Here is a 72,089-nt window from a genome sequence, read left to right on the forward strand (position 1 = left end):
GTAATGAATGTGGGAAATCCTCTTACTAAAAGTCAGCCCTCATTGATTATCAGAGAACATAAAAATACAGAGGAGAGAAGCTCTAAGAATGTAATAAAAGTGGTGAAAATCTTCCGTTTGAAATCCCATCACACTAAAAATTAGCAAACACACACTAGGGAGAAACCCTATGAATGTAATATTTGTAAGAAAACCTGTCAGCAGTCAGTCCTCATTACAAACATACAGAGAAACTATATCAATGTAATAATTCTGATAAAACCTTTCACATATGTCACTTTACATAAGAGAACACACACAGGGAAGAAATGTGATATAAGTACTACATGTGGGAATGACTTCAGCGAAAAGTTCTATGTCATTAGTTGTCAGAAAGCTCATACCGATAACATATTTAGACCTATGACTGGCACTCCTTTCTCAGGTGCCACAATTTGAAAGGCCCATTTTGGCCCTCTTCAAGCCATTTCTCTTCATCGGCACTGAAAGACCCTCCCAAAGCCTATGATGTCCCTTCTAAAATATGCTTCTTGTACCCCAGACCTGTAATTCCTGTCCAAATAGACCTGGGGCCAACTCTAGGGCCCGCATGAGGCTGTTCCTCAAGGTTGTGTTTTAAGGATCAGAAAGCACCAACAGTGTGTAGACCCTCAGGCCTGTATGGTGCACAAGAGGTGACAGGAGAAAAAAGCTTGGTTGTACACAATGGAGTGCCACATAACCTCACATAAAGCCCCTTACAGGACAGGGTGAAGCTGGATATGGGCTGCAGGCCCAGAGAAAGTCAGTCATATCAGTGATAATGCTGTGAATGCCAGAACCAAAAAGGCAAGCACTTGGGAGCAAAAGAGAATTAAAATGAGAGTGAACCATTATGAACACTTGAAAGTGTGAATGTGTTCAACAATAAATCAGAACTTATTATACATCAAAGAATCCATACTCAGGGAAAATCTTATCAAATATGATCTTACGGGGAAATAAAGCTTTTCTCTTAAATATAATCTTACGTTATAAATCATGTTTCAGATGTGATACCAAGTACTTTATAGAAAAGACTACAGAATATTTTTTGTTAATAAATTCAGTCACTGTGGAATATAAAGCTATTCAAAAAGCAATTGAAGAATTTTAGTAATCAGACAATATGCATTAAGCATATATACAAACTTTCTCTGGGACAGAAAAGGCTTATAAAAATGAAAATGTACAGATATTGGACTTTCTTGTTAATCCAACATAACTATGAGTACTAAATTAATATAGTAAATAATATCATAAAGAGTACATTTATCAAGATTTTCTACATTAATACTATGAATATGGTATAATATACAGTGGTAATAAAATAACACTTTAGAAGTTTAAACTATCATTCCACAAACTTTTCTCCTATTATTTCTTGGCAAATATAAATAGCTTTGACATTTGTAATTGAATTTTACTTTCAATAAAAAGCTATTATTTTGAGAAAGTTGCAAAAAAGGACGTTGAGTGAAAAATACTCGGTAAAACATATCAGCAGATTGAATAGTTTCAGGGCTAAAATTAGGTTAAAGACATTGCCAGAAAGTGAACATTTTCATGTTAAGGTTTTTGAAACACATTTTGCTAAAAACTGGGTTTAGGAAAGGACTTGGAATTTGAAAGACAACTGAATAAACAATATAATTTAGGGCGGGATTAGAGATTACCTCCGTAACGTAGGTATGTGTTATCTATCAAAACAGAATGAGACCTGGGGCCATGGAGATATTCCAGGGCTTGTAAACTGGAAAAGACTGCCCTAATCCCACTTTCTCACCCCCAGATGTTTACTTACACATCAGAGGGTAAGAACCAAGGATATTTTGCCTTCTCTTTCTAAGGAGAATTAGTTTACATGAGGGATAAAGGTTACTCTTCCTCTCTCAGGAGGAAAAGGAGAACAGTTCTCCTTCCATATAAGCTCTCAGCTTCATATTTTTGGTGTTCCTCACTTAAAGATCCAGGTACAGTCATGTGCTGTATGACGACATTTCAGCCAACGATGGACCACATATACGATGGTAGTCTCATAATATTATAATAGAGCCAAAAAATTCTTATCATCTAGTGTCGTCATAGCCATCACAGTGTCATAGCACAATACATTACTCACCTATTTGTGGTGATTTACAATCATTTACAGTACATAATAGTTGATAATGATAAACAATTATGTTACTGGTTTATGTATTTACTATAATTTCTACTGTTATTCGAAAGTGTATTCTTTCTACTTTAAAGAAAAGTTTACTGTAAAACAATATGCTGTTATGCCAGAAGCAGCCTCATATATCTTGTGTTTACCATGTTTCTTGATTGCATCACTTTCTCTTGTGCTTGATTTAATTTCATGTTGTTTTGCTCATCATGGACTGTAAGCCTACAAAATCCCCTGCTAATGTTGCCAGTAAGAGGCCATGTTGAGTGCTTGACCCGAAAGCAAAATTAAAAGTGATTAAAGGCTTTTCTACAAAGGTAGAAAATCAGTGATAGGTACTGCTTGCCGGTCAGGCATGTCCCATTCCACCACAGCTATGATCTTGAAGAACAAGAATAAAGTGATAGAAGCTGTTAAAGGATCTGCTTCACTGAAGGCAACGAGACTATCAAAAATTTGAGAAGGGCCTATATCAGCTGTGGAGAAACTTCTAATGACCTGGATTGAAAACCAGACATAGAAAGAAGAGTATCCCTTTCAGCACCATGACGATCATGGCCACAGCAAAAACTTTGTCTATACTGTTGAAAGAAAAAGCCAGACCTGGGCCAGCCCTGTGACCAAGTGGTCAAGTTCGATTGCTCCACTTCAGTGGTCCAGTGTTTCACTGGTTCAGGTCCTGGGCACAGACCTAGCACCTCTCATCAGGCCATGCTGAGGCTCCGTCCCACATAGCACAGCCAAGGGGACCTACAACTAGAATATACAACTATGTACTGGGGGGCTTTGAGGAGAAGAAGAAAAAAAAATGGATTGGCAACAGATGTTGTCTCAGGTGCCAATCTTTTAAAAAATAAAAAGAAAAAGCTGGACCGAAATATGGATGATGAATTTACTGGTAGCTCTGGGTGGTTTAAATGATTCAAGACTCCTTATTCATTACATAATGTGAAAGTGAGTGGTGAGTCTGAGAGTGCTAATGTAAAGGCAGCTGAAACACTTTTGGAAACTCTAGAGAAGCTGATTGTGGAGGAAAATTACTTGCCAGAGCAAATATTCAATATGAATGAATCCTCCCTATTCTGGAAACTGATGGCTGAAAGGACTTTCAACCATAAGGAGGCCAAGTCAATGCCAGGTTTCAAGCTTTAAAGGATAGGATAACAATCTTGCCTAGGGGCAATGTTGCGGGCTACAAATTGAAACCTTTTGTGATCTGACACAGTGAGAACCCCAGGGCCTTTGAGCATATCAATAAGCACTCATTGCCAGTGTACTACAGGAGCAATAAGAAGTCATGGATGACCCAGCTCCTCTTCCAAGAGGCCTGCCTGAATTTCTGTGCCACCAAAATGGAGAAGTACCATTTGGAGAATAACATACCTTTCAAGATTTTGCTTATTGTTGATAATGCTCCCAGACATCCTCCTTTTATTGGTGATCTTCATCCCAAGATCAAAGCAGTGTTTCTCCCTGCAAACACCACCTCTTTGATCCAACCAATGGATCAAGGATTTATAGCAGCTTTTAAGGCCTGCAACCTAAGGAGGACCTTTGCCCAGGCTATTGTTGCAACTGAAGAATACGCTGAGTAGACATTGATGCAATTCAGGAAGGATTACAACCTCTATGACTGCATCAAAAACCTTGTTTGGACTTGGGGTGATGTCACCAAGGAGCGTATGGATGGCATCTGGAGGAAAACACTCAAGAGGTTCACCCATGACTTCAGAGGACTTGCCAAGGATGAGGAGGTTGCAAAAATCAACACAGCTGTGGTTGAGATGGCACACAACTTTAACATGAGTGTAGTTGAGGATGACATGAGGAGCTCCTCGAGATGTTTCCTGAGGAATTGACTAATGAGCAATTGTTAGAACTGAAACAGGAATGCATAGCTAATGAAGAGGCAAGAGAAAAGGAAACTGCAGAAGAAAAAGAAGAACCCCCAAGAAAATTCACTGTGAATGGTTTAGCAGAAGTTTTTGAAGACCTCCTTAAAAAGTTTGTAAACGTGGACCCCAAGCCTGAAAGGTTTTCATTAACGGGGAGGAATGTTCATGTACATTATGTGCTTACAAGCAAATCTATGATGGAAGAAAGAAACAAACCAAGCAAACCACCATGGACATATTCCTGAAAAGAGTGACACCTCCTCAGGCACTTAGTGTCACCTAAGTGCACAGGGTTTATGAGTCTACAGTAGTGACAGTGACATCCTACATCTTCACGTTCACTCGCCACTCACTCACTGACTCACCCACACCTTCCAGTCCTGCAAGCTCCATTCCTGGTAAACGCTCTTTACAGGTGCACTATTTTCTATCTTTTATACTGTATTTTTACTGCACTTTTTATGTTTAGATACACAACTACTTATCATTTTGTTACAATTGCCTGCTGTATTCAGTACAGTAACATGCTGTACAGGTTTGTAGCCTAGGAGAAATAGGCTATACGATATAGCCTAGGTGTGTAGTAGGCTATACCATCTAGGTTTGTATATGTTTGCACAACGATGAAATCGTCTAACAACGCGTTTCTCAGAACATATCCCTGTCGTTAAGTGATGTATGGTTGTACATATAGTGTGACTTCTATCTGGCTTTCATCACATCACCCAAGAAGGAGTGAAAATTGAGGCAAAGGGAAGCAATTCAGCTATTGCTATAAGTAATAGTTACCACGTCCTTGAAGAAAGCTTGCACTTGTTTTGGAATAATACAAATAAATACAGATATTAAAAACTTAATAGGTATGACCTTCCTACTCCTTGTTCCAGATGGTCTCACATTACATACCATAAAATTAACAAAGAAAGACCTTTGAAGGCAAGAAAGGAAAGAAATAATACAGATGGAAGGACTATGCCTAGAAAATAATTATAGATGAGGCTACTGGCACATGGAAATGAGAGTAATACGAAAGATAGAGTGAGAGAGATATGTTGCCAAAAAACCATACATTTTGCCTTAAAAAGCTGTGATTGTTCAACGCTTAAAGCAATCTTGGTGAGATTCTTTACAATCTCACAACAATTCTCCATGGTGAGAAATTAGACTGACAGAGCTATGCAGCCACAAAAGACAGTATAATGCTAAAACCTTCACATGTGCCCAAAGATGGAAAGAAAGAAAAACCAACCTCATGATGAGTAGAGTCTGGGAAACTCAGACTCAAGAGCAGCTCCAGAAGCCTAATCCCAGACTCCTTGCACTCCTGCCCAGCAGAATTCTAGAAGTGCTTTAGACTAGGGATACTTGGTGCCCAGAAGTAAAGCAGAGACATTTCTTGGTCGTCAGACACCCACATATTCCCCTCTTTGTAGTTAAAAGAAGTTGTGTTATGAGTTTTGGCCAACAGAATATGAGCAAAAGTGAAGTAAGTCACTTTGGGCAGAAGTATTAAATCTACTTCTCTTCCCCGCCTTGGTCACTTGAAAGCCAGGTGGTATTTCTACATGATACAAACTGCCTGGATCCCACAACTTAGAGGGGAGCCACCCTTGAAAAACGTTGGGGTCACTGCAGATTCTGCACGAGTGAGAAATAAGCGCCTGTGTTAAACTACTGAAATTTGGAGGGTTTTCTTACTACAGCATTGCCTATTCCAGCTTTCAGTCAGGGATGACTTTGCCCTACTCGAGATATTTGGCCACGTCTGCAGGCATTTTCAGTTGACACAACGGGGAAGGAAGTGCTACTGACATCTAGTGGCTAAAGGTGCTAAACACCCTACAATGCACAGGGCAGCCCCTCACAACAGAGAATTATCTAGCCCAAAATTTCAATAGTGCCACTGTTGAGGAACCCTGGCCAAACCTACACGACATGTAAACGGGTCTGTGAATATTAAATGAAAAGTCACAGATTTATTCTGATAACATTTACACAACACTGTGAGAATGTGCGAGTCTTCCTGTGTCCACTCATACCTATTGTCTATTCTTCTCACAGTAGCTGGAGTGATCTTTTTCAAAAATGTGAAGCACGTCACTCTCCACTCAAAACCTTCAAGGGCTTCAATCACACTTATAATAAAAACTCTGCTCTTGTGCCTTAGCCTATGAGGCACCTGCCCTCTTACCTATCCAACATCATCACTCTAGCATATAAGCACAGGCCCTTCTAATGTCCTTCTTACCCGCCAAGCACATTCCTTTCTTTGAACTGGAGGACACTGCCCTCTTCTCGATCTGTTTATTCTCTAGACATTTGATGGCCCTTCCCTCAGTTGAGGGCTCTGCTCCAATGTCTACTCCTCAGAGAAGCTTTTCCTGATTACCCTACTGGAATAGGTCCCACTTCCAGTCATTCTTTATCTCTTTACTCTGCTTTATGTTCCCTCACAGAACTTATGTTGACCTGACATTTTGCTGTGTATTTCTTTGTTTATAATTACTCTCATCAAAATTAGCTCCACAAAGTAGAGGTTTAATATTCCGCACACACGCCTTTCTAAGTCTAGAATCATGACTACATCATACTAAGTACACAATAAGTACTTGTTGAATAAATGATCAAATAAATGGACACAAGTGCATTGAGAGAAACCTGAAACTATTTCAAAATGTTAATCTCAGTCATCCTTGGGTTGTACAATTTCAAAGGATTTCCACTTTCTTACTTAAAATTTTATACATCACTTCATTTTCTACCTATGTTACCTTTAGAAATCAATTTTTATTTTACTTTTCAAAGAGAAAATACAAACTTAAAGGTCACATGCCTTTAAGAGGGTTGAATTTTGGAGGCGATTTCTCTATTATGGCCGTGAATAGATAAATTCTGTAATAAACCTACATTTTGGCCTGTTACACTTTCTTGGAATCTAGTGGAACAGCCCAGATTCCTCTAATTTTATATTTCAACAAGGATTTTTTTTGGGGGGTGTTGATATTAGGTCCATCTGAATAAACATAGGAGTAGCAGGAATTCCCCCTAATACCTCAAAGGATTTCCACTCAAAGTGGCAGGATCAAGTGAAAAGAAAATCCCACAAATAACATGGGGTTATAAAAGATAATAAGATTCCTACCCAACCTCAGCCTTCAGAATAGATCTTAGAAACTAAAAGCCATATTTATCACTAGTGGGTTCTGAACGAACTGCAAAACAATGGTAAAGAAAATATGAATTTGTCCCAATGAGAAACTCTGGGCACAAGCCACATTTGAGATAATTAAAAAATAATGGGCATGGAGTATTGAGAAAGGATGTTAATCTTCACTAATGAATGAGACTGTATTATGATGTTATAATTAAAATGCCTGTAGTTTCTTTTCGAAATGATAAGCATACACAAAATGAGGAAGCTTTAAAATAGGCTTATGGAAGTCTGATCTGAGTGCATCTCTGAAGAAAATTCTGTAGTGAATATGGGTAATGAATAAAAAAGAACATGCTTTCTTCACATACCCCCTTTTACAGGGGGTAAAAAATATTGAAGTGAAAGCATTTTATGTTATCAGGTTATAAACAGTTTTAATAAAAACAATATCCTAAATAAAGAATATAAAAATGAAAAACTTTCATCTGGTCTTCTTCATCTCAGTCAGTGTTTTAGTTTTTTAACTCTGCCCAGTGGGAAAGGAAAATATAGATGGATCGCTGGAAAGTGCTTCAAGCTTAAAAAACTCGATACTAATGATAAAACTGATACAGAACTTTGAATAACATCCGTTTTAGCACAACTGTATGATTTTTATCTTAAAGAACATGGCTGACCAAAATACTGAGTCATTTATAAAAACCACATCTCTCTTGAAGAGACATAATGCCTATTGATGTCAATGGTCATTCAATCAAAATAAAACAAAAAATATTGAGGTGATATATCCAAGTATCTGGAGAGTGGGTAATGAAATCAAGAGCAATAAGCCAGTAATGTGTCAAAGCTATACTTAATAGGTCTTCTTTTACTTAACAGCATTACCCAATTGAAGGATGTGATATGAATAAAATACAATAGGTGTTCTATATTAAGTTTTCGTTAACAATTTTGACATGATGTCCCCTGATATTTGACTTCCAAAATTAATACAAATTGGTTTGGATATGAACACAATCCTGTAGATTGAAAATTGATTTTTAGATTAAGCAAACATTAACCATAAATTAATATTAATAGATTCAGTTGGACAAGGTCCCCGTCACCCCACGATCAATGATCTCATACACTGGAAGGCACTGGGTTTAATGGTGGGCAAAGTATTTAACTGAGTATTTACCAATTGATAAAAAATGAGCTTTAATTACATTTTCTGATTATATCAAAATGAGAGTACTGAAAAATGACAGAAAGTGTTGTGCTGAGTGTTAGCAGGAATGAAGTTCCAAGCATGGGAGACAAGTGATTTAGACAAGTGCTGCTTGGGATTCCATCTCAGTAAATTGATATTTGGGTGTTTTTTTTTAATTTACCTTTTTTTTTCTCCTAAAGCTGTCACTTTCTTTGCCCGAGAAAAGCAGCAACCACAAAAAAATTGGCAGATTTGGAGATCCATGGCTGTTTTTAATTCTATATCTTATAAATTCACAAAAATTATTTTAACCTGGAAGCTGCTTGACAGATTGGGGTACTTGACAATGGTCGAAATGGATAACCATGAAAAATGTAAAGATATAATTTGAAAATTTATTCATTCTACACAATTTATTGTGCTTCTAATCTGTGCCAAGCATTGTTCTAAGAGTTTAGACTAGTTGTGAACTAAAGAGATGAATCTTTGCCCCTGTGAAATTTACATTGTACCAAAATTACTTCCTCCTGGATTACTTTTCCCCCCATCAGTGACACGAAACAAGGTTTGACAGGAAAGCGTAATAGACATCCTCCATACTATCAGATGGTAGAGTAGGAGGAACAAATTAGCATTTATGCAGCACCTACTGTTTTTCTGTGTTGCATGTTGGGAGATACAGAGATGAAAAACACCTACAGCTATGGGGGAAGAAGTTAGAGGCATTTAACTCCCTTAAGGGAGATGACTTGAGACTTGATGAAATTTGTTAGACAGATAGATGAAGGAAGAGAGATCTCAAAGGAGGGAGCAGCAGATGAAAAGCACTGAGGCATGAAAAAGTGTAACATATTCTATGAATGTAAAGAATGGTAGGCGATGAAGGCATGCAAAGGCCAGATCACTCTATGTGATCTTGGCTAGAATTTAGAGTATAAACTGAATTTGTCAAATACTTACTATTTTTTCCTTTTTATTTACTTACCAGTATTTAACATAGACTATTTACGTTTAACAAGAAAACTATTTGATGCTATATGATATTGAACTTACTTTATTATGTTTTTTTTACAGAAAAAAATAAATACTCAAAAACATAAAATTACACTGACCATGAATTATACATGGAGATTTGAACAGAAGACACAGGAAAGTCTCTCCCTAGTCACCATCTAGTGAGCAAGCAGAAAGGCAGCTTGAGGGGCTGTCCTGGTGGTGCAGCAGTTAAGTTTGCACATTCCACTTTGGCTGCCCGGGGTTCGCCAGTTCAGATCCTGGGTGCAGACCTATGCAATGCTTGTCAAGCCATGCTGTCGTAGGCGTCCCACATGTAAAATAGAGGAAGATGGGCACAGATGTTAGCTCAGGGCCAGTCTTCCTCAGCAAAAAGAGGAGGATTGGTGGCAGATGTTAGCTCAGGGCTAATCTTCCTCAAAAAAAGAAAAGAAAAGAAAAGAAAAGAAAGGCAGCTTGGGGGTGGAACAGTCCTCAGCTGGATGCAGATGTGTACCCATGAAGCAGACTGCCAGTGACTTCATCCTTCCAGGGCAACTGTGCCAGCCTCAGTGTGTATTTAGGGGAAGCGCAGAGAGCTCAACGAGAGTAGGGACCACAATCTTCTTGCTCTCTAGCTGCCAGACTCTCAAGCTGCTAAGTCAAAGAACGCTTCACAACATGCCGCCAAGGAAGTTTCAGCACTTGAATCTTGTCTGACTCGCCTGGTGTGGTGAATACGATGTGGCTTCTTTTGCCAAAATAATGCAAGTCAAAGTTTAGGATGAAAATAAAATTGATGCACACACTGGAAAAATCAGCAGTATTTGGAGCTAAATCACAAGATGATGCCAGATGGTTTCCAAATTCCCACACTTCCATTCAAATTGCAGAAATTATATTTTTAAAAGAATTAATTTTTTAAATCCCTGAAATGAAAAGATGAGACACCCATAAAAGTAAATCCATAATAAATGAGTGGCTTATTTATTTAAACTGAAATCATTTATTTATCCATAAATTGAAAAGCCTAAAAATTCCCTAACTCCTGTTAGCAGCGGCATCACTTGTGTTTAGATTGCTTCTATGGGAAGAGTTCTACTTTTTGTTTTTGCTACAGAAATAAGACAGGCTAGGAAGGCAACACAGAGGTTATATTACATAGTTATCCTAGCTGAAATATTCTGTGACATGTTTGTTATAGTTATTTCAGAAGTGTTGAAAATTTAACTTATCGTAGACTCTGGAGAAAGTAAGCTACCAGCTCAATTATTCCAACCCTCTTAAGTCCTTCCTTGGTAAGGACTCATATTTTCTCTAAGTTGAACAACTTGTTCAGCTCTGTCATTTTGTTAAAATGCTACAATCTTTTTTGGAAGTAATAGAAAAAATTTTATTAGGACAAAACTGTTTTTAAATACTGACAATTTTTTTTGGGGGGTGAGGAAGATTGGCCTTATATTCACCACATACCTACATACTATATTATGTATATAAATTATATATAATTATACATAATAGAAATTATGTATTATATATTGTTATATATCATATATATTAGAGAACATGAATAATATTTTATATATAATATTATATATGTGTTACATTATGTCAACCACATACCTGTTTGTGCCTAAAAAACTGGCAGTGGTATCTAAATATGTTAGAATTATATGTCATCCCAGCACATCATAGCCTTTATTTCTTTTTCACTAGTTCCATGAAAGCAAAGTAAATGTTACCATTGAACTTTTTTTTAATTATAGAAAAGAGAAGAGGAAATATTACTCGACTCAAAAGTGAATATCCCTCATGTGATGTAAGGAATAGAACCCAGGTCAGATGATCTTTCGTTTGAGATTAAACTTTTACAGAAAATAACCCCTTAAAAGTAAAACTGAAGATTGGTGATATTCTTTTTGCTCTAACGCTATAATTAGTACAGTATTTTCCCCAGTTGTCTCTGAGCAAGTCCTCTGTTGGCTTTTCCAGTGTGCCAGCCCATTTTCATTCTCTTAAGGTCAACTGGCCTTTCTGCACCTCCACAGCCTGTCTTTCATTTCCCAAACCCACTGCCATCAAAGACACACACCCCAGGCCAAGCTGTATAATAGTGGTTTCCAAGGTGACAGCAGGCTTTTTGGCTGATCCATCTAGATGGCTGGGGCGGTGGCTCAAACTTACCCTGCAGATCTGTCACACAGTCCTGAAGTTGGAGGAGTTCTGGAAGCCTGCCTCTTACATTGATTACAATTTGCTGTGAATTAAAGGAATTTCTCATAAAAGAGAGAATATTATTTTTTACACTGATATGAAAAAATATATGTGTGGAGATACATATAAGGCGCACACATATATATTTAGTTCAATTCCACAAATATATATTGAACACCCTCTGTGTGCAAGTACTAAGTTCATAAACATTTATAAGCTGTGATCTGTGATTTCTAGGAGCTCACAGTCTAGCTAGCAGATCCGCTATCTTGGGTTAAAAGATTGCCTGGTGTTATTTATTTTGTTTCTAAAATGTGATGTGACTTAGACCTAACTGAAAAAAAGCTCGATGCAACGGGTCAAAATCATGGACAGATTGTCCTATAGAAAGCTTCCTATCATTTGTTGAAAACATCTGAACTATAAAATCCTGATCTCCCCCAAATCCATTCACAAGCATGAATAACTTTTATTTTTATATGTACAAATCAAAGCTTTGAAATGTTGTGCTGCTCATTAATTTTACGTTTATCTAGATGCCTCACTTGTTGAGACATTTGTCACAGTAGTAACGGAGACATTCTTTTAAAACATTCATTATTAGCTACTCTTAGTCTCACCAAGCCAAGAATGTCTCCTCAACTGAAGCGAGTACTTTTTGTATGTGTAGTTTCCAGATTACTTATCAAAAAAGAAAAAAAATGAAATAAAACTGGAAATAATAAATATGCCATAAAATAAGTTAATAAAAATCAGTGATGAAAACTAAAATAAAACTTAAGATTTAAAATTATATAACACTGTGCCATTTCTTTGGTGATAAAAAATATAATTACTAAGCAATATTGTGTACTACTTGACCTACCCAGTCTTTTCTAACTCTCTATAAACCAACTTTCCTTGGCTAGCTCAGACTCAAAAACAATGCATTATCTCTTGCTCACCTTCTCCATACCATGCCGAAGAGTTGGTACAAAAGAAACTGTCAGTTGATCTTCTACAGTGTGACACATTTTCTCTCTACTCATAAACCACAGCATCATACAGACTAACTCCTGACCCTATCTCCAGCTCGCCTCATCCCCATTCATCTTCTAAACTTGAGTAGCAAAATCTTTCCCCTCAAGCACTTCCTGAATCACATCCACTTCCCAAAACACCCTGGTCAATTGGTTTCCGTTTCCCTTCGTCATCACTTTAAGTCTTGATCACATGCTCTGTGGTCCCACTCAGTCATGTAGTTCTGGCCACACATCAGAACAAGCCTTTCAAATCTGCCACCTCTTGTATTTCCCAACTCCATGTCTGTACGAAATTTCACAATTCTAATATGCCATAACAATGTCTCCATTTAACGTCATGAAATACAGACACAAATCTTTTACGTTTCACCTACTTGATAAACCCATGTTCCTAATTCTGTGAGTATAAATATGCATGCCTTACAATTACTTATGCTAATACCCAGAGAATCAAACCATTTCAGAGCTAAAAAGAACCTTAGAGATTCCTGGGCAATCCAGTCGTTCTTTTTTTCACATGAGGCTCATTAACCAATTATCTCAAGTAATTCACCTAAGATCACACAGGTAGTGACAGAACTGATTACAAAATCCACGATCTTCCTTCCCAAAGAGATGCCCAAACTGCATCTTTTTTCACCCTTCCTCCTCCCAATTACTCCACCCTCCTTCAGGCCCTCACTTCTGTGCATTTTTCTTTCTATTCATGTCCTCCATTAACCATTCCAAATTTGGAGTCACCCAATTCTTGGTGGTATTTATTTCCTTTAAATACTTACAGTCTTTCATTTATATTTCTCTTGTTGAATTGATCATAATCTACATATAATATTCTTGTCGTATCTTGCTATTTGAAAGTAGGTTACTTGAGAGAGAACTCACCATGTCTTACAGACCTTTGTAGCCCTTGTCGTTCTTAATAAATCAGTGTTCAACTGAATACAATTCTACCTATCATAGGATACAGCTGAATGAGAGGCAAATTGATTATCACTCAACATTTAATCTACCTGATTTGCCATGGTTTAAGATGGCTTTTTGAGTTCAGTTTTTGTTGTTGTTATTTGCAGAACCACAATAATAAACTATAGCAAATTGAAACTGAACTTCTTCAGTCGCATCCAATTCAATCAAGTTTAGATTATACACTCCCAGAAATAAAGCATCTCTTATTTTCCTTAATTCACAACACCTATAACAGAGCCACATTCAGAAAAGGCTCTGTATATACGTTTATGTTAATGCTAGAGCTAATAACACTGAAACAGGGAATGACTAGGAAACATCTGGGCTCAAAAGTATCAGAATCAGTATCAGTACTCAGAATTCTGAATTATGATATAAAAGTTTTACTTTGTGCTTATCCTGACTGGCAGAAAAGTTTTTAAATTGCCCCAATTTTGAGATTTTCATTGTGTTGTTTTAATTTTATGTGGTCACCTAAGACACTTTAAAAGTGACCACAATTTTGGTAGATGCATAGCAGAGTTTAGTACAGAGTTGATTCTCAATGAAAACTAAATGAATGAATCACTGACTAATTTACACTAACCTATCTCTGAACTTATGCTTTTGGTAGATCATCTCTGATATTTATTTTCTCTATGAGAATAGAAATTTTGAAATTCATATTCCATTTATTTTGTAGCAGGTGAAAGTAATGTAAACAATTTTCCTCAAGCACAATTGCTTTTCTTTTAAAACATTGTACATCCGAAATACTTTCTATCTTTCCTAACAACATTCCTGGACAATCATCTTAACTGTTGGGTTTCCCATGGTGCTTAACAGTCTGTGAGCCCAGTGGCTGCTTCAAGGATATACGCTACCAATTCCTCACTCATGTGTCAAAGTCACATCATCTCAACCAAGTGTGGGTAACCCTTGTAAGAAAGAAAATATTCTTTAATCCTCATAAACCAAAGCACTACTTATATTGAGCCAGATATTCCAAAAAGACAATTACCTAAGGGGTATTGTGTTGCCAATAGCTTACATATCTCAGATAATGAGGAGAAAATATGAAATATGGTCAAACTGGTCTTGGATGATCTATTGCTGTATGACATGCTTATTAGCATAGACAAATGTATTCACTATCCAATCGCTGTCTGACCGTGTTCTCATTCCTATCCATGGGTCCACTTATTTCTACAATTGTTTTTATGGCTGACTCTGCACTTGGTGTACATTATCTTACTTTGTGCAAAGTAAAATTAAGTGGGTGTTACTTGGAGTGGAAAAGCCCCATAAGCACTCATTAATGAAGCACAACTTAAATACTTAAAAGTAGGAGACATACTAGCAACCTTGTTTGCAAATAACATTCCGTTAAACAACAAAAGAAACTGAGGGCACTAGCCTGTGGCCAACCTGAAAACAAGCCATTTTATGTCTTGCCACCACCATTCCGTTCTACTCTACTTTACATATATTTAAATATTAATTTCAAAAATTATTTATTGAGATACATATTAAATGCAAGGCACCATGCCCTATATTTAAAATATTTAATGTAAAAGTACCTCAACACTGTATATTTAGGTCACTCAGTAAAACAAAGCGCTTCTTTAAGGTAAACTTGTCTTATAATAGAAATCCATTCAAACGCTTCTCAGGAGAAGTTTCTGAACCAGGAGTATCAGTCTTTTACACTCATGAATCTGGCGTATATAGAAGGAGTTACAAGGATAGGAAATGCCCAATATCAAATGGTGCATGAAAAATATTTATTCTTCTTTGAGTGTTGTAATGTCTTTCTCCAAAAGTCATTTTCAGCACCCCACCACTCCCCACATACACACAGTCATAGAACGGACAAGTAATTTCACCAAGTAGTCAATGGATTTCAATAATTCAAGGCTTAGAAAAGGCTAAAGGATAATTCATCCTAAACATCTTCCCTAGGGGTTAATTATGGGGCAATAACACCTGCATCCAAAAAGTCTGTAGAGATGCAAGGATGGGTTTGATTATGTCTAGAATAACTCTTTGAATTGCTTAGTGAATAAAGCTATAATAATTTGCAGCAATATTGTTATTATCTATTGCTATGAGATTGTTAACTCGTGTTTGTATAATGTGTTTCTTAGATTAATTGGAAATGCTCCATTTGAAATGAGAGCCGTCTCTAGAGAATGCTTCTACAATGTTTTTTCCATTAAAAATAATTCAAAGCCAGTTAACTGGCCAACGAGAAAATTTAATGCTTTAGGAAGTCTCTTCTAAACACTTACTTTGGGCCACCATGCATGTCTGTATTTGGCTTTTGAATCAAACTTCTGTGTAGTATATTACACGTTAAGCAACACCAGCAGAAGGGAATAGACTCTGTGTGATGCAAGGAATTGTTACAATGATCGAAGCAACACCAGCAGAAGGGAATAGACTCTGTGTGATGCAAGGAATTGTTACAATGATTGAAATCCTTTAGCTCTTTTCACTGTGAGTGCATAGAAACAACTTGCTGGAGATTGGCCTCAAAAGGAAACAAACATTTTACATTTTAATTGTATATTTTATGGCATTTAATGATTATTAAACAATGTGTATTTAATCTCTTGGGCTCCTCAGAAAAATTCTATAATTCTCATACTAAATAATAATAATAGCTACTGTTTATTTACTAACTGCAATGTGCAAAACACATGCTGGGCATACACGCAGGTCCATTTTATTTTTGAGCCAACCGTGGTGCACATTGTAGTGTGCCACCTAGAGCCTCTTCTCAGGAGAAAGGTATTCGTTCACCAGCAGCCAGGAGGGTTAGCTTGTAAACTACTTCCTAGGAATTTCCTTTGCACAAAGAGCTGTCTCTCTCAAAATTGCGCATCCTTTTCTCAGGGCAGCCTACACCAAATAACTTGTTGATGAGAGGTCAGAGAGGCCTGAAAAACTTATCTCATTTCAAAACACCTTAATCCAAGGGACGTCCTATTTCAGAGCCCCAGAAGGGATTGGTTGAGGCCTTTGTTGAAATATAAAGAAGTTCAATTTCTCTTGCTTGCCTCACTTCACTGCAGATGCTATTCCTAAGAGCACTCCCCCCTCCCCAATAAACCTCCTCCATCTCAGGGTCTGTTTCCTATCTAACCTGACCTTAAGTATGAATCTCAACATAAAAGATGAGGAAACTGAGGATCAGAATGAATGCAAGAAATAACTTCAAACCCACAGCTTTTTATAGCTCACTGTTGTCTGGCTAGGAGGAAGCAGATACAGACTCTACAAGCTCCTATTTCCTAATGAAGGATTATTTCAACTATGGGAGTAGGCAGATCTATGTTCAGATCCGATAAAATAAATTCTTTAAGAATCTTGGAATAAGGAGAAGTTACTAAAGAGTTATCCACATCACCTTTTTAAAGTAATATGGTCTAGAATTTTTAACTCTGTATTCAGTTTGTTTCCAAAGGTAGAAAATTCTAATTCATTCATGCACTATCCATTAATTTTAAATTTTAAGAGGTCTGACAAATAGAAATGGCAAGCAATAGGATATATTGGAGTATGTGAGGAAGCCATTTGGTATAAACCTAATTAGGCCTGACTTTGTTTTTTCCAAAAGGGCCTGACATGGCCGTTGAGCATGCATTGCATATCTGCTTTAAACATTTCCTATGGCAAGAACAAATGCCCTTAAGATAAAGGTGCAACTTCCCCCAACATTGGCATTTCCTTAAGGATAAGCATCTTTCCTTAGGCTAGGAACTGATTGCTGAACTCACCTTTGACCACCCAGCTCACCTGTGACCACCCAGCTCAAGACAACAGACCTGCCACCCTGCTGTGTCCACCAACACATCAGACCTACCTGCTATGTCCATCAATCTCTGTGCCGACAGAGCAGTCTCGCAACTATTGTAAAAGGGACATTTCAATCATATGTGAAACATCCTCTTTGGGGATATATAACCACTCTGTACACCCCACTTCTTTGGTGCCCTTTCTTGCTTCAGGAAGAAAGGCCCCGGGGCCATGATCCTCACGTTTTAGCTCAGAATAAACTCACTCAAATTTTCGTTTATAGATTGGTTATGGATTATTTTCATTGACAGGTCTAATACAAAGAAGTAGAAAGTAAGGAAATGATGAAGATTTGCACTATTAGGGAATACATGAAGCAAAAAAATTCTATGAATGAGCAAATTCCATCTCAAAGATCCCTAGCTATTGATTGACCTATTAGTCTTACGACATTTAGTGCAAATGACAGAACTTTGGTTAATACAATTAACTTTTGCTTTCTGTCTTCATGTTTATCCAGAGAGAACATTTGTTATTCTGTGGATATATTATTAACGGAACGAACTAAAAATGTCCTTTTCCTACAAAGTTTACATTCAAGAAGTAAGGAACTAAAATACACCCTAAGTCATGGCCCTACATAAAGTAGTGCCGAAAGTTCTGCATAGTAGCATTTCTGGCAAGGGTTTTGTTTTTTCTTTTAACTCTAAAATTATAGCAGTAAAGGTCTTCCATAGCAATGAGATTGCAATATATAGGTCATAGTCATTTGTATAATATACGTAGAAACTAATATCCCCATACATTTTCAAGAAAAGATAATCATTTTCCCACATGTCCTCATAAAAACACTCTGATGCTGTACAACACCGCTGAGTTTCTACTCTTTGTAAAGGGTCTATCACCTACAAGGCCCAGGTTCCTGTGTGAAATAAAAGCGCTACTATTCTAGACCATATTATCTTTTTCATTCTCCTTCTAAAGCCTTAGTCATTAGATTCCTACCCAACTTTATAAGAATTAAAAATTAGGAAAAATTATAACAGCAATGTAATTAGATAATTTTGCTGGAAGCTGTTTGATTTATTTCCTACGTTTTTCTGCATAAAATACAAAATTGCAATACATGGCAGAAAATAGAGTTAGACAAGGAAAAGTCAAAACATACTATAAATTCTGGGGGAAGAAAACACAAAATTTGAAAGATGCACTTTGCTAAACCATCTAATCACTTATCAATCGCAATCACACATGAAAAATCAGGGATTGAAAATATTCCAAATGGACCAATTTGTCATTTCAACTAAATTATTGCCCAAACCAGTTATTGTAAATTATTGCCCAAACCAGTTATTGTAACCCAAATCAAGAACTATGATGATAATGTAGGAGTAGTACATTAGCTCTAGACACAGGAGCTGTTCATTAGTTGAATCTGGGCTAATGAGACACTCGATATACACATTATTTTTTTCACTAGTGGTTGGTCAAACCAAGGATCTGCTTAGGAGAAATATGCTCATTTCTGCTTTATGGCACAAGTACCTGAGACAGACTCAAACTCAGTGGTAAAACTATTCCAGCTGATGAATATAGCTGCTAATAAGTAGTCATTGGGCATCATAAGCCATAACTTGTAGACAAAGCCAACGTTTTCCATGTAATAACTTTTGCTGGAAACTACTGAGAAGTTTCTACTCTAGGAAGCTTGGTGAATATAAGCAGAAGAATACCAGCACTTGTAATGGAAATACATGTAAAACCCATGCAACCACAATGATTAGACTGCTTGTCCTTTCTATAGAGTCACGAAAATCACCACAATCTTAACAGCCACAAAAGAAGCCTCTTAGCATTTTGAACGTTCTCATGTGCCTGAACTCTGTGCTGCCAGGTATACTCAAAAGGTAATATCTGGTTATAGGAAAATAAGGGGCACAGTTATTTGAACAAGAAAAGAACATTTATAGCTAAATATGAAAACACCACTATCTTTGGTCTCCTATTAGCACCACCAAGAAGACAAATTTTCTAATTAGGGCTGTAAGAACTGTTGCTGGTAGGAGGTAACTTATAGGTCACATAAGTGGAATATAAATCTAAAGAACCTCTGAAATCTTATAAGCAAAGGTAGAGAATTGCTAAGAGCAGGAAGACGAGAAATACCACCACCTTTCCAGGTACTGAAGACCATTTTAGGTTTGCATGCACAGAACTGGCAGCACACTTAACCCAGCTTCACTCGAGTTAAAATAACAAGGGGCCTGTACAAGTCTCCCTTCTGTGTGTTTTGAGTCTCTGTCTTTAACGATGACCTAAGTATTTAGAAAAGCACGGAGAAGTGAACACAGTACCGGTCTTGTCCCTTCCTGGATGTATTTCCTCCTCCCTTATGTCTCTCCCCGCACCCAGAGATCTTACAGCCTTTCCTTCTGAGACACAAAATAACTAGAGGATGAAGGCAGAAGCAACACTGCCCTGTAGTTTTTGCTTGTTTTTATCAGGCTACTTAAGGGAATATTTTTCCCAGTGGGCACATTTTCTGGGCGATAAAATTACCTACATTCATTTCAGAAAGAAAAAGAGAGAAAGAAACAAAATTACAAAGCCAAGTAACCACGGTCCTGTGGGAATTGTTGTTGTTTGTCACCCTCCCAGCTGTTCGTCTGTACAGGTGAAAACTCTGAGGGACTTGTTCCACTTTCAATTGTGGGAAAAGCTTATCTTTGGCAGCTTATAAATTATCAATGCTCTATACATACTTGATGTTATTTTTTTGTCTTTCCCTTCAAAAATCTATCAGATCTGTCATGCTTGATGGCCACAAATTTAAGAGAAAGGCAGGAGGAGGAAAGAGAAATGAACGGATAATAGACCTGCAGGAACTTTATAGTATGTTCTCGTCTTCTATTCCCCTGCTGCCGGCCATGTAGGACTTATGTCATATGAGTTCTAGAAAAATCAATAGTACTTGGTCCTACCTCTGTGCAAGATGCTTAGTACTTGAAAGAAGACAAAAACATCCTCAGAGAGTTTTCAAACAGGCAGTAGATGAATTAAATATGATATAAAAAATTATCCTACTTAGTATAAATACATATATATTTAAATATATATATAATTTAATATATATGTGTGTGTGTGTGTGTGTGTGTGTGTGTGTGTGACCTGGTAGCACACATATATGCTACCAGCTCAGGTAAGTTTAATGCTGAAAGTTTCAGAAAATGTTTGGGAAGGGTTGCGGTGTAAGAGAAGCCATGTATAGGATAGGGCTTTGACAGGATGTATAAAGGAGTGAAGTGGGAAGTTTAGACTCATTGGGAAAATGTGATTTAAAAAATAGGGGAGAGAAAATGGAGAATGGCTTTGAGGAAATAGTCATGATGGAAAGACCATCTGAGCAATACATGCGGTAAAATATTAAGCCAAAAGGAAATTATAACCAGGGCCAGAGTGACAACAGGAGAAGCTTTTGCATAAGAGAGAAATTGAGAAGTCATTGGAGGAATTTTATCAGAGGAACGAGACAACTGAAGCTGTAATTTAAGACATGAACTGATCATAATGTATAGAACGGATTATAGCGCAGAGAGAGAAAGAAAAAGAAGACTCCAGGAGAGGCAAGACGAGTCAACTAGGATAACGACACAATTAGAAAAAGGGAATAGGACATGCGTAGGTCAAATGTATATGACTTTTGGAACTGGTTTGAATGCAGAAAGCAAAGGAGAGTGTGGAAACAAAACTGATCACCAGGTTTTGAGCCTGGTTACTGAAAGAATGCTAGTGGCAAGAGGAAGAGGAAAAGGACATATGTGAAATGAAAACAACAAGTTCAGTTTTTGATATGTTGATATTAAGGAACTTTCGAAACAAACAGTTGGAAAGGTCAAGCATGCAGCTTTGAAATTTAGAAATGAGGTCTGGACCAGTCTTATAGCTACGGTGATTATATGCAAGGAAGCAATTTCCAGGAGACAAAACTGCAGAGCCATACAGACAGAAGGACCAATAGCCAAACCTGGGTCAGGCTTGCATTCAGGAGCTGGGAAGAGAATAAACCTGCAGAGAAGAAAAAGAAAGAATGTCCAAAGTGTAGAAGGAAAAAGAAAAAGGTGAAGAGACTCATATTCTTATGAACATGGGACTTGATATTGAAGACTTATTGGTAGCATTCTAATCTTAAGGAAATAAAAATAAATAATTAGTAAACCAATGCAAAATGTCAAAAGAACTAATCGAGACAAGAGTTACTAAACAACACGTCCACACATACAGAAGCAGCATGTTCCTATTTTCCTAAGTCTGGCATATATTTGGGTTTTGACCACTAACATTTTCAAAGACTATTAGGACAAGATTTTTATTAAATATTTGCTCCTTGTTTTCAGCCGTCACTAGCAATCCTCAGGACATATGGCTGAAGGTGAGAAAAGGTATGGTGAAGAGGGTGCCTTGGAATAACACAATGTGCTCATTTTCTTTCCCCTTCTTCAGGAGAACGTAGCGAATAAACAGCAACAAGGTTTAAAACATTAGATAACAGCAATAAAGAAAAAGAAAGTTAGCATTAGACTGGGTAAACAATAGGTGAACAATCAATTGATATGAATTTAAATATTCCCCTTAAAACTCCGAAGCTACAGCTCTAGGAAGGAGTCCTGATAGATAAGACTGCAAGCTTTGTCCTTCTCCACAAACTCAGAGGTGTCCTAGGAGCCCAGTGAGTGCTCAATGAGACATATGATTCTCTCAACCACCAGAGACTCATATTCAAAAGTACAGGACAAAAGGAAAATTTTCATAAGATGCTAACTTGATTTCAACACTCGGTGGACCAATTACCTATACCTGCCTACAGTTTTAGCCAATATTTGAGATAAGTTTTCTGACAAAGGTGCAAATATCAGCAGAGTCTTCTGACTTTGATAAGAGGGAAAGACTTGCAATTAGCATTAAGAATCTTTTTGAAACACTTTCCTGTGATATTTTACCCTACCCTGGAGAATATCATATGGTGGCATTGTCTCTAAAGTATGATTTAAATACACCTAAGAAGATTTACACAGTGCTTGAAGAACTTCTAATTATTTACAACAGGCAAAAAGCAAGCATGTGCAGCTACCCGTGAAAACACATTAACACAAAACTAGGCAATGCAATAGGATCAAAAAAGGGTAATAAATAGTCCACTTTGCTGAAATGGACAGAAACACTTATAAAAGTGTCAAAACTGTGCAAAATAATTCTATCCATAAGAAACCAGCGGGAATAAAGAAAATATAATTTAATTCTAAATTGAATTTTATAATTCTTCAAAGCTTGGAAACTAATTACTTTGGGGTATGTGATCACCAGTTTTAACAAATACTTACTAATACTATTTAGCTTCTGGTAGCTATAAAAGCAACTACTGATAAGTGTTAAAAACAGGACAACAGGCTCAAAATGGAGTCGCTTATGCTAAGCCCCATGTTACCAGACAGAGACTTAATTACGGTTTCGTCTCTCCCAGAAATGGAATCTTAAACCAGTCATTCAGGAATTGCCTGATCAGCACTAGTCAGTAATCTGCCTGATAGATCCCTGCCATCCCCTGAAGGAAAGTAACTTTGCAATAAGGAATGCACTTTTTTTTTGCCTAGTATAACATCCTTGTTCTCACTCCCTTCTGGCTATAAAAGTCTTTGATTTTGTACAGCTCGTTGGAGCTCCTTTCTATCTGCTAGATTGAATGTTGCCCAGTTTGAATTGATTTTTGCTCAAATAAACTCAAAAATTTTAATATGCCTTGGTTTATCTTTTAACAGTTCTGATGTCAGAGGAGGGAACCTAAGGAGACTCCCAATGGCCCCCAGGAGCAACCAGCAATCAGGCGCCAGTACCTGTTGGGCCAATTGAGCTCGCTGCTTTCTCGCCGCCTCTGGAAGGTGGTAGGTAAGTCCCTTTTGGATCCCAGCTCGGCGGTTTTTGCAGTATGAGGTCTCAGGCTTTATTGGAGCATTTCTTTTGCTAAACTGAGTATGAAAATCAGCTGGACTCAGACTGGGTCTGGCTTAAAAACTGAACTGGTTCTCACTTAAACTGGACTGGGTCCAGTGTGAGGCATCAGAGGAATAAAATTGGGTTTGAAGGCTAAAGAAGTAGGTCAACCTTACCAAAGATAATCTTGAACTACAGTGGCCACAGTGGACAACTTTTAACCATCTTAGATAAGCTAATCTATTTATGAGGTGCCCTAGAGGAAAAGAGGTGTAGGTCAAGCACTCACTATAAGGGGTGGAGGGAAAATTATCTTTCCTCCTCCACAGTTTCTGGTAACCAGAATGAGACCTGCTGGGACACCCCACTCACTCCAGGCCTGCAGACAGGATCCTGGAAAAACTGGCAGAAGTGGGAAAGAATGAGAATTCTTGCCAAAGTCAGCTCTCCCAGATGTCTCTGTGGGACCTGGTCGAGAGAGGAAGGTAAAATTTCATGTTGTCCCTTCTTTTCAAATTCAGATTGGCAGGAGAAAACATTTGTAAGAATTAGATCTTTGAATTGTGACTCCTGAATTTGCCTTTGGGTATGTTGGTTAGCCATCCTTTCTATCCCAGGGACCACTATTGCCTTCTTGTTTATCTCATTTTGTGTCCTGAGAAGTTGGCTTGGCAACCATCAATTTGGGGGCTCCCAAAATACGGCTGGACAGAAATGTATGTTGTTCTCTATTTGTGGCTAGGGCCAGGTCGTATCCTGGAGTTGGATGTTAATGGCAATGCTCAGACTTGTCCACTGCCACTGCTGCTGCTTTCTTCCAGCTAAAGAAATCTGGCTAATGTGAGCCACTCCTGCTACAGCTGTGCAGAGATATCCATCTAAGGCATAAGGTTGAATGGATGGCCACCAGTTGTGTGCAGGAGTGGAGGAAAGCTCTACTCTGACAGGAATATGCTGGTAAATATTTAACAGCAAGCTCTCCAGAAAAAATAAAAAAATCCCTGATTTGTAGCATTTTTTTCTATGGCATAAATACTCCCACCTTGGCAGACCGCATGCTACCAAATGACATTCAGTTCTGAATGCAGAACTGGGAAGATATGCACACAATCAGTTTTTGTGAGCCACGCAAGACAGCCCTGGTTCACTACTGACTTCTGTGACCCAGCCATTTCACTCGTCTCCACAAATTGAAGCCTTTTGGGCCCTGAACAGTATGAAATTGAAGGAAAAATTGAACCTAGATTTGTGCACAGATCCTTCCAGACTAACATAAGGGCTTCAAAGAATTAAAACAAAAGAATTAAAAATTATTAAAAATACGATTACAAACTCTCCAGATGTTTCCCCAGGTTTGGTATAGAGGATCAAATCAGAAAAAAATAACTCCACCTTCTTAAAGACAAAGTAGAAATTTATAGGCATCTTCATCATTGTGGATGCGTGAGGCTGAAGTACGCTTCTGGGAATAAGCTAAATGGAACACCCAGCACCATGTCTCTATCATCTTCTCAGTAACCTAACCCTAACCTTAATCCTAACCCTAACTCTAACCCTAAGTTTCCAGGAAAAGAGGGAAATCACTAAAGAGTCCTACTCCAGCTTAATTCTGTTGCCAGTGTCTCTTCTGAGAACTTCAGTCTATCATCTGCTCATGATTTCTCATCCCTGGACCTAACTAAATGCATCTTAATTTTCTTTCTACTTAACAGCATACATATTTTTTTCTGGCATCCTTGACTTAATCTTGGAGAAGGAAAGCTTTAATCTTTACCAAACGGATGAAGGAAAATAAAGGAAGGAGAGGAGGACATATTCTCTTTCTAGCTTGTATACATCCGCACAATACTCCTGGGTCTTTGAAAAGACTCAGATTTATTTTCTCTGCTCCCAAAAAAACCAAGTAGAAGCCGACGACTGTGTATGATTTCTACTGTATTGGGGTAGAAAGTGAAGAAAAATCTGGCTCTGTAGGTATGTAAAATTTACAATTGGCACAGAAATAATTCATCCAATGAACAGGAAGCTCTTTAATGAATGGGTATTAGTTATATGAGCTTAATAGACAAAGAATTTGGGAGACGAAAACAGACACTTTGACTCAGAAGTGTAAAAACAGAAAAATCTACAAATTATAAAATATATTATGGATCAATCTTGACTTCCACCTTGTATTACAGCTATATCCAACCGGTTCTGAACTGCTGAGTTGCAGCGGTGCCTACAGTTAACTTCCTGGGCATGGCCACAGAACTCTGCACTCTAGCATTGTTGTCTTGGATAGGTAACTTTTGCTCCTATCTCACCTTGAGCAGTCTCTATTCATCAACATTATCTAATTGAACAGACATAATACTGCTAATAGAATCATTGCATAGAATATGTATAAAGTAAGCTTGTATCAGCCTGTACATTTTTTTACTTAAGTTACAAATAACAATAAAGCCACAAGCCACCATTAACATATGTCACAAGCTCCTTGAGGCCAAGGACTGTGTTGTAGCTTTTTCACAGATACATCTCCAATGACTAAGGACCTTAAAATAGTTCATAACTATGGAATAACTTGGAGAATACTGAATCTTTCATACAATCTCTACGGCTTGGCACTTTTGGATGCTAAAGTATTATTTAAAATACTTATTCCTTGAAATAAAAATATTTTATCTGGGATGAGATAAGCCTATTCATTCATCATAGTTTTTCCCACATTGGGCTGAGCATGGGAGTTAATTAAGGGAGGTTTTCTTTTTTAGTACAGAGTTTCTGTACTATTGATCCAGTATTTATAGGAATTGCCCCTGGGAATCGGCATTTAACAAATGCCCCAGTGATTATTATGATCTAGTGACTTTAGAAAATGAAGCTTTATCAAACTGGTTCACAGTAAAAAGCCAAGTGAAGGACTCTGAAGGAAAGAGAAAAATTCAGAGCCTGAAGAGCTGCTGAGGTGTTAAAGACCTGGTTGAATCTTGACAATAGAGCAGAAATCAACAGCCAGAACAGAACTATTGATGTACAAGCAAGAGTGATGCAATTACAGATCACTACTGCCCTGGACCAACTTGTTAATTTCTATACACATTGTCATGCGGAAGGTTTATGCACTTCTTCTAATCCCACAAATGTGTTTCTCAGCATTTCTACCTTAATTCACTCATTTAAGCTTATATCACCTGTAGTGCTTAGTTTGCTGCTTTTTATAGTCTAGGTGCTCATAAATGGTCAACTGTTGACCATTTGACCAATGATCAAAATCTGCTCAAATGCGTATAAATCTCAGAATACACACCACCTCAGAGCCACAGTATGACTCTAGAAGAATAACCACTATGCCTTCCATTCTGGAAGCTTCATCTGTTTCTGTTTACTATTGCTCAGATCTGTTCTAAACATTAGAGTTTTGTCCAGCTTCCCAATGATAATCATAGCCATCCAGATAGAATCATACGTGTCCTCTTCTTGTCAACATTTATTTCTCTAAAGATGTATTGCTTCCCTAACTACAATTTCAAAGCAAGATATCCTTGTAATAATCTTGCTTTGTACACAATTTTCCAGAAAATGAAATAGCAGTGCAGATTTGCTTATGATAACTCTGCAAAGAGTTGCACATCTGTACCCTTCCACCACAGGCTTTAGGCATAAAGGCTTTATAAGGATTCTGAAATAGCAAGAGAACACCAGCTATTGCTCTAATGACTAAAGGTAACTCCTTGACAAACCTCTATTAATTCATCACTGCTCCAGATTTCTGTAATTTATAGGATGGCCACTCAGCATCTGAAGACAATCTTACCTGAGAAAGTCAAAATAATACAGCAATAATTACATCAGCCTAATGCAGAATTTAGGCATTCCAGGACAGATGGTTTCAGAGTAAAATGTCTATTAAGGGAGGGAGGCAATTTGACCATGATCTGATTTTACCTCACTGAGTTTTCTGTGAGTGGTTTTCTACCTTATTGTTCTTAATGCTAATGGGGTCACCTTCCTCTCATTTGTCAGAATCGCATCGAATGGAATGAGAAGATTTTTACCTGTTTATTTGTTGATTGGTTATATCAACCTTTCTCACTAATAGGCTATCTCAAACTACAGCTGGCTGCATTTGATAATATAATCAGCAGTATGTTCCTGCCTGAAAATTGGAGAATGAACTTGATGACTTGCCATAGTCCCCTGTCTGGTATGGGAGCTTTGACAAATGCTAGGCTGCTCTATGTTTGCATTTCAAAACAAGGAAGGAAAATGGTGTTTATCGAAAAGAATTACTTAGTAGGAGTATACAGTTATGTTACTCTGGGATAAACTAAAGTGATTTTAAACAGTTTGCAATTGCATAAGGAAAATGAAAAAATATGAGAAAGGATTCGAAAGTTTTTTATTTGAACTTATGATAAATAGATAACTTAAGCAAGCTAATATTTACTCATAAGCCAACACCAGTATTAAGACTAGCTTGAAAGCCATGGTCTTTATCCTCGAATCACATCAAACTGTTCACCGTTTCTTAAGAAATATTTATTAAGTCTATAAGGAGGGAAAAAACGTGTTAATGACTGAGAAGAATCACAGGAAAAATTAAGGATATAGCTAGTTCAATGCAAAATTTTTGAAGAACTCTTTAAAGATCATCAAATATACTTTATAGGATAAGATTTAAAAGCTTTCACAGGGAAAAATAATTTTAGCACATTACTATCAAACTTCATTATCCCCAAGCTAAGAGAGAGGGCAAAAAGCTAAGCAAACGGCTCAGATGATTCATTTATGGTCTTTCTGAGTGATGGAAAAATTCCCACTGAGCCAGTTAAATTCTCACCAGTCAAATTGTTGTTTGGGGAAGCAATAAGAACATTTCGATTCCAGAGCACTATTCCCGTATTACAGTGGCCTTAAACTGAAAATTTGATTGTAGGGGATATATATGTGACGCATTGTTTAGGAGGCTAGAAATAAATGCAGTGATCTTTTTAGTAGGTTCTATTGTTTGGTAAATTGGGATCCCACCCAAAATTTATATGCAAGGAGCATGATGGAAAAGGTTCACTTTTGCTTTCGATAGATGGATCAGATTTAGATGAGTGTCGCCTTCAAATCTCTCTGTCTTTTTTTTCTGTGACTGAAAAAGAGGACTTAGCAGAGTAATCAGAGGCAGGTACAAATCATTCGTCAAGGGACTGATGAAAGTTATTGCAAGTTATCAGCAAGAAATCCAGGCAAACGAGTAATATTGTATTGATCTTCCACCTGGAACTGTGTTCCAATGTGCCCCAAGCATGAAAGGCATTAGGGGCCTTATCTTTACACTTAATTTTGAAATATCAGGATTTATTATTTATTTTTGAATAAAAATAAGTCTATTAGCACATTTTTTATTTTTAATGGTCAAAGTAATCCAGGTATATAGTTTAAAAAGGAAAATAATGATAAAAGTCTTCATAGAATCATTATTGCCTGAAATTTTAATCCTAGAGACTCTTATAGGATTTGGAGTGTTTGATTCATATTCTAGCTGAGTAGTATTTCATTTAGGAATGTGTTTGGAATAGGAAGAAGTAGCCTGGAGATTCTGAAGGTAATGTATAAAGGATATATTCATGCCGTAATGCATTGTATTGTTTTATGAAACTCTAGTATTGAAGAGAAATGCCAGGCCCAAGGTTTGTTCTAATGCATAATCAGAGTGTCCAAGTGCAGAATACACCTGCCAGAGGGTCCTAGAGCGTGAGAGTCCCGTGTCCAGAGTCTGGTGTGAGCCTCACTTTCTCGGGCATTATTGTCATACACCTTCTCCCTAAGTGGACCTTGAAAACCTAGAGTCTACAGCTGTGACCACATTCATGATTTTCTGAATTATTTAGAGAAATAAAATAAATGCATAATTTATGAAAGTGTTTATTTCTGATCTCATCCTTAGTCAATTCTTATTACCCTTTATCAAACCAGTGGTCACAGGAACCAGCAGCCCTGCGTCTCCCCTTTGTCTTCTTTCCTTTCTCCTATTCCTGTTAATATGACCTTTTTTGTTGTTGCTAAACCCATATTTAGTGTTTTCATTAATATGACTATGCATGTATGGTTCATTGTTGGTCCAAGTTTGTGCACTATGATTATATTTCCTTTACATGTAATTTTTATATTTCTCAGAGAGAATAACTACTCCTTTATTTTCTATCTGCTTATTTTTCTTCAAATCTCTTGCATAGTCCTGACATCAAACTTCAGACAATCTATCAGCTCTATTTTTCACCTTCTGTCTTCATGTTCCCGTCTGGTCTAATTGCCCACCAAGTCTTCTGCTATAAAAGTATGGTCCTTGGAATGCCTACTTCTCTTTCCTGTGTTGGATTCCCTGTTTCCTGGATCCCATATTTTACTCTATATTTGTTTTCTTCCTCATCTTGATGGAGCATATCCTCCAGTGACTTAAGAAGGAATACAGAGAAGCTTAATATTTTTGAGAATTTGATATCAATAAAATGTCCTAACATTGACTTTATACTTGATTGATACTTAGGGTGGGTATAAAATTTGGATTAAAATCATTTCACTCAGAATATTGAAGGCATTATTCTATTGTCTTCTAGTGTCCGCTACTACTTTGAAAGTCTCACAGCATTGAAATTCCTAATTCTTTGCATGCAATTGTTTTTTTTTCCTGAAATTTGTGAGATCTTCTCTGTATCCCTGGTGTTCTTACATGCCTTCAGGTAGATCTTTATGCTGAGTACTCAATGAAGCTTTTAGAATATATAACCATTTCTTTCAGTTCTGGGAAAATATTTTTTTGCTGTTTTTGTATAATACTCAATCCATTTTCTTAGTTTTCTCTTTGGAGACCTCCTGTTAGATATATTTTCAATCCCCCAGCATATACCATAAATATCATATTATTCCTCTTTGGTTTTTTTATTCAAGGTGTTGATATTTTCAATTAGAAAAACTAGAAAGATAAACAGAAATATATTTAAAATTGTTACATACTGTTGGGATGAGAATAGGGAGTATGGGAAGATAAACCGTGTATCACGGTATGTGTCACGTACATATTTTTCTAACGGTTTGGCATTTGAATAATATAAAAATTATAGTTAAAATTAATAATATATACTTCAAACATAAAATATAATAAAGAGCAGTTCTTGCTACATAACAAACGCTATATAAATGTTACCTATTATTTTATCAGTCAGAGATCTGTCAGAAAACAAACTCCACTGGATATTTCAAGCAGGAACATATTTAATTCAGAGAAATGGGTTCTTAAAAATATGGAAAGACTATGAAACATAGATTAGATAAAGCCACCCCTGCCTTTCAGGAAATAAGGAAGATATAGGAATCTCAGAAAAGCATGATTGATGTCTGCAACACCAAAGCAATTTTCACAAGAGAATGCCTGAAAGCTGCTGGCGACACTGCACACCTGCTGCCTGTTAAAATCACATCTTTGCTTTCCAATCCTGAAGTAGCCAGAACAGCTTTCGTTGTTCTTCTGATTTCTGAATCTGAATCATGAAAGTGCCTCACATTGGCGTTGAACCTGCTGGTTGGCAAAGATTTTGAGAAATGACGCTCCCCAGCTTCCAGCTTCTGTGTTACAGGAGAAAGTATGAAGGGAAAAGTGTTGCCAAAAGGCAATCTGACACTAGTTTGATTATGACTATTTTTAATATTAACATTTTCTCTCTAAAATGTCATTCTGCTCCCTGCATTGTCTCTGTTGTCTCTCTGTTCTTTTTTCTCTGTTTATAGCTCTTTTTGTGTTGCTGTTGTTATTTATTTCCTCAAGTACCTGGGAACTCTTTCTTAGTGAAACACCAAAAGCCTCCAGAAGCTCTGTGTATAGGGGTGGGGCTTGTCTCCAGGTGGATGGAAATTATCTCCAGGCGGTCTGTCAGTGTGTGTATTTGGGCAGCCAGATAGAATTTATGCTGGAAACTACCAAATGCCAGTATCTTTCTCTAAGGTAGTTCAGTTCCTCAGTAGGTGGGGCCTCCAGACTTCTCAAGGGAGTTATAGCCTGAATGACAGTAGGCTGTCATTGAGGGCGGAGGATTGGCACCTCACCATTGAGCGTATAGATATTTATGTAATTTCACTTTCAGTACCATACCTCATACCTGCCCTCCCTCTGTGTGGTATTCCTGAATTTAGAGGCTTTCTGCAGAGCCAGCTTCATGGGTATACCACTTAGAAGGTCCTTGTACTTTGTTTAATTCTCTAATGTAGCCATCTTGAAATTCTTAATGTTTGAACAAGGGTTCCACATTTTCATTTTGCACTAGGCACCGCAAATCATTTAGCTGTCCTTGGCTCTGTTCCAATTTCTACAAAGTCTGTCTCTTGACTTCCACAAGCACTAACGATGGGTAGCCCATCTTGTTCTGGAAATGGGAGAGAAGAAGGGAGAATGGAGAGCAGTTTTAAGGCTATACACAGCATTCTATACACAGGCTTTCACAAGCAAACAAACAAAAACAAAAAACCAGACCTCCAAGTGCCTGATAACTCCAAGTCCTAGTCTTTCTGAGGCTTCATGCTTAGCCACCTTCAGAGACACTGAGTTGGATGTTCTTCTGCTTGCTGAGTCACTCAATAACTCCTTTGGCTCCCCCATCCTGTGGTTAGGGGTACTGATGTCTCCTAGTTTTATTGAGGATCAACTTTGTATTTCTGTTTCTTTTTTGCCTTCTTTATTATTCTCGGGGTCATTTTAGAAAGCAGAAGGGAACAGAAGTTTCTTCCTGCTGTAAGCTTAAAACCAGGAACCCACATAATAGTTTTACAATGGTATGTAGAAACAGAAAATATAAGAGGCTTCCTCAAGCTGATCATAAGACTGAAACATATGGTTTTGAAATACGTAGCCAAAAGATGAGGTCAATTATCATTTTTAGTGTTTCAGCAGAATATGTTACTTGCTCAATGTGTTGTAAATATTATTTTCTAGACATGCTTATTTAATGAAGTTAAATAACTAACACATTGTTACAGAAGAGAAGCATTTCTCCCTCTAATCTAAGTGGTTTCTGCTAGCCTTTGCGGTTAATTTTCCTATTTCCAAACTAAAGGCTTTAGCCATTTGTGGCATGTATTTTTAATTTTGTTCCTTATAGCCCATTTCATTAAAAACATAATTTAAATTATTTGTGATATACACAACAGTCAAGTAATTTAACAAAATATAAAATTACGTTCATAAAAAGAATGTGGTAGATTTAAGAACTATGAAAACTTACAAGATTTCCAGTGATTGATCATCACATTAAGATCTGCATTTCCTGAAAACCAGGATAAAAAGGGAAACAGTAAGTTACACAGTTCTAATTAGTCTCTACGACCATAGGTGATTTGCTCTTCATGCAGCCAATTCCACTCTAGCATTTTTCAGTAGATACCACTCAAACCCGCTAGTGGGAAGGACTATTTATTTTCCTCTGTATGAAACCATGGAAGGGTATGTTCCTCACTGGCTGTCTGCTATTCCACATCCCTGGAGCCAGAAACAAGCACTGTGATGTGGGCCATTTGTTTTTAGCATGACTCAGTCTAAACTTTGAGGTCTCTTTCCTTCTATTTATATATGTATTTAATTAGTTTGAACTTCTCATGTACCAGTCATCTTTGGATTAGTAACACATCATTAATCCATGCATTTCCATCTATTTAGTTATCTAGTTAGTCATTTGTAATACTAACAAGTACTCTTGAAACCAGTATCCAAATAGAGTCTAGAACTTAAGAATAATTTTCATCTCATCCTAGAGTTCATAGAGTGGCTTCCTCTAACTCTTCCTGGCACCTCCCCTGTAACCTGAATCCTGTATCCAACATTCCTTTTCTTTCCTTTATTTAACATAGTAAAAACATATGCATTCCTAAAAAGTGGGGCACAGCGCTAGGTGTCTGAGTGTGTCTCTGTGTGTGTTAGTTTTTTTAATTTTATAAAAAATTATTATGCTATACTCAATTGAGTGTATTTGCTATTTCTCCTTAATATTATATTGCTAAGATTCATTCTTATTGCATGTTTCATTCATTTTTTACCACTACGTAATATTATATTATGCAAACATACTTCTTTTTCCCTTTCAGTGGGTCAGCCAATATTTATTGAGTGTATACTCCCTTAAGCACTGCATATGCAATGATAAGCAAAACAGCTCTTTTGTATCATTTTGAATCTCAGCTATGAGACCAAATGCTATCATGCCTCCCAATTTCTCTTCGTTTATACTGATAGAAAATTGTTTGCTAAATTCCTCTACGCTAAACGATTAGTATACTCATGAACAATAGTCCAAAGCAGTGCGATGTCGAAGGTGGAATTTCAGGCTCTGTCACCAGGGTGAAGAAGGTGCTTGGGAGCAGAGGAGATGGTTCCCTTGCCCTTCAGATGTCATATCTTAGGTGACCATCTATGTTGTGTTCTTCTAACCAACACCACCCAGAGTAAAATCTTTCAGTTTATAAGAGAACACAGAACTATAGCTGAATTGAGATTATATTTATGAGCTATTGGAAAGCATGCAATCCTTAAATAAATCCTCAAAACCTGAAAAGAACTTTGAATCTAGCATCCAATGTAAACGGTAGAGTATAACAATTCTGATAAAATGAGCACATTTCAGAATTCATACAAAACGAGAAATAAAGAATAATAGTGTGTGCCTTTGAAACTGGATACATCTTTCTTTTCCTCAAACTATCTGAGCGCCCTCTTCACCCTCTCTCATTCGAGATCCGTCTACTGAAGAATTGTGCTTCCCCTAGAAAGCAGCTTCAGAATATTTCAGCAAAATGGCCCTGTTTTTCTCCCCTTCACTAGAGCTGTCTTTACTTCTGCCTTTATCTTTCTACATTGTTTGCTTCCAGTAATTGTCTGGTTCTCCTACACAATTTGTCACCTAGTGTCTTCCCTCTCACCCATGCCTCTACATACTGGCCTCCACATAGCAACACCTGCTCCACTGGGCTCCAACTGTTTGCAGCAATACACCACCCTGCCCTGGAGATTACAGACAACTTTGGCTATTACAACACATATATTTAAAACCTACCCAAAGCTTTCAGGGGTGGCAGCAATGTCAGGCTAACTACACAACACATCCCTTCACTCTTCACTATCATGCTGAGTTTCTTTCCTTTATTGTTATTACTTTCCTGGCGCTTTCCTAAATCCTGCTTCTAATCTTTTTGTGCAGGTCCCTTCAATTTTCTCCATTATCCTACCTTTCTGTTCTCTTACTTTTTCTAGTTCTACTTTCTTTTGCCCTAAAAACCTATTTCCTCAGGCTGTTTTCATTTTACTATATCAGAAGTAGCTTTTCCATTTTACATGATCTTGTTATATGAATGCTAAATTATTTTTAGAAGATTTCTTTTAAAAGTGGACACATTGACAACAAGTACATTCTTCTGAAGGAGCATATATAGACATGACAGTTTCAAAACTGTTTGTGAAGTTTCTCAAAGCCGTAGTTGAATTTTTATCATCTGTTTGGAGTTAATGTCGAAATGGTTCACATCAAGATGGATTCTTTTACAAAAGTATTGCATATGTTTTATTAAACGAAGGAATTTCATTTAAAGAAACAGTATATGCAGTAACAATATTTTCTAATGAGAAAAATAAAAGGTAATAATACATCTTTGTAACTTAATCTCCACTCTAGGTCACTGTGAATAAGAAACTCACTAAAGGTTTGGAGTTACTTTATACATTGGTGTGTATTGATTTAATTACTCATCTCCCTCAGCCCAATTGCCCTGAAAGCTCTAGGCTGCTTGATATAAAAATATGGCAAAGTATATATTTAAATTCACATGTTCTTCCAAAATATTTTTGATACTTTGGATGACTGAAGGTGTTGCAAGCCTAAAAAAGAACAATTATGTATCCATATTTTGATTGTGACAAAAGATTTTAATTTTTATGTGACCGTATGTCTTCATTATTTTCTTTGCATAGTCTTCTAATGCTCTTTAAACCTGAATCATTTTGTTATTCCTAGATAAATTCTAATATATTCTCATCAAGTCATTTTATTATTTTAAAATTTACTTTATCTCAGTGAGGTCCACTTTATCTTTTTCTTTCTTTTTTTTTTTTTTTTTTTTTTTGTGAGGAAGATTCGCCCTGAGCTAACAACCATTGCCAATCTTCCTCATTTTTTTCTTTTTTCGCTTGAGGAAGATTAGCCCTGAGCTAACGTCTGTGCCAATCTTCCTCCACTTTGTATATGGGATGCTTCCACAGCATGGATGATGAGAGAAGTAGGTCCACACCCGGGGATCTGTACCCACAAACCCTGGCCGCCAAAGCAGGGCAGGTGGAACTTTAAACACTCAGCCACAGGGCTGGCCCTTCAATTTTTAAATGTGTGGATTATGATTTGGTGTCAAGTCTATGAATTCTTCACCTTGCCCATTAGAAATTCCAAGGAATTTCAAATACTTTTCTCTTAAAATTGTTTATAGGTTTGCATTTTACATTTAAGTCCATAAATCTTTTTCAGTTAATTTTGTATAATGTGCGAAGGTTAGGCTGAAGTTCATTTGTTTTCCATGATGGATGTTTAATTGTTCCAGTTTCATTCTATGAAAAGCTATCCTTCCCATATTGAATTAGTTTTGCACCATTGTCAAGAACCTTTTGGGCATATTGTGTGGGCCTATTTCTGAGTCCTCAATTCTGTTGCATTGATCTATACGTCTGTCACATAGCTAATACCACACTATCTTCATTACTGTGTCTGCACAATAAGCCTTAATGTTGGGTAAAGTAATTCCTCCTACTTTATTCCTTTTTATCAAAATTGTGTTAGTATCATTCTGTTTTAAATGAAGGACAAGACAAGGCTGTCAACTGTTTTAATATCTACTCCAAGGTGCCCTGGATGTCCTAGCCAATACGAAAAGATTAGAAAACGGAATTAAAGGTGTAATAATTGTAGAAGAAAGAAACTTTTCCTTATTTCCAGATGATAAGCATACTCATGTTGGAAATCCAAGTGAATCAGGGGGAAAATATATAAGAATTGATAAGAAATTTCAGCAAGCCCACTGGGTACAAAAATCAACTACAAAAATGCAGAGGATTCCTATACCCAAGTAATTAACAAATAGAAAAGATAGAAAATGACATCATTCCCCAAAAGAATCAACAAAAACTCTAAAAGACCTTGGAATAAACCTAACAAAAAACACACAAGCCCTTTCCAGAAACGTTATAAAGATTATTGAAGGCCAGAAAAGAAGCTTGAAGAAATGCAGAAACATATGTGAGGATGATGACTTTCCCCCAAAGTAACCTATAAATGCAAGTGATAGTTTAATCAAATTCCAACAATTATGTATAGAATTTAGAAGTGAGTCTTCAAATCAAGTATAGAGGACAGTCAAAATAATCCTGAAGTTGGGGCAGGCCCGGTGGCACAGTGGTTAAGTGTGTACATTCCACTTCGAAGGTCCAGGGTTTGCCAGTTCAGATCCCGGTGTGGACGTGGCACCACTTGGCAAGCCATGCTGTGGCAGGTGTCCCACATATAAAGTAGAGGAAGATGGGCATGGATGTTAGCTCAGGGCCAGTCTTCCTGAGCAAAAAGAGGAGGACTGGCAGCAGATGTTAGCTCAGGGCTGATCTTCCTCAAAAAAAAAAAATCCTGCAGTTGAGGAGCAATGTGGGAACAACTGTCTAATCAGATATCAAGGCTTGCTTACTATAAACTATGTCAATTATGAGATTATGGTGCTGCCATAGACAGGAACAAACACATTTCTGGAACACAGAAATAGACTTGTGCATCAATAACAGCTCAATGTGAGAAGAAGTGGCAAAATTGATATGTGGCACAGGTGACATTACAAATAATGTGGAAAAGATAAACCAGTTTCAATATATTGTAGCGGGACTATTAGTTATCTATATGAAAATAAATAGACCTATATCCCAATCTCACACTATGGACAAAAATAAATTCTAGTGAATTAAAAACTTAAGGTAAAAAGCAAAACTTTACAACTTTTAGACGAAAATCTCAGCATATTTTTATGAACTTTGGGTAGAAAAAGTTATTCTTTGTATCTTCTTAAATAAGATACAAAGATTATAAATTCTACATAGAATAAGATAGAAAAAAGATAAGTAGATTTAACTGCTTCAAAATGTAAACTTATATTCTATAAAATACACCACCAAGAAAATCTAACTTGAAAGACAAAGCTTTGGTCTGGGAGAAGATATCTGTTAGTATATAGTTAGTATATAACTGTCAAAGGATTGGTATTCAGAATGTATAAAGGACTCCTAAAATCAATATGGGAAAAAAAAACAATCCAAAGTATAAGAACAGGCCATTCACATGAGAGAGAATTCAAAAAGAAAAACGTTAAACTTCACAAAGAATCATAGATGTACAATTAAATACATATATATACACAGACAATTTTTCAGGTTACAGACTAGCAAAAATCTTTACCTCTGACAAAACAAAGTTTTGAAGTAGCTATGGAGAAATAGAAATCCTCTATAGTACTTCTGTGTTTGTAAATTGGGACAAATATACTATAAAGCATTTTGATAGTAACAAGGAAAGTAAATGTGCATTACTGTGTTTACCCTTCAATCAAGCAATTCTACTTTTAGGTATATAATGCAGATAATTCTTACACATCTGTACAAGGAAACCTATTACAAGAATTTTCATTGCCATATTATCTCATAATAACAAAAAATATTTTAAAATATCCATTAACAGAAGAATGGACAAATAAATTGTGGTATAGTAATACCAAATACAACAATTAAAATAAAGTTATATCAAATAATATGGACAAATCTCAAAAATACAATGCTAAATTTAGAAGACAAATTGCCTAGCAATGAACTCAGTAAACCTGGAAAACAAAGTCATATAACTGTCTATGGATACACTTGAATTTAATATTGATGTAAAACATGAATAGAATGATAAATATCCAAGCCTAGAAAGCAGCTACTGCTTGGGAAGAAAGAATTGGGATCAGGGAGGTATGCAGAGTGACTTTAGCACTCTCTGTAATATTTTAGTTCTGAAGCAAATAAATCAAAATACCAAGATTTGATAGAGCATCTAAAGGCAAAATGAAATGGGTAAGACAAACCATCAAAGCAAGAAGTTAGGTAAGGAGATGGAATCAAGATACAAGTTTTATCATGAAAGCCAGAAAATGTGAAGCAATTTCTGATGGAAAATGGGAAGTGAGGCCCGGAAAAATTCCCTGAGGCATGGAAAAGTACCACGGGCCATTTGTGTAGCTTACATGTGACGTCAGTTAAGTGGAAGTTCTCTTTGCCCTCACACCTACAGAGATAAGGTGCCAGAAGACCTTGCATAAGCCGTACAACTTTTGTCATTTTCCCAACGTTTGGGGAGTTTTGAGATCAGGACATATTATGGCATCTGGGAATGCCTGGTAAATACTAGAATGAGACATTTGTGATTGCCACCTGCATGCAATCTATTATTTATATGAAAATGTGAAAACCCCTCCCACGTAACAGCTAGGAAATTGGGAGGAGCAAACCATTATTTACTCCATCACAACAACCTTGATAAGTAGGGAGGCCAATTGACCACATGTCACTAAAATTGTCTAGTACTGTCTCATATTATTTGAATTCAGACAGAAAGACATTTAAGGAGATTGGTACCTAATTCACCAAGTTCCTTACCATACTCCTCTTTACAGCTATGAGGCATTGCATGAGGCAAAGTGTCTTCACGATCGGCTCTGCCTTCTCCGGTATCGGCTTGAAGGCCTTGAGTTATTCATGTAGTGTGGAAAGGCCTAGGAAATATTCAATTCCAACTATCTCTTGCTTCTCTCTTCTCCAAATAGTCTGGTCCTGCAGTGCGCTGATGAAAGCCTCTCCCAGAGAGATTAACAAGGCTGGAAGATGAGTCAGGTCATTTATTTTTCCATTCCATCATAAAAGGGTTCGAGGTTACTGCTTTCAACAAGCAGCCAATTGATCATGTGACCACTAAGCATTCCTGATTCTCTCTCAGCATATCCCAATTTATTCATGAAAGCAGAAAGCATCATAAAAAGCCTCGGATGAGGCTACATGAAATTTAATAGGCTTGATGATGCCTTCCTTAAAAGCCTTCCTATGTATCTAATCTGCATATGCATTCTACAGGATAAATCTGTAATAAACAGGAAATATTGGCATTTGTGAAGCAATAATGCATTCTGCCTCCTCAGAGGGGCTGACTTCGAGGCCATGGTCATGTACAAAGATCGGAATGACCAAGAAAATGTTAAGTGGAGGTTGCCTGTGATCTCACAATGCCACCAGCTATATAGCTAAACATCTCTGATTCTCAGTAGGTCTAACTTAAATGGGTTTTTCAGAAAATATTTCAGAGAAGCATACATGAATTTTGGTATTTTCAGTACATTTTCTACTCTCCTCAATATGTAACTCAGTCACAAAGTTGCGGCTTGCAAGGGTCAAATAGCATTGAAGACTGAGCCTGCCTTCCAGATAGAAATTTCTTTTACATTTCTTCATTCTCATATATTCTCTATTTTACAATCAGGCTTTGAAATCCCAACTGTTTCCTTAAATGTCATTTCAACCTGGTCCTAAAAGAAAATCTGTATTGTTGGCAGTTTATTGCTTATTTGACAATCTCTTGTCCTTAGTTTTCATAGCAGCCAATGGGAAGGGCCACTAAAATGATGGTCAATTTCTTCATGTAAAGGGGAAAATTTGCATTTAGAATGAGAAAATCTCTAACCATTCCCATAAGTATGAATGTCCAACCATCATATATTCCCATCAACTATCTTAGGGAGGAAAATATTATTTAATATGCTGTTTGTGTCTGTGACAGTTTGGGCCTATTCAATGGCTTTAGTCTTCCTGGAGTTTGTCTGAATTGATAAAGCTGCTTTTAGGTCTGGAGTTAATCTCTTAGACCTTAGGGACCCCCTGTGCAGAGCTGTGGCAGATGCAAGCTCTCCTCGGAGGCAGCAAAGCAAAGAGTCTACTATAGATTTAATAAGATAAGATAAACACCCCTAATTCTTACATAATATACAATGTTCTCTTTCTTGTCCAAACCAGAAACTCAGGAACAAACCTCCCCCTCATTTCTCTAAAATTACCCGGGAGCACAGGAAAAAGCTGATTGTCTTTGAGAGAAACTGTCTGGGGTGGGGGTAGAATTTCGTATTGATGACTCTAGGAATAGTGACCCTAGAGAGCGTGAATCGTTAGCTATTAAATAGTCTCTCTTTGGATTCTTGAGGAAGAAGATTGATGAGTATAAAATAAGCTGGGAAAATCTTGTTTATAGTCAGTAAGTAGGGAAATGGGGTCTTTCCTCAACCAAATTTTAGGAATTTAGATTCTCCAAATTTTAGGTTTCACTTTATATTGGTTAATTATTGTGAACTGATTATCGTTTTACGTCTAGACTGGATTATTGCAGCCAATTCTCTGTCTTATACATAGAAAAATTAAGTGGATCCCTGTTCCTACCCTAGGAGGAAGCCCTTTAGATGTCACTGGGAGATGGCAGAGTGTCTATCATCCTTGTGTATGATCTGAGAGAAACGAGAATCTCTTATTCTCAGCAAGGGAGTACCCAGTTCTACACTCTGTCAAACTGTAGAGGCAAAAGTGGGAGTATTTGATATGAATTTAAATTGTTTGTTGTTAAGAACACAGAACATACATAATGATGTCCTCTTATGAGCATACATTGATAAATGTCTTAATTCATAACAGAAGAAAAGCATTTGGAGTATGTGCTAATGCTTCCTACATGCACGCACAGGCACACTCTGTGTACAAAGTCACCATTAGAACATGGCCCTATACATACATACATAATCACCAACACATTCAATCAAGTCTATGTTATCTTTTAAGCCAAAGATATAAGGACAAGGCATGATATAAACATGATGGTAAAAATTTGGAGACACCTGGGTCCTGGTTCAAGATGGTGATTTAGGAAGATCCTGAACCGCTCTCTTCCCGTGGACACATTCAATCTACAGCTACATAAGGAGCAATTTCCTCTGAAAAAGAAATCCCTAAAAACTAGCTGAGTGACTCCTACACATCTGGCAAAGGAGCGAAAACCCACATCAAAGCTGGCAGAAGAGGCTGAGGCACAATCTCGCCATAAACCCCACGATCAAGAGGGAATTCAAAACCCGTAGCTCCTCCTGGAGGAGCAAAGGAGTTGAACCCCACAGAGGGCACCCCAATTTTTAAGACCTGCACCTGAGAGATGAGCCCCCAAACATCTAGCTTTTAAAACCAATAGGGCTCACGTCCATGAGAACCTCAAGGCTACAGAGACTGAGAAAAAGCTTCCAAGGCCTGGAGTGCTGGGACTCACTCACCCCAGTGACCTGAGCAGAGGCAGCCCACTGAGAGACACTCAGACTTATGTGGAAGAGGCCTAATTCCTTGTCTTAAAGCATCAGCCTGAGGGGCAGGCATCTAATTTGACACACAGGGAAGGGGATGCTGGAATACTCTCTGGGATAGAGGCTGGCAAGCACCATCCTTGTGTTCTCCCTCTGCCTCCCTCCAGCTCCATGGTATCTCCCAGAAAGGAGTTTACACCTTCATCTGGTGCCCTGATTTTTTGTTTGTTTGTTTGTTTGCTGGTGAGATTAGCCCTGAGCTAACATCTGTTGCCAATCTTCCTCTTTTTACTTGAGGAAGATTGTCCCTGAGCTAACATCTGCTAGTCTTCTTCTATTTTGTATGTGAGTCACCACCACAGCATGGCTGATGAGTGGTGTGGGTCTGCACCTGAGATCCTAACCCATGAACCTCGGCCACAGAAGCAGAGCATGCCAGACTTAACCACTAAACCACTGAGCTGACCCCTGGTGCCCTGATTTTTGTGGCTGCTGCTAAGGGACCCCTCTAAATGGCATGGCCCTTGCTTTTGCTCGCTGGTCCCACAGGACTGTAATAAACAGAGAAAAATTTCTCAACCGGCTACGATTCTCAGGGTACAGCAAGAGGCAACAGACCCAGGAGCCCCGTCTTTCTGTGAAAGAGGACTGTTAGCTTATCTTCATAGCTGCAGCCTGATGGGCACAGCTAATTAAGCACACATCCAAAGGCTAACTGTTGTCCTTTCCAGAGACCTCAGAGCTGTAGAACCAGTATCTCTTGGAGGAAAGCTTTTACAGGTATTTGTGCCCTGGCTTTTGTGGCCGCTGCCCAGGGCATACCCCTTGATCACCTGGCTCTGGTGGCCAACAGGGTTTGCATTCCTGGCTCCCACAGGACTGTAATAATTGGAGAGACAGTTCTTTGCTGGCTACCACTCCCAGGGCACTGTGCAGACTGAAACACAACTCCAGTCTTTATGTGAAAGAGGCCTATTTACTTGTCCTGGAGCTTCAGTCTAAGAGGCAGGCTTCTGGTTTGGCACACACCTAGAGGCCTACTGGGATATACTCAAGTGACTGAGGCCAATGGACGCCATCTCTGTGCTCTTCCTCTGCCTTGGTCCAGGTTGCAAGCATCTCCTAGAAAGGAGCATGTAGACTTCATAATTTTCAACTCTTTCATGTTATAAGTGTACTTTATCCTGCTCTTCTTTCTGCTCGCTCCTTAGACTTACAAAGAACATGAGTTACTCCATATTTTAATAATCTTTCAAGTAATTTTATGCGAAAGAGTGATGTTAATTTAGTAAGCTAAAATGATACTACCAAATGGAAAAATTAAGAGCCTCTTTAGTGACTAATATCAAGCGATAAGTGAAAACAATGATACTTAAGCTTTACTGGAATATCGGATTTTTTAAAGCCTAAAAGCTTTTAAAATATTAATTATTATAATAGAAAAATATATTGCTTTTGAATGATAAACATTTCAGATTGTGAAATATTTTTATGTCCTTTTTGCTCATTTGAAGTTTATAAGTTAACAATGCCTATTTTTTTGTTGCTTCCAACTTTTTAGTATTTTTTCCCTTCCATACTTTCAAAAAATTAGCTAAGCTCAGGTTTGTTAAATGGTCTTTCTGATGATAGTGAGGAAAATAGAAGTTTCAGTGATTAGATTATAATATTATCTTAGATGGCAGCTGTTCTGCTCGTCTTTATGAAGTGAATTAGGAGAAGATCTTTGCTAGAATGACCTTAGGTGTCTGTCCTTGCAAAAAGGTGATGCTGAACTCATACAGCTCAATAGCAAAAGAACAAACAACCTGATTAAAAAATAGGCAGAGAGTCTGAATACATATTTTTCCAAAGAAGACATACAGATGACTAACAGGTACATGAAAAGATGCTCAACATCACTAATCATCAGAGAAAAACAAATTAAAACCATTAGGCTATATCACCTCTCACTTGTTAGAATGGCTATTATCAAAAAAGACAAGAAACAGCAAGTCTTGGCAGGAATGTGGAGAAAAAGGAAGCCTTGTGTGCTGTTGGTGGGAATGTAAATAGGGGCAGCCACTATGGAAACAGTATAGAGCTTCCTCAAAAAATTAAAAACAGAACTACTTTATGATCGAGTGATTCTAACTCTGTACTTATCCAAAGAAATTGAAAAGATATCTGCAACCCCATGTTCAGTGCAGCACTATTTATAGTAGCCAAGATACGGAAACAACCTAAGTGTCCTTCAGTGGATGCATGGATAAAGAAAATGTGATGTGTATATGGAATATTATTTGACTTTAAAAAAGAAGGAAATCTTGCCATTAGCAACTACATGGATGGACCTTGAGGGCGTTATGCTAAGTGAAATAAGTCAGACAGAGCAAGACGAATACTGTATGATCTCACTTGTATGTGGAATCTAAAAATAATAAACCCCAAAATGAGCTTATAGATACAGAGAATAGATTGGTGGTCACCAGAAGCAGGGGGTGGAGGTTGGCTGAAATGGGTGAAGGAGGTCAAAAGCTGCAAATTTCCAGGGGCCAGACTGGGCACATAGTGGTTCAGTTCATGCACTCTGCTTCAGTGGCCCGGGGTTTGCAAGTTGGGATCCCAGGTGTAGACCTAGACACTGCTCATCAAGACATACTATGGCAGCATCCCACATATAAAATAGAGGAAGATTGGCACAGATGTTAGCTTAGGGCCAATCTTCCTCACCAAAAAAAAACCATAAAAAACAAATTTCCAGTTATAAAACAAATAAATCATGAAGATGTAATATACAGCATGGTGATTATAGTTAATTATACCATATTACATATTTGAAAGTTGCTAAGAGAGTAAATCTTAACAGTTCTCATCATAAGAATAAAAACCTTGTAACCATGTATGGTGACAGATGTTAACTAGACTTATTTTGGTGACCATTTCACAGTATATCCAAATGTTGAATGATTATGTTGTGTATCTAAAACTAAGATTATGTAACATTTCAACTACACCTCAATGAAAATTAAAGAAAAAAATGGACATACCTCAGTTTCTGCCTGGTTTTGGTCATTCTCCAATGATTTCACGCAGTCTTTAAATATGTTGCCCAGAGGTATAATTGTTATCTGCAGGAGGATTGGATACAAGCTTCTGTGACATTTCTGAAATGAACAGAGCTCTCAGTATGATTTTCTTCTAAGTTATTCTCGTTGCAGTTCTTAGTGATTTTTTTGATCTATGCTAAATGTCTTTCATCAGTTTGGGAAAGTTTTCAGCCATTATCTCCTTAAACTTTGTTTCTATGCTGTTCTATCTTTTCCTCTCTTTTTTTTTTTAACTCTAATTAAGCATGTCTCCTTTACTTTTTTTGTTTTTTTCTCTTTTTAGGAAGATCAGCCCTTAGCCAACATCTGATGCCAATCCTCCTCTTTTTGCTGAAGAAGACTGGCCCTGAGCTAACATCAGTGCCCATCTTTCTCTACTTTATATGTGGGATGCCTGCCACAGCATGGCTTGATGAGCGGTGCCATGTCTACACCTGGGATCCAAACTGGCGGACCGTGGGCCACAGAAGCAGAACGTGCAATCTTAACTGCTGCGCCACTGGGCCGGCCCCTTTTTTCTGTTTTTAATTCTTTTTCTCTCTCTCTACTTCAGTCTGGACATTTTCTTCTGACCTATCTTCTGCTTCACTAATTCTCTCTTCAGTGTGTCTAAATGGCTGTTAAATCACCTATTGAGTTCCTAGTTTCCATTATTTTATTTTTCAGTCCTAAAATTTCCTTTTAATTCTTTTTATAGTTCCCATTTTCCTGTCAAGTTCCTCATTTTATCATATATTTCTTAAGCATACTAATAATCATTATTCTAAACTTTTTACATAATCACTCCATTATTTGGATCTCTCATGAGTCTGTTTCTGTTGTCTATCTTTTCTCTTGAATTTTGATCATGTCTTGCAATTTTCTATACTTACATGTTTTTAATTTGGTCTGAAAATACGTGTTTTAAATATTTTAAAGATAATTTGAGGCTATTTAGAGATAATAATAGAGATGCAGTCGTGTGGAGCTTAATGACAGGCATACGTTCTAAAAAGTGAATTGTTAGGCAATTTTGTCATTGTGCGAACATCAGGAATGTACTTACGTAAACCCAGATGGTATAGCCTACTGCACATCTAGGCTATATGGTACTAATCTTATGGGACCACCATCATATATGTGGTCCATCATTGACCAAACATCATTATGCAGCTCACAATTGTAATTTGATAAATATTAACATCTACTAGAGAGGAGTTCTATCTTTTGTTCACCCTCCCAGGATGTAGCCCTTTTGGGTTTCAACCTGTAATGTTTGCCAGGGCCCTTCCTCCTTTCTGACCCTGCCAAACATCTTCTCAGCTTCTAACCCTCTCAGCTACTGTATTTACATTGGCAAATACCTCAAGAAAAATGGTGGGCCAAATGTGATAACCCATGTCTTATTTTCTCTTATGTTCATAATCTTGACTCTGCAAGCCCTTGGTTGTGCTTACTAAAATAAGTTGCTTAGATTTCTAATTACAGTTGATAGGAAGGTTGGTGCAAAGAAAGAGCTCTGCTGTTGCAAGACCTAGACTCTAATATAATTTTTATGTGTGTAATGTGGGCTGTGGAGAAAGGTGGGAGGTGTAAATGTGCTGGCATGACATTTTAGAAACTTTTTCTAGAATTTTGCATTCCAGAATAACATTTTGGAATTTTGTTTTTAATATATCATTTGTTTATTTCTTTTCTAATACATATTACTTGATTATAAGAACAATATGAATTTAGATGGAATGTGATGTTCAAAGTAATTACTAGATGTTTATATACATTTTATACCTCCCCAGATAATCGCAGGTATCATATTTGGCAGATATTCATCTTAAGTTTATACTTGATTTTTTTCCACATCTCTTTGGTTTTATGTGAAATCAGATCAAAATAAGTCATTCTTTTGACTTACATGTGAATGCTTATTGGTACTGAAATTCTGCTAGATAATGGTCAGTTTAAGCCACTGGGGAACATGTCAAGAGAGGTAGAAGCTGAAATTTAATATTTGTAATATGTGTAGCTGAATAATTCTTATTTGTTATTCTTCCTTTCCACAGTTTTTGTTAAATTTAGAGTGGACACCTTGGAAAGACTGCATTCAGAGGGTTCAGTAATTGAATATTGTTTATTTATGGACCATAATTTTTTATGCTGCTTATCCCAATTCATTGGTTCTTTTCTGACAAAGAGAGAATAAAGATATCCATTAGTGTAAGAAAAGAGTTTTCTGGACTTTGGGGAGTGTAGAAAGGGAGAGATTAATGCTTTCATATTGAGTTCAAAGGAAAAATAAAAGTATTATATTAAATAAAAGTTTATCCATTTTGAATTCCCATTAACAGGTATCAAAGAGTATTTTAAAATTTTTGTTTTATTTTAAATGGATAAAAAATCATTAGATTGTATAAATTGAACATCAAACCTTGTAAGTTAAATTTAAATAAGTTAACCTAACACAAATGGACATAAATCACAGGAAATCTGTTAACAGAGAAGGAATGCGTTCCAGAATCTACTGGTTTTTAGAAAAATAGTGCCAAGTAGTAGTTCGACAGCATTCCTGGCACTTTCCCTTCAGCATCTTCCTAAAAGTCCTTGCAAATGTAATTTATCTCAACGCACATAGGTTCACAAGAACTTTTAGAGATGAACTGCTTCCCCCTCCCCCATTTGTATTACACAATGAACCATTGTACTTGCATTGTCTTACCTTATCCTCTCTCTTTTTCCATTCCTCATTATTATTCACCTAGTCAGATTTCATTTCTTTTCAGAAACTGCCAAGTTATCATCTCCATTCCTACCTTGTTGAGCAAGCTTCATGCCAATTTATAGTCTTCTCCTCTTTATTATAACTCTACATTTTCATAGTCTGAAGCCTAAAGAATATATAAGCTTTTATTTTTTGTATAGTTTTAATAGCGGTAAAATACTTTCGTAAAATTTGAGTCAGAGCCTAATCTAATACAGTCGCCTCTCCTGCAGATTCAGGAGGGATTGGTTCCAGGACCCCCTGTGGATACCAAAATCTGTTGATGCTCAAGTCCCTTATATCAAATGGCGTGGTAATTGTACACAGCCTAGGCACATGCTCTCATATACTGTAAATCATCTGTAGATTACTTATGATACCTAATACAATATAAATGCTATGTAAATAGTTGTTAAACTGCATTGTTTAGGGAATAATGACAAGAAAAAAAATCTGCACATGTTCAGTAGGTTCTTCCATCTCTCTTTAGTTGAATCCCAGGATGCAGAATGCATGGATACAGAGGGTCAACTGTACTTGCATTATAGTCTAAGATACATATCACGGTACGTGTTCTTTATTTCCCTAGGAATATTATTTCAACCAAACTCACTGAATAAAGAGTTTTTGATGAAATTTTTCTACCATAAAAGTTAGAGAAACTTTTCAGAGACTTACTAAGGGCTCTTGCTTAATAATTTAGTCTTCAAAGAAGGAATATCACAAAAAGATCTTAAAGTAACTGGCAGAAGTATGAACTAATAAAGCATGTAAATTTACTCTGGGTTATATCATGACAGAATAAATTTGAAAGTCATTTATTCTTTATATTTTGGAACATTCAAACTTTAGCTGATAAGCTAGGTTTGCTTACTTATCTTCATATCCTTATTACCAAGTTGCAAAATATGGATGCTTCAAAGATTTCCATTTTGATTTTCAAGCCACTGACAGATTGTGTCAGAGGCATGTTCTACTCTGAAGTCATCACCACCATATCAGTCTGAACTTTTTCTTCTAAATGTCTATCTGTTTAGTTTCTAACTGAATGACAATTAAATGTTTATAATCTAATTGAAATTTACTTTTCAGGGAAATACTTTGCATTATCATCTGGATATTCAATTTCTTTATATTGATAATAAATGAAAGAAATGACAGGGGCTGGCAGGGTGGCGCAGCAGTTAAGCTCACACGTTCTGCTTGTCAGTGGCCCAGGGTTCACCGGTTCGGATCCCACGTGCAGACATGGCACCGCTTGACAAAAGCCATGCTGTGGTAGGCGTCCCACATATAAAGTACAGGAAGATGGGCATGGATGTTAGTTCAGGGTCAGTCTTCCTCAGCAAAAAGAGGAGGATTGGCAGTAGTTAGCTCAGGGTTAATCTTCCTCAAAAAAATAATAAGAAATGACACACGAATTTTACTTTTCCCTTCAAAAAGTTCTTCCTAGCTATTCTTTGATCACAGTGGATATCATCATCACATAAATTGTTGTTGAATAACACTGTGATTTTATGTATTAATCCTGTACTTTAGCATTTAAAGATCTAAATCCTTCATGTGCTGCTATCATTTGATTAACATACTTTTGATGAGATTATAATTAAAGAAATGGATTTCCCTTAGCTCTAGTTTAGTCTCTAAATTTAAGTGCCTGTGTCTTCCCAAGACCAAGAGATGTTTTACATCTTCTCCATTTTCCTGTGGCAGCCCCATACACTTTAAATCAAATTTAGAGACCTTTATAACTAAACCTAATTTTTCTCATTAAGTTAGGTAGATACGCATATACATTAATTTTTATTGAATTTAATTTTTATATGATTTTTAAAATAAGTTATTAAATCTCCAAAATGGGATCAAATTGCTGAAATTATGTGATAGTATGACATATGTCTAGAGGATGAGATAATTTAAATATTTTGGGCTTTTTATGTCTGAATTTTTGGTTTCTCATTACTTCTAATTTTCCCTTTGAGAGAAAAGTATTGCGATTTGTTAAAGCGCTGCCTTCTCTCCCATGGAATTCCCTCACACTCATGCAATCAGTCTGATTTTTCCCCAAAATTACCTCCATGGTGAAGCACAGTAAAGAAGAGTCAGGGCCCTAATAACTGCTTGTTCTCTACAACACTATGGGGCTGTGTAGTGGCAACTTCAAGGAGTAACTCCAGTCAATGAAATAATGGTGATGACGACAACAATGACAATGACTGCAACCGTTATTTACTGAATACCTGCCATGTCTCAGACACTACGTTAAGTGATTTATGAATAATATCATTTAATCTTCCCAACAATACCTACTTAAAATGTAGTTTGCTATTCTTGTTATACAGTTGAGAAAGCTAAGGCTCAGAGAAGTTAAATAATTTGCCCAGAGGCACATAGCTAGCAAGTGGTAGAACCAAGCTGGGAATTCACTATCCATCAGGCTCTAAAAAGCATTGTCCCTCCTTTATTCCAATGGTTTTCCACCTTGAATCATTGTCACAATCTACTGGGGACCAATTTTTTAAAAATACAAATAATTATGGATTCTAATTCAACTAGGCTTTGGCTAGGGAGGTGCTTGAGGCAGCAGCAAGGAATCCTCTCTCCCAGGGTTTTTAGGAGATGCTTTCTTCATTCTTGAGTTACCCCTGGGAATATATGAAGAGTTCTCAAGAAATCTTCATATGTGGCATATGCAGTTTTAGGGGAGTCATTTTCCATTCTAGGTCTTCCAGAATTGACCTGCTTGCCTTATTTTCTCTCATAGAAGAAAGGCATACTCTACCAATCTCCAGTCTTAGTGTGGTACATTCCCACACACTATAAAGTCTATAGGCCAAAAAATTTTTTAAATGGAAAATGTTAGGTGTTGCGAAAGTGAATGACTCTCATAACTAGGTACAAATCTTTTTGCAAGTTTAGTCATTTCCTCTTCTTTGGTTTCAACAAAATTGAAGGAAGACCTAATTGAGTTGTCAATTATATTTAATGATAGGTTATAATGTCATTTTGTCCTATAACTTGGATATTCAAAGAATTGAACTCCTTCCTGTAAAAAGATCTTTCATTCCCATTTATTTATTTATATGAGAAAAGTTCCTTAATCTTTGCACAGATAAAAATGAAAAATAGAAATTGAATTAATGGTGAAATTTGTCTCATTCTGTGAATATTATTTGCCCATGGATACATGAAAATAAAACCGTATATAACTCATAAAAGATACATTTCCAAAAAATTTTTCTTTTGAAATCTAATGATTATGTAAAATTTTAAAATATTCTTTAGTTCAGGTATATACTAATAGTAAATATGCTAAATACTCAGTACAGAAAAATTGTTAATATCCACAGTTTGTAGTTAGAAGAAATTTTTAAAAATTATATTAATATACTTATCTATATAAGTCATTTAAAATCTTTATTTACTAAAGTTTATTGATAGCTTTAAATCAGGAAAAATTTGATGACCCTTCAACATCTATGGTTCCACTTACACTTGTTTAGAAGGAAAGGCATTTAATTTAAAAGTTAATTTAAGGAAGTCCCAGATCTCAGTGAAGAAGAGATTGTGTACAAGTCAGTTACCATTTTTGGCCCTGCTATGTTTTTACCATTTTAGCTCTACAGCTGCCATGATCACAATCACTGACACTGGGTCAACCGCCATCACTTTTATATGTATGTTACCAAAAAGTACAAAGCCACTTAACAATATGAACAGCATGTACTTTTATCTGTCTGCAAGGTCATCAGGAGAAAAACAACCCTCTGCCTGAAATCTCCTAAATTACTCTGGTCATTGGCAGTGATATTAATGTGGAAAAACATATTGACCTTTTCAAATTGTACCAAATTGTTTTCCAAAAGCACTTCATCCCTGTTATAATGACATCTAAAGCACACTACAAATATTGTGCTAGTAAGAAAACAAACACCTTTACTGAAACAACAGTCTTAATAATACTTTATTAAAACTGAAAGTAAACGATTTGAGGACATAGTTAGCTTTGCTGAAATTAGCAACTCTGTACCAGAAATAGCCATTATTTAAAAGTATTTTTCCTTTTATTATTAAAGATTGCATCTGAATCATTGAAAATATGCCCTTAGCAAGACTAAGAATCAAGTAGTTTCTTGAAGAATAAAATGCAGAAAACCTAGGTAGTTCATTCTGGTTCCCAAAACTTGTATTTATGAAGCGGCCATGTATACTTTGTTTATTTAATGATATTGTCATCTCAGAGAAAAATTGCAGCAGATGGAGTTAAGTAGACAAGGAAGACTTCGTTCCAGACTACTGCAGTAAGAGTCAATACTACTGTAACAGGGGAGAGACCGAACTCAACTCCCTCGAAACCAAAGGCTGGAGGGTTTTCAAGTATTGAGGTGAGCTACAGAACAGCACTGGAAGATGTTGTGGTGAGGTTGATCGATGTGATTAGGCCATCTGCCTTTGACTATTGATGCTTGTGGAAGTCAGGCTTTTATTCTCCTACAGAGACTGGGAGACAGCGGCACAATATTTCTTGATGATTACATTTCAAAGCATGGCTCCCAGGTCCTTGAGAAAGATATTCCTGGGTTGTAAAACTGGCAAGAGGCTGGGAAAAAATTTACATCTTAGAGAGACAGGAAAATAATTTACAATTGCAAATTTTCTACAGTAAATGCTCTAAGAAAAAGGAGATCAGGGGCCCACAATTAGGAAGAAACTTTTCTAAAGCTTAGTCAGGCTGAAGGGGACAGCAAACTGTCTTGGTAAGTCATAACAAATGTGATTTGGGCTGTTGAAAAAATTGAATAAAAAGATGACTGTTCTTTCTTAGCAAATTTAAAGACAGCTGAAATTGTATTGATGGTAGAGTATGGATTAATCTCAGCTGGACTGAGTGCATGCTTATAATCCGGAGAACAGTAGTTGCTCTGGAGCATGGTGGTGACCCTTGGCAAATGCCTTAGAATATTTTAATCAAAGATGAATGATGTTGTGTAACTTGTCTTGGGACACAGTGAACCAGGCGATTTGCCTGGTGCACCCTAGGAGTTTTTGCCAGTTAAGACTGGTCATGTAGCTATACAATGCCTATGTGACCAGTTCACTATAAGAGATCCCACTATGAACAAACTTTGGGCTTCCTGGTACAGATGTGCGTCATATGCTCTCAAGCAGATGATGGTTCCAGACCTGGAGGTAAAGCACATCCTAGAGACTGAGGGATGGGAGAAAAAAGAAGCCTGAGCCTGAAATCTCCAAGACCTTTCTCAGCTCATGTCCTCCTAGTATTAGTGTACAGTGCTTTTGCCTGTGATAAAGCTGCTCTGTGACTGTAAACTGAGGCTAGTGAGTCCTTTCAGCAGTTGAACACTTCAGGTAATGACTATGTCATTAACACATGTAAAATATGCTTATATATTTGATTTATATATAGAAACTGTGTCACGTAAATCAATAGAGATTATCCATTTTAATTAGTAGAATTTATCTTTCAAAAAACTTTGATCATGTTGTTACTTGGTGAATGGTTTTTCAAATTTGGACCATCTAAGAATGGATTGATTTCTGTACATAGACTCTAAAATATGGATGTATCAAAGCCTAAAAACTTGAGATAGCGTTTTGTAAACTAGAGGCCTCCAGGCCAATGTTAAAAAATGAATTACTTTTCAACATTTACAAACTGGGAAATTTTACATATAAATCCTGTTTGCCTCTTTCATTTGAAAAAAATCAAAAGATCCAGCCAAATGATTATTGCCACCTGGTAACAATCAGCTGAATATTGGCTTCTCTCTTTATACTAGGCATAACATTTTCTATCTTCCATAGTCCACATTGAGCCTACTTCACACATTTATATTACCAGGCTGCTTTAGAACCATAGGCAACTGAAATAGTGCCATTCAAAGAATAATTGCAAGAGATGGGAAATTCCAGACTGGGGAAGAGCAACCCCAGGAATGACACAATCATTTTCTTCAAATATTTCAAAGATGTTTTACACGGATGATGTAATAAAAATATTTTATGTTACTCCAGTAATAATTAAGTAATAATATACACCTTAAGTCTCTATAGCACCTTATCTCATTTATTCGTCATAGGCACTATCTATAAGAGGGCCAAAATTCTTAAACTCATTTAATAGGTGAAAAAACTCAAAAAGATTGAAGAGCCTGTCTGTGGTCACAAAACTAGGAAAAATGGAAAGCCAGGGATTGAACCTAAATCCTTTGATCTCAAGGCCAACCAGGGGACATAAACCGAAATGCTTCAGAACCCAGACAAATAACACAAATGTGAAGAGGAGCAGGGAGTGACAATAGGAGTGGTGGGGACTGTGGAACACTGGAGAATACCTGCATCAATTCAAATTTAACTTAAAAGTGATGATGGGCCAAACGCACCTGCCTTTGGATTTGGACAGGGGCTATGAATCTTAAACTTCTGTTCTCCATCACATTCTGCGTAGAATGAATGATGGATGTTACTTCATAGCAGAACAGTCCAAAAGTTAATTTAATGTTGCTTTATGTACTTAAACCACATAGGGAAGCTGTACTAGGCTACAAACTCATGATGAATTGAATTAGGTGACTTTTAAAATCTTTCCTTACTCTAAAATCCTATGAGTAATTTTTTGAAGACATACTTCCAGTATTTATAAAATAGAGGATGGCCAAGGTGAAATGTGCATCCCATTTAAGCCCCAAAGGATTACATTTTGTCCTACTGAATTTAGAAATAAAAGAAGTTACACTGACATCGCATGTTTCCCAGGTAGTTGTAACACCCTACTTCTTCAGCCCAGGAGGTTGATGCTGGGTAATCATACCAATGAAGGGAATACTAGCTGCTATAACAGATAAACCACAAAACATTAGTTTTCAAATACAATAGAAGTTTATTTCTCCTTCAGATTACTTCCAAAATGGAGGATCCTGAATGGTGGGGGCCCTTCCCGTAACATTGATTCGAGGACTCGGTTTCTTTCCTTCCTTCCTTCTTATGGATTGTATAGTCCAAAGGTTTCCCTGAAGATCATCTCCTTCCAACCAGCAGAAGGAATACATAGAATATGACACATGGGAAGTTTTTATGTGCCATACCTGGAAACGATGCTCAACACTCCTGCTCACATTCCATTGACCAGAACTCAGTTACATGCCAGAGAGGGTGACAACAGCAGTCTAGCTGTGTACCTAGGAGGAAGAGGACATAAGTTTGGTGAGTAGCTATGGAATTTCTATTACATCAATGCTTAGGCTTATTTTAAGGTCAGCATAAATTCCTAAACTTTTAAAATCTACACACTCAAAATAGCTCACCTTTGTTCAAAGTTGTATATACTTATTAACATGGTTTCATATTCAATCTTGCAGGTGATCCTCACAACCATCCTGTATGAGTGAAGTGATTCTCTGATCTCCTCCTCTTTTCTGAGCTATGAGGTAAATTTAAGCACATGACTGCAGTCAGAGATACTTGGGTTCAAATCCCTCGTCAACCACTTGCTAACAGTGTAATCTTGAGTGAATGACATTACCTCTCTAAATTTTTCATCTCATCTATAAAATGATTACAGTAGAAACAATAGCTGATATTAAACAATTATGCTGTCAGATATTGATATTAATAATTATCTCATCCAAGCCTGATAACAACTCAATGAGGAGATTCTGTCATTGTCCCCATTCTACAGACGAAGAAACCAAGGTTAAGAAAAGTTAAGTGACTTTGAGGGTCACATAGGGACCTAGAGTAGAAGAGCCAGAACTTTCACCCAGGCTTGTTAAGCTCTCCAACTCTGAGAGCCTATGCTCTTATCCACTTTGATATTCTGTTTTTAGTATAATACATGCTTTGCAGGATTTCAGTAAGGATAAAATTTAAAAATAAAGAAAAATATAAATGAACAATTGAATTAATGTGAATGAATGAGTGAATGAATATTCATGTCTCTTATAATTTGACCAAGGAGAACTAAACAAATAAAGATGTTTGAGCCTTGTCGCCTCATCAGATTTTTCATAATTCAAAAGGTAAATTGTCCTGGTAGAGAACTATAAAAATGTTCACTTCTCTTTATGACTTTTATGAGGTTATTCTACTCTTAGAATGTGATCAATAATATAATTCATGAAAGAAGTTTGGTTAGCATTTTTTTTCTCTCTTATCCAGCTCCTTCTTCCAAGGTACATGGTGACATTTTGTGATAGTCCTTTAAAAATATCTCAAATACACTAGCATTAACTTGTTATTTTTTTAAAAATCACTTAGCAACTTTAAAATTTGTTATAGAAATACCCATGTAGAGCAAAGTGTGACAGACAATGCCGCAGCGGCAGTGGTGATTATAAATGATTCGTCTACCAAATGTGACTGCAACCTTGAAATGGTGCCACCAGGGTGTATTATGCATATGGCACCAATGCCCACGCAAAGATTTGTAATTACCAAGCACATGTTACAGGATATAATTTCTTGCTATGGGAGAAATCAAAAATCTTGCGTCTCTTAGCTCTAGCATGGCTCATATCACTTTAATGTGTGACAAAGGTACCATATACTCAATTTTACATGTTGCCTCTGAATGTCAAACAATGCCCTGGAAATGTCCAGCAGAATCTGTGGGCAAACCCCAAACAGGAGCTATATCACTCAGGACAAATATTTCTAGGTTTCATTCCCAGGCAAAAGGTTGTTACATTTCCTTGGGGAACGAACTAAACTTTTTAGTTGCAAGAAGCAAAGCTAAAAATAAAAATGCTCTTGGAGAATAAATCAGGAAAAGGCAGCACTTAAGGACTTCGGATACCTTTAAAGATGAGGACTATTGCAAAAGATAATGAGATTTCCTTATCCTTGATAGTCCGAGGGCAAATGGAAAAGATAACCAAAATCTTCATAATCTGGAGCCCTAGAACCCTGTCTGTGGGAAATCATGTCACTGTGTTCTGAGACCAATTGAATCTGTGACTCTAATTCCTTAGTGCGTGCCTCATAAAGGTGCCCCAGAAGTATGAAAAAGTTAAGCCTCTCAAATACTTCCTTTACTCTTTCTGGAGAAGCTGAGATGGGTGCTAAACCCCCCAGTTAAAAAGAGGCTAATCTCTATCTTCAAATGGATCATTGTGCACAACCAATCTTCCCTCTTAGCCCAGAAATGTCTCCTTCAATCCATTTCTACATAGTCCTAGGCATATGAGGTCAACTGGAGTTCTCACCATCAATCTCAATTAAATAGATCAAAGACAGAACTACATAGCTTCCCTCCCCTTGCATTTCTGAGGTCATTTTATAATGCAAGATAGCAAAGATAAAATGTTAACCTTAAGACATAAAGTGGGGAAAATGAATATGATTATTCATTCCATCAGTTTATGCCACAAATATTTGTTATGTGCTGACCATGGGCCCTGAGTCTGGCCCTTGTTGCTTCGGTTATAGCTAGGAACCAGAGCATGTCCCTGGCTTCATGAGGCTCACAGTCTGGCGGGAGAGGTAGAATAATAAAACTACAGTCCCGTGTGCTAAGTGCTTTGAGGGGAAATTGTGTAAGGAAAAGGCGGCAGAGAGGGATACAGTGGTAAGGGGAAGGTCTCTCTGAAGAGACGCACTTTGATTTGAAAGACCAAAGGAAAAAGTGTTTCAGGATGAAGGATGAACAAATGTGAAGATTCTGAAGTGGGACAAACTTGTCATGTTCTAGAAGAAGCAAGAAGGTCAGTGTGACTGGAGCTGCGTGAGGTAGAAGAGCAGGGGAGTGTGGTGAAAGACAAGTTGAGAAAGAGCAGAGGTTAGATAGCAGACTGCATATTAATTATCTTCTCTTCTATTGAGCAGGTCTTTAGCTTTCTTTCTCCTCTTTGTAGACATCTATGATCTCTTTGTGACCAAGGCCACTGTTTTCTATCTGCTTTACACACCAGGGTGGAAATATCTCAGCCTGAAGGGAAAAGATAAAGCACTTGAAAAAAAAAAGACAGCCTGAAGCTAGAAAGCAGAACTATAGAACTATTGCTACAGAGTGTTCACCAGAAAGCCAATGCAAGAGTCTTTTGTGGTGAAGAAAGTCATTTTGGGTTTGCACCACGTTGCTAGATATTTGGGTAATGAGCTATTATTCTGCTTCTGTACTTGGCACTCAAATATTTATGCTTTAGAATTACTTTAACCTTTAAGACAGAAATAGCCTAATGCCCTTCAAAAGAAATTATATTATCACAAATACGCATTTACGAAGTGTGTTTTCCTCTCACACTGTATCAGATTAAGTGAAGTCTTTAAAAGGTGACTCCATCGAGAGCCTTATAAAAATGTACATAGTGAGGCTAAGCCTGCAGCTGCCCTTTCTGATCGGAAGGGCAATGCAGCCATATGCTGAGCAGGATTGTCTCCACGTGACGGTGTCTCTAAATGTGTCCCCTTCTCTAAGGGAGGACTGGAATCAGCAAGGTGCAAGACTTTCGGTTTCTTATTTTGGAACACGCACACACAGCACTAGACCATGAACACCCCTCATTTTCATAACCGCATTACCTATAGAAGCACCATAAACATTTTTGGAAATAGTATTTTTCCTCAAACCTTTAGACTTAATGGAAATTTTAGAATAAAAGAAAATTGAAACTTCAAGTTGTATCCTTACTAAAACTGCCTCCCTTTAATGAGAAAGGACCCTGTAAAGCCCATGTTTTTCGATTGCCATTTACAGTTCTTTCCCCAATTCTTTAAGTCTAAAACTTCTAGGCCTTAAGATTGCTATATAGTAGAAAAGGCACCCAACCAGGAGCCTTGCTCTAATCCTGGTAACATCACTTATGGATTGGTTATTTTTAGCTCATCTTGGGTGAGACACTGACTGCATCCTGTAAAGCTGAGAGAAGATTTGCTCTGCCCCTCTCAAGGGTTGTTGTGAATGTATGGAGGAATAAATGAATATTTTCCTCTTCCAAGGCATCTCCGAGAAGCCTGGATGATTAGACAGGGCCCATTCTCCCCAGTATCATGCATGTGCTTGAACCATTCTCTTTATGCTTAGCTCTTCAGACTCACGCCACTGCCCTACACATGCTTGTCCGCAGCCAGCTCTTCAGGTCAGCTGTCCTGAACTGCATCGTTTTTCTTCCTTTAATTCTTCACAGCAATTGGTATATTGTCTATGATATAATAGTTGCTTAATAAATAAATTGAATCCAATTATATCTGTAATACAACAATTCCACTTTACAGTGTAACATTTGCTAAGTAGAAGAAAGATGATATATTGTTACAGATCTATTAGCTGAACTATCCTAATCATTTCTCTCCATTCATCTATCCATTGCTGACAAATAGAACTTTCTGCAAAGATAGAAATGTTCTATATCTGTGCTATCTAATACTGAAATCACTAGCCTCCTGTGGTCACCGAGCATCTAAAACGTGGCTGGGGAAACTGAGGAACTAAATTTATAATTTTATTTAATTTTAATTAATTAAAATTTAAGTGGCCACATGGCTAATAGTTCTTGTACTAGACAATAGAGATCAATACCAAAGTCACAAAAATATTTTCTAGGGTCAAGGGAAAATTTTCACGGCTACTTGGGTACTGAAAACAGTTTAGACAGGGAACCTGCCTGCTTATCTAAGTTGTGAACTTGGCTTCAGGTTAAACTCTATACCTGTAGCCATGAATTTCTTTTCTTTTTCTTTTTTCATTTTTTTCTGAGGAAGAGTCACCCTGAGCTAACATCTGTGCCAATCTTCTTCTATTTTGTATGTGGGTCACCACCACACTGTGGCCACCAATGAGTGGTGTAGGTCCGCAGCCAGGAACTAAACTTTGGCCCCCCAAAGCAGAGCATGCCAAACTTAACCACGAGGCCGTGGGGCTGGCCCCATAAATTTCCTTTTTAAACAGTCTACAAAGACCAGACTAGTGCACCTGCTTATTGGTTTCAACTACTTTCTCACTGAGGGAAAGACAATGCTCAATGTGAGATGTCTGCCTATGGTTAAAGCTTGCTTTTTCAGGGGAGACATTTTGAACATCTTCATGATCACTGATTCTCAGATATGACTTCAAAAAATACTTGGAGATGAATTCTTAGACATAGCCACAGATGAAGAGAAGTTAAATGATTTTCCAGTGATGCCACAGGGTCAACGCTCTTATAGAAACTGAGGAAGAAATATTTGAGCCTGGTAGTCAAACACTATTTTCAAGAGAATTCCATTTTTATCTCCTCCAGGAGAAAGCCACACATGGGGAGCATTGGGATGCAGGTCTTTGTGACTACATCCTTTCTCTTTCTCAAAAACAAAGTCAAAATTTAAAAGCTGTGGTACTCTAGCGAAGCCTGCTTCAAAATATAAAATAAAAACTGTGATTCAAAACAACAAACAAAGATGGACCAAGTACCCTGAGGTTCAGCAAGAAACTGCAAAGATGATAAGAAGCTAGTTTGACAAGAGCAAACACAATAAATTCGGGATCAACTATATAAAGTGTAACCATGTAGTTGATTCTCCAAACTCAGACATTTGATCATTAGAAGGGGCATTCTTAGTAATTACAGTGGGAATACAGGTGGACATTGGAGCTGTTCTCAGTAAACACAGATTTCTGCTCACCCTAACTTTTTGGAAGAATGTGTTCTAGATCAATATTAATTGTTTGTCAGCAATGGTTGTGACAATCCTGCTCCGTAGGACATGTCCCGGCTCCTTTCACAAACTCATTGTTTTCAGAATTACCAGAAACTGAGTTTTTTAACATCAGTAACAGTTTCAAAAGGTCCCCTGTGCAGCTACCTTTTGAGGAATGTCTTTCACAGCCCTAAAGCTCTGTATCCAAGTTAGTGGTGAAGTTTTCTGTTGTTACAAAAAATACCTGAAACACATCCTCTGAGCAGGTCAGAGCTACCCGGAATATTTACATCAGGGATTGGGCCAAATAGGAGATATTTTACATTTTGTGGCATTTGATCTCTTTTGCAGCTACTCAACTCTGGTTGTAGCATGAAAGCAGCCATAGACTATACGTAAATGAATGAGTGTGGCTGTGTTCCAATAAAATTTTATTTAGAAAAACATGATGGGCCAATTGATCTAAGTAGATCCTAGCATGAGAGACAGAAGTCAGATCACATTACCATTTTCTATATTCCCATAGACACACACAGACACACACACACACACACACAGCTCCTCCTCACACAAATACAGCCCCTTTCCTTCCTTCCTTCTTTCCTTCCTTCCTTCATCTCTTTCTATCCCTCTTTCCTTCTTTCTTTCCTTCCTCCTTCCTTCCTTCTATCCTTCCTTTATTTCTTCTCTATTCATTAAGCGAAAATGTATTGCAAACCAACTCCACACCAGCCACTGGGACTTCGAAGATAAATCAGATATGATTCTTCCTAATTTTCCTTTGGATAAACTTCTAACATGCTGGGCAAAAGTGTGCCACATGGCTTAGTGTTTGAGAAACTGGGGCTTAAGGTCATATAATAGTTGAAGCGGAGCGAGCGCTAGACCTCATTGACTTGACTCAGTTCACCGCAACTTTCTTCAATGCTGCAGCCTGGCATATGTTTGGACAAACGGGAGAAACAGTAGACCAGTATCAATCCATTTTTAGAAGCCCCTTTTATAGCTTACGTTCCATGCATAGCAGCACTTCCTCAATCTCCCAAGGAAGATTTTTGTTTTTAATAATCTTGATATAAAATTAATAATAAATGTGTTTTTCTAAATGATATATTTTTATCAGAAACAACTATAAATATGTAAAACAATATAATGGCAAAGTAATTAGCAATTCCAATATTTTTATAAGATTCAATTAAATATTCTGCTATGTGATAAGTATACGCTAATCAGTAGGAACATTTATACAAAAGTGCTTTGTCTTTCTCTCATTCTATAATCTTTTTCTAACTTATAATTACCTTAGAGTTGCATATTTTCCTTAGATCTAATTCCTAAAAATAAAACAAACTGTATTTTGATGTAAAGTTGAGATTGATCTTAACAGAAACGATTTAGTTTCTGCTTCGCTGTTGTATTACCCACACTCAGGTGGTCAGGGCCATCCCTGGGATTAACCACCTGTAGCCAGTGAAATGGACTTAGGGCAGTTTCAGCATGTTAAGACAGAGATGGAGCCTCTCCAGCCCACTTTATTTCATTAAACTTATACATAATTTCTTAAAGAAATCTAGGATAACATCTAGGTCAGGGTGCCCGCTTCTAACTTTTCAGGGCAACCTCAAGGAATATTACATCATTGTCCTGGCATGCATGGGAATACCTATTATACAGGATAGAAAATATTTGCTCAACTTACCCTTACTACAAGACTAACTTGGATATTATATAGAATAAAATGCCAGACTTTGCGTTAAAGTCTTCCATAATTCTCATTTAATCCTCATTAAAACCATGTGAGTGAGTGTAGGGAAATAAAACCTCCCCGGATTTCTCAGCGCTTTTGTAAAACTCCCAAGCTTCTTGTGACTTCTTTTCCTTTATAAACAGAGAAAAATCATTTTTCCTCATCCTTCCCCTGTGGAGTGTCCAGCCATTCACGTAGGACAATAGACCTGACACCCATCGCACTGCTCCAGGGGTAAGGACTAGGCAAAGAGGGACCAATGCACTTAGTGTTTACTGTGAAGTAATAAAAAAATCTGTCTCTGACTCAGAATACCTCGTGTGTGCATTCAGGATAAAATTAGTCAAGATGAATATGAAAAACCCAACAATGAGATAGATCCTTTATACAGATGAGAAGGCAAAGTTAACAGATCAAAGAAAGAAACTGAAACTCCTCATGTCTTAATCCATTCGAGCTGCTATAACAAAATACCAGAGGCTGGGGGGCTTATAAACAACAGAAATTTATTTCTCACAGATCTGGAAGCCAAGATCAAGGCCCTGGCAATTTCAGTGTCTGGTAAGAACCTGCTTCCTCACTGATCACTACCTTCTCGTTGTCACCTCATAGGGTGGAAGGGGCAAGGGAGATTTCTCTGGCAGCTTTTATAAGGGCACGGATCCCATGTATGAGGGCTCCACTCTCATGACCTAACCATGTTCCAAAGGCCCTACCTCCTAATACCATCACCTTCAGGGTTAGGTTTCAACATATGAATTTGGGGTGGGTGCACAAACACGTGGATCATAGCACCTCCTGTCACTGAGATTGCAGTTTTCCTTCGCCTGGTTGTTGAAGTTGTGGGGAAATTCCTGGACCAGCTTCCTCTTGGCTCCAGTGGCCTGCCCTTGACCCAGGGTTGAAGCTCCCTCCCTACCCCTCCCTCCATCTCCCCTACGTTCTCCTGCAGCACTTTTGGGCCCTATGGGCTGTCTTGGGTCTCAGGTGCCCTTGCATGTGTGTCCTTCCTGCATTACTCACGTAGTCTTGCCCTGGATGTGAGTGAAACAGCCCCACTATGGTCCCCTCCTCTCTGCGTTGCCACACTTTCCACCCTCACACAGATGATGATCAATGACTCATTCATTCTTATTCAACACATGCCTTTGCTAGTTTTGTTTCCACTTACTTGCTTCCCTCTTTTTTTTCTTTTAAGAGCCTTCTCCTGTCTCGCTGCCTATTGTCTTCTTTATGGTACAGGTCCTCAACACCTTATCCACAATTCTGAAATCCAAATACCCTGATAACGGAGATTTCTTTGTTAATTTATTGATTGGTTGGTTTTTACCTATTTGGCAGCAAAACTCTCCTGACTTGAACTCATTTGGGGGCAAAACCTAGCCTGAACTGATGAGAGGCTGTTTAGAGACTTCATTTCTCCAACCTGTTGTGAATATTTATACATTTGATGGCAGCCCCTTAACATGTTTACTTCCAGAGTGCTGCCTCTGGTTCCCCGGAGGTGGGAAGAGGATTCTGCGACCTCTACTGTGAGCTCCATTTTACCATTCTGAAATCAAAAAATATTTTTGACTTCCAAAACATACCTGGCCCAAGGGGTTCAGAGGAGGGATTGGGCCCTGTGCTTCCTGAGCTGACGCTCCTTCCAAGGAGATCAGCTGTGTCTCAAAACTGCTTTCTATTCGTGTCCTGCCTACTCAACTGAGCATGAAATGCTGTTAGGCCTCCTTACCCTTTATGTTAAACTAACAAATTCAATTTTCTGCTTATCTGAGGAAAGTTCTGGAGTGAAGACGAAGATCTAAATACTTTACCAAGGAGTCTCTCCATTCAGAAAAGGAGAAACACAGCAATTCCTGAAGGGAGAGAACAGACCTTGGGATTAAATTCTAGATGGTGATACTGACTGTGGCTGCAGACTAGGACCTGATGACTTGGTGCTGGTTGTTGTGCGGTAGTGGGGCTCTGAGGAGACTGGACTCACAGCAGGCTGAGAAATAGATCCCGAGGGGAGAAGAGTTTTGGCAGATCATTCACAAATGGAGGGGAGGGTAGGACTTTGTTTTCAGTTTAGTCAATGGTGGGGATCTGTTGCAGAAGTTCATCAAGACGGTATGACCTTCATTCGACCAGTGAGCTGGACTGGCAATTGGAGACAGCCCAAGCCCTCCCCTGTCTTTGGAATGTGTGTTCGGCTTGCCTCCTCCACTCCCAGAAGCTGCCCCAAGGATACAACCTTGAGATAGCAATGTGATGACGAGGCTACCTGGACTGGGTACGTGACTGAACCCCATTAAAGACTCTATATAAACTTTTAAGATTTGGAGGGTGGGTGTGGAAAACTAGTCATCTTATGGAGCCCAAGACAAGCCTCATAAGTAAGTTCCCTTGCTTATTAAACCTGCCATCTACCAATATGGGGTGGTCTACCATTTTCTTTGTCTCTCCTTGCCCTGCCTGTATGGGGTGGGGGGAGGGGGCGGTTCCAGATTATGCCTGGGAAGCTCCTGGGAGGTTGCTTAACAACGGGGAGGCAGACACTCGGGGCATAGGAGTTGAAAAGAAAAGCCGAGACTGCTTCAGCAGAGCAAGACCCTTGGAAACCCAGGTTTGCTAAAACAGAAATTTGAGGGTGGTTATTTCAGCAAACTGCATGGAGAGCGGGTATTTGGCAGTTGATTCACACAAGGAGGAGAAACCTGGAGAAGGTGGAGTAACCAGAGCTGGGGTTTCTGGCCTTTAACATGGTGATGAGATCTGTTTGAACCTCAGTCCTCCATCCTAGGAGAAATCCAATAGCTTCTCTGAAATTCCTCTTAAGTTTTTAGACGTTAGGACATGTTTAGTCCAGAGGTGAATTGGGGAGGAAATGCTGCATCTTAAGGCATTCAAATTCAATTAAAAAGATAAACAGCCTCATGATGCCAAACTGTGAATGAGCCACCACTTTGTGAGCCTGCCTAAAGCGATTACTAGTGACAGCTGGTAATTGATTTTTTTCTTTCACATCACTATGGCTGGTAGAAGACTTTGATCTTGTTCCTTCATGCTCTCCTTTCCTTCATTGACTCACCTGACTCCTTTTCCTTAAATACAGGTCTCTTCTTCTTTCTCAATGCTCCATCCCCACTCTTTCATTCTCTTTTACTTCCATAGCATTGCACTATCCTGTCTTACATGCCTCTCTTTGCTCCACGTGTCTCTCTCTGTGCCCCTAGATGTTTGCACATCTCCACCTTGGCAATAATGAACACATTAAGCCCATTTAAAAGTTTATTTAGGGGCTGGCCTTAATAACTGGCACACTCCACTTTGGTGGCCCAGGCTCAAAGATTCAGTTCTGGGACACGGACCTACAACACTCATCTGCCATGCTGTGGCAGTGACCCACAGACAAAATAGAGGAAGATGGGCAGAGATGTTAGCTCAGGGAGAATCTTCCTCAAGCAAAAAAAGAGGAAGATTGGCAACAGATGTTAGCACAGGGCAAATCTTCCTCAGCAAAAAAAAAAAAAGTTTATAGCATAGAATTTTAATTGCAATTTAACATGAAACTGAATAGAAAGATTTATTTTCCTCAAAAAATCTTGTCCCTCTCCTTCCCTCCCATCTCAATTAAATGTAAACTTTGAAATTGAGTATGGTTCTTGAGTACATATAATTTTTCTATCAGTCACTTATTCTTAATCAATCTATAGAAATAACTTTTATTTAATATTTTACTCATACTAAAGCTTTTTTTTTTTTTTAAGAGAAGCAGCTGTCCTGTTGTAAAGAGTTAATTATAATTCAGTTACTGGTCTTTTTTTTTTTAATATAATAAAGAACATAATTGAAACATGTCTCCTTGGGAAAGCATATATGTTAATTCTTTCCAACCACAAATTTCCCTAAAGCAAAATTCTAGCAGAGTCAAATTTACTTTCCTATACTTGTTTAGTAATCTAGAGAATTTCATTCAGACCATGAGCAAATATTGACGGCCCACCATGAGAGATAATTCGAAAAAGGAGAGAACTGGGATTTGAGAGATGAAGATGGGGCTTGAGCACGGGCTAAACAGGAATCGAGGTTTGTTGCAGTAGTTCTCAGAGAGCAAGGAGGCAGACGGGGAGTACCTCAAGTCTCAGAACCTTTTTCCTGCGTGATAAGAGAAGCAGAAACCTGAAGTCTTGTGAAAGGAGATGGTGGTGCCAAGTCGGAGAATTCTGCTGCATTGTAGGATCTTCTGGTGAGTAATTTGTGTTGAGGGATTAGGAATATACCCCATTTACTGCCATAACAGATGTGTGAAATAAGATAGCACAAGCAGGTTATCTGAAGCACACAAGTTATTCTGTAGCCATGCAGTACAGCTGGACTGGGGAGGCAAAAGTTTATAACTCTCGTAAAATTAGAAAGCGATTGATCTCTTAGAAGGAAGAAGAGACAGGACAAGAGGCAAGGTGCAAGAATGTGCCTCATACAATGTCTAGTCTCTACGATAGAGCACAGTGCTTTCAAGCATTTCTTTGATAATGAATAAAAGAAGACCCTGAGCAAAGGATGAGATGAAAAATTGCATCTCAGGACCCATTATTATTATTTGTTATGTGAAAGCTACTGATAGCCCCTTTATTTGCTGTATGTGGAGATCTTTATTGTCTTAGTTTTAGCAAACGTTTAAAATATCTTAACATTCCCTTTATGTCCTTAATTATTCTAATATTATTTATCCCATTAAGGTTTTTAGTTCTTCAACTTAAAATTCTCTTGTTATGGGAGATTTCAGAAACGTAGCCTTTGCAGTTGTTAGGGTTGGGGAAGGAATATTGCATGTTTGATTTAAGGAATTTAAGAGGCCTTTATTAGTATAGAATTGCTGAGAAGCAGTTACCTAAGTTTTGTTTCATTCCTCAAGTTATAGAAAATTTGCTGTCACATAGACGGCCCATTAATTTTCAGATAGGAGCATTTGCTTGAAAATTTTCCTTACAGTGGTCTAAAATATTCTTCTTGGCAATTTCTTCTGCCCTCTGAAGCAACAAAATAAAATCTATGTCCTTTCCTAAGTGGTAACAACAACTTTTACGTTTGCGGCCCAGGTTTCTTCCGTTGGCAGCAGGTTTCCTGTACACTCCTTCACAACCTCTTATTTGTAATTACCAAATGTGATACTTTTGTTGCTGCAATTCCATTATATCTGCCACAGTTCGGCAGTTTCGTTCAATCTTATTCTCTCTTGCTCTCTCTGGTGCTTCTTCCTTTCCCTTCCCTGGCTCCAGTCCTTACCGTTCATTCTCCCAGCCCTTCTTTCCACGCCTAGAACTCCCACCTTTGACCCTGATTATGCCTCCACTGCTGCAAAGAAAGAAAGAAAGGCCTGGGCCTGGGCCTGATTGTAGCTCCTCCGAGGCAGGTGGAGAGCTCCTGGGGACAGGTGGGAGTCAGGCCTAGGACAGGCCACCTTCTGGGTGGGGGAGAGAAATTAAAACTGTTGTAACTCAGAGCTACTAGCCTGAGCAGAGGAATGTCCCAGAAGAGTGGCTCTAAAGGGTCCCTTAAAGGAGCTGAATAGGACAGGAAGGTGCTGGAATCCTACAGGACCAGCCACATCTGAGCTGCAGCTCTGAGGTCCCTGGGACCTGGGCTGAAGTCAGAGGAGCAGGGGGAGACCAAAGGGATGTTTGACCGTGTTTATACATTTCATATTTGAAGTGCTTTAAAAATACAGATTCTCTGATTTTTACAAAAGCAAATTCTGATACTTTAATAAAATACCAGTGGTAATACTGGTAGATCAGTCTTGTGGGAAATAATACCAAAATGCGGTAATTAGAGTTACCTCCTCTCCTTTTGCAGTCACTTCACCCCCACGAGTCTTCCTGTCTGCAGGCTTCACTCATCCATTGGTTTCTTCCTCTGTTCCTAAATGACAGGATTTCAGTCCCATTTCCTGAATACTTTGTTTTAACATATAATATGTTTATGATACTGATTTTGGCATTCACCTAATAAAAACAGCTATTAGGTATTCATTCAACAAAGACTTAGGGAAAGGGGACAGTCAGGCACTGGGCTAATTGCTAGGGATTCAGCGGTGAATGAGACAGAGGGTCAAGGAGCAACGGTTAAGCCTGTGGGCTCTGGAGCCAGGCTGACTGCCTTTAACCCCAGCCCTGCCACTTTCTACCTCTGATGTACTATTTCTGTGCCTCAGTTTCCTCATCTATCAAATGGTGATAATAAAAGTTATTAATTAATAACTTAATTATTAATTAAAAATTTAATAGAGTTATGAGGATTAAATGTCTTCATATTCATACATGTAAACCACTCAGAACAGCACTTGACGGCTACTAAATATTTCATAAGTGATATATGTTAGTATACGAGATGAGTCCTGCCCTCAAATTCCTTACAGTTCAGTAGACAGAGCAAGAAGCCTCTTCCAATTGACCGGCATAAACTGATTGGAAACCTTGGTTAAGGTCATTTAGTCAACCCAGGATCTACCAACAGCACTATTTTTCAGCCATTATTTTTTATTTCGCCATTTAGTCCATAAAGATATCCAGGATGGGCCAATGACCTTCAGATGCCATTGTTCAGTTCACTGTGATTACCAGTACTACATGTAGAACACAAAGTAGTGTGGTACTTCTGAAAATGTGTGCATTTGCTCTCGAAGAGCCTGGCTGTTAATTAAGTTTCTGTGCAAAGTTGGGCAATGTCTTAGTCAGCTTGGGCTGCTATCACAAAACGTCACAGGCTACGTGGCTTAAAGAACAGACATTTATTTCTCATAGTTCGGGAGGTGGGGAAGTCCTTGACCAAGGGGCTGGCAGATTCAGCTTCTGGTAAGGGCCCACTTCTTGGTTTGTAGACAGCTGCCTTCTCACTGTGTCCTCACATGACCTTTCCTCAGAGCATGCACATAGAGAGAAAGAGAGATCTCTCTGTCTTCCTTGTCTTGTAAGGGCACTAATGCCATCATGAGGGCCTCATCCTCATGATCTAATCTAAATCTAATTACCTTCCAAATATCCTATCTTTAAATTCCATCGCACTGGGGGTTAGAGCTTCAACATATGAAATTTGTGGGGATACAAACATTCAGCTCATAATAGGCAAGCTACAAAACTTACCTACAACTCAAATTCTTCATCTGCAGAGTGAAGATCAATAATACCAATACTATTTCACAGGATTTTTGTGGGTTTTCAACAAGATTTTCCATATGAAACTCAGTGCTCAGCATCTCAGAGGTCCTTCTGTCCAGGAGTTAATAACCTATGTGCATAATGCACTTCCAAGAATACACACTGGAGGAAGAAACATCTATTCTATTTTATACTAATTTTCAGTTGATGGATAAATAAAATCTAACCTCTTTCCTGATATTATCTTTCCACATGATTTTTGCAAGTATATCAAAAAATTATTGTGATATCCAAAGAGGAGAATGATGTACATATCTTTTGAGAGTACAATCCTAGTTAGCAGATGGCAGCTGAGAGGCATTTCAGCCTTTGCTATCATTCAAACCTTGTCAGATAGAATTTTAATTGATCTTAAACCTTGTCTTTCATTGATGTTTTATTTTTCTAGTTTCAGGAAATGAATCCTTTGCTTTGTGAGGCTTAGACATTTTTTTTAAACATTGACGCAGGCATTTTCTGACTGTTGGGAGGCAAGAAAATAGTCTCAAAAATACTTGGCCTGGCTCGACGGCTTCAATGTGCGATCCATAGGTTCCCACCAAGGGTCACCATAGTACCTTGGGAGCTGCAGGCCAGTGGGAGCTTCCAGCTTGGGAAGAGAGTGTTTGTGAGGGACAAACAGCCTGTGGGCACGCAGGTGAGATGTTATGGGGCTGACATGTGTGAAGCACTTCCACCTTTACTGTAACTTCCAGAGGACAAGAATGTGCCGGATACGAACTGTTAGGAGAGACTGAAAAACATTCAGATGCAAGAGACACCTCTAGGAGACCCTTGTTTGGTCTGTGTTGCAATATTGACCAGTATAATACAGGTTTGCACTGACAATTTGGCTTTTTTTATATCCACCAATGAAATCCTTAGTTTATTTGGAAGCAAAATGTGTGTGAGAGAAGTCCGAGCTCCTTCACTTCCACTTGCTGTGTTATTTGCTCAACCTCTTTGTCACTCAGTTTCCTTGTATGTTCAATACCCATCTTGGAGGGCTCTTGTGAAGATGGAAAGTGAGAAGGTAGCTAGGTACCTGGGACACTGCAAGTGCTCCAGAAATGTTCCTTTAAATTATGAGCTAGAATACAGCTGCAAAACCATCATGTTTATTGCTATTCTGTTCAGTTTGAATTTAATTTTTTTTAAAGCAAAGTCTTTTTATAAGCAAGGGAGTTTTAGGCTGCAAGTAATAGAAAACCTAACCAAAAATGTTTTAAATAACAGACAATTTATTATCTTACATAACAAGAAATCTGGAGGCACTTCAGGGATCAGTTAATTTAGCAATGCAATGATGTCATCAAGGACTTGTTTTCTTTCCACTTTTCCACTCTGATTACTAGCATATTAAATGTGGGGCATGTACTCTCAAGATAACACCAGCATATAAACTCTCTCTCTTTCCCTCTTTCTCTCAATAAACCAGGGAGAAAAACCTATCTCAGAAATCCCCACAGAAGACTTCCCTGTCTGTTGCATTTGTTAAAGACGTGTCATATGCCTGTGCTCAGACCAGTCATCAAAAGGGGACTAGAAGAGCTTGTAATGTGGCCATAGTCAACATTCATCTTCTGTATCTGAGGACTGGCCCGCAAACCACTTCAGCCTCCAGGCACCTAAACAGTTGTGCAAGTTTTGTTAGCAAAAAAGGGAGTCAATTGCTTTTGAGTAGGCAGTAAATGGAAGTTAAATATGCAACCAATAGTCTATGCTAGCTTTGATTTACATTTCAGTATTGTTCCAAATAAACTAGCAAGTAGGAAAAGAGACAAGCTTTTTCAGAAAGCAATTGAGAGATTTGCAGAGAAAAGCTTAAACAATGGAGACGGCTAAAGCCAATCCCAGCTGTGAGGGAAATGTGATGGATTTACACATTGGTAGCAGCTACAGTGGCCAGAAGTTGGAGATTGGAATCACTTTCAGAAAGCTGCTGGATTTTCTCTCCTATGGGAAGAAAACAGACACATTCTCTTTTGACTGGGAAAAATATGATTATGTGGAACGTACGTTTGCTGACCTAAAATTGTTCTATGTGCCTCTGTCGTAGGTCTCTCAGCTCCTGCTCCATGAAAGGAAAGCTGGGGATGTCAGGATAAGGAGACTCTTCTGTCTTCACCCCGCTCACAAACGCCCACACGAGGGACAGACAGGATAATCATATTTGTCTTCAAGATGAACAACAAGGTAAGGGGACTCTAATTTCAAGGAAACCCAAGAATTAGGGAGAACTATCCAATATCAAATGTTTGACAAATAAGGACCTTATTATAGTAACCCTTTTGTATTTTGAATACTGCCCAGAAGATAATGAGAAAGTGACTCCCCTTTAAAATTAAAGAGGAACATTTACTATTTATAAGGAAAAATCATCGGCTAATAAAATCCATGGAATCTATTAGCATTCCAGATGTACATCAGAGGGCTGGGTTGAATTTAAATGTTGTCTTCAAACACATAAAATGTTTCCCAGAGGATAATGGCTACTTCTTTTTTTTAAAGATTGGCATCTGTTCCCAATCATTTTTTTCTTTTCTTCTTCTCCTCAAAGCCCCCTAATACATAGCTGTATATTGTAGTTGTGGTCCTTCTAGTTGTGGCATGTGGGATGCCACCTCAGAATGGCCCAATGAGCGGTGCCATGTCTGGGCCCAGGATCCAAAGTGACGAAACCCTGGGCCGCCGAAGCAGAGCCCGCGAACCCAACCACTCGGCCACGGGGCCTGGCTGGTTGTTTTTATTCCACACTTAGGTCATGAGTGGAACTTGAGTTTACATTAAGGTATGAAGGTTTGATAGAAATTACAGAGATGAATTTCTTGAGCATTTGTGCTATTACAAATCAGAGCAAGTCGCTAGT

At 37.8% G+C, this 72,089-nt stretch overlaps 1 long non-coding RNA gene across 1 annotated transcript; it reads right to left on the reverse strand.

Moving 5' to 3' along the window:
• Positions 1–30,562: 30,562 nt before the first annotated feature.
• Positions 30,563–39,265, reverse strand: LOC124243996 (uncharacterized). The gene is made up of 3 exons (XR_006889827.1): positions 39,111–39,265; positions 32,635–32,676; positions 30,563–31,779 (listed from the first exon to the last, which is right to left on the reverse strand). It is a non-coding gene; the product is annotated as an uncharacterized LOC124243996 (long non-coding RNA).
• Between the last annotated feature and the right edge of the window lie 32,824 nt (positions 39,266–72,089).

Source organism: Equus quagga, chromosome 8 (genome assembly GCF_021613505.1).
Source record: "Equus quagga isolate Etosha38 chromosome 8, UCLA_HA_Equagga_1.0, whole genome shotgun sequence".
Lineage (NCBI taxonomy): Eukaryota > Metazoa > Chordata > Mammalia > Perissodactyla > Equidae > Equus > Equus quagga.